We start from the raw sequence: 72,089 nt of genomic DNA on the forward strand, positions 1-72,089 counted from the left end.
AAACTAGAGATCTCAGCAAATGAACATGAGAAAAATAGTAAAGATTTAACAGAGGATGCTATAACGATGCATACGTTTCTCTGCTTTAGCAGAAGACCAGGTAGCAAATCTGCTGCTACAAAGCAAGTGTGGTTCTCCTTTGGAGCCCTGCCCTCTCTGCAGATAATGCAGTTAATTCCCGAACAAGTTAGTACCTTTTTGAACCCTTTACTAAATGAAATCATCAACTCCGGGGTTTTTACAGCTATCAGAAAAAAGGCATGCATCAGACCCATCCTAAACAAGCACTGGCGTTGGCAATAGGTCTCGCAGTAGGAAAGTTGGAGATATCACAATTGCAAATAACAATGCCTTTTATTTTTGTTTTCATTTTAAAAACATAAAGGGCTTTGTCATTTACAAAACCAATAGCTCCAACTTTCCTACTGCGAGACCTATTGTGCACTGCACAGTGTGGGTGAAAGTGGCACTGCGTGTGTGTGAGTGGCTTTGAGTGAGTTGCGTTGCGTGGGTGAGTGGCATTGCATGTGTGAGTGGCGTTGCGTGTGTGAGTGGCGTTGCGTGAGTGGCGTTGCGTGGGTAAGTGGCGTTGCGTGGGTGAGTGGCGTTGCGTGGGTGAGTGGCGTTGCGTGGGTGAGTGGCCTTGTGTGGGTGAGTGGCCTTGCGTGGGTGAGTGGCGTTGCGTGGGTGAGTGGCCGGAAAAGAGCCGAGACTATAAGACTATTGTGTAAACCTAAATATCGTGCCTTTAATTATTGCCCGATTTTTCTGTAACACCTCAAATAACGTGCTATGATTATGGAACCTCATGAGTGCCAGAGACTGGCAGCATCGCAGTAGTACTTCTGTCTCAAGGAAACAGAAGTCTGGCCTTTTGGAGCGCACTGAGCCTCGCACGTGAAGGAGCGTTACATCTTTACAATCAGGTGAGACTTTAAGAGCACCTGAAGTGAGCAGCCGAAAGTGCGCGTGCACTGATCACTTCGAATGCGCCCCTAATTTCGATTCAAATACCTTGCCACGATTACACTTGCAGACGGCTTTCTTATGACTATCGAAATCCAGATGCCGTTTAAAAAGAACAGCTGGCAAATGAAAATTCATGTGCATTTAGGAGTTTAAGAAATTCCGCTCCTGCTCAAAAGCCGCGGCAGTGGCAGCCTCCTGTCGACGGTGCAGGCGGCTGGATCTCCCTCGGAGCCTTCCCATCATTTTGGTTACGTTTTTCCACTCCGATTCAGCGCCTTCGGGTCTTTTTACGAGTAACTGACCCTGCCTAATCCATCTTTCAGATAGGCAGGCGGAAAAGATATGTAATTAGTGGTCTGCGGGGAGGGGGAGAGAAGGGAAAAACAGAGCGAGAGGGGAGAACATGGAAATTGGTGGAGAGCTTAGTACAGAAACCGAGAAAAGAGTACGGAGAAGACAGACAACGAAACAAAGATGTGAAGAGGAGAGAACAAGAGGCAATCTAGACTACGTTGGAAGGAAAAATAAGTAAAGTGATGGAACAGCAGATGCAGACAAAGTGAGTGGAATCACAGGGGAGGAAAACAGAGGATAAAAGGAACTGGCAAGAAGTCGAAGGAGGGGAAATTAGAGACAAATAGAAGGAAAAAGATGCATGGGAGTAGAGACAAAGAGAAGGAAAACGATGCATGGGAGTGAAGAAAAGAATGAAGTGGTTTGAAGAGAGTGAAGTGGTGAGAAGAGAGGGAAGTGATGAGAAGAGAGAAATGAGATACACAGATAAAAGTCGAGACAGGGAGATGCGGGAGAAAGCAGAGACGCAGAGGTGAAGAGATTGGGGTCAAAGGCGAGACGTGGAGGGGGAAAGAACTGGAGAGGGGAAACAGGCGTGGAGCTGGAGAGAGGCAACGGCAACAAGCATTGAATAAAAAAAATTAATAAAAACAAGCGTTGGCAAAGCAGGCAAGTCTTCCGTGCTGAAAGTGAAACCAGCCCTCAGCATTGCTGTGGTGGGGGAGGGGGGGCGGGGGAGAGGCAAGCAGGGAACAAGTTAAACAAGGTCTGGCAGGGAACAGATGGCCTGGTCGTGAAGCAGGGGGCGGGGCAGCGCTGGGGAAGCCTGTGGGAGGGTGATTGATGACTTTGATGTGGGGAGGGAGGAGAGCCTTTTGCGAGCCTGCAGGAGAAATGCTGCCGATGCGCGTGCATGTTTAATCACATGGTTCACGTGAACTGCATGAAAACCGTGGGGCTGAAAGCCCGTGGTTTGAAGAAGATTTTCGCCACTTGAATTCTCGCTCCGCTCGATGCGCTTGCGCACATCGATAGGTCGCGAGACCTAAAAAGGCTTCCTTAGACCCCACGGAGGCCAAGCATTATCGGCCTTTATCCTGCCTTCCAATCCCTTAAAAAATCCCAGAGAAAGCCATGAATTTGAAATTGACAGATTACTTAGACAACAATAACATCCTTGACTCAACCCAAAATGGATTTAGATCTCGGCATTCCACCATATCAGCCCCAATCATGGCCACGGACGAGATCCGTAAAGTAATGGATGGAGGGGGTGGAGCTGCTCTCATCCTGCTCGATCTGACTGCAGCTTTCGATACTGTGAATCACATGGTTTTGCTGCATTGATTGAAGGCAGCAGGCATTGAAGATGTGGCGTTAACTTTACTCACATAATTTCTAGATTCACGGGAACAACTGATTCACTGGAATGGCCTTCAATCGGGAATATCCCACCTCCCTTGTGGAGTCCCACAGGGTTCAGCTCTGTCTCAAATACTGTTTAACTTATCTGATAGACCACTGGCATGAGTAATTAAAGTGTCAGTGACACAAAGTGTGGGGCTTACAGCTGACAGATTTCGTAATTGCCTCACGGATGTGATGGCTTGGATGAACTCTAATTTCTTGAAGCTCAACTCCGTAAAAACCTGAGGTCATTGAGTTTGGTCAAAGAACGCCTGTATGGAGTCAAGCAGGGTGGCCTCCGGAGGCTGGTAATTGTCCAAACCCTGTGTCCAAGGCCAGGAACCTTGGTGTCATGTTTGACAAGGATCTGAAACTTGCCTCACAGATAAACCAAGTCTCCTCTGCGTTTTTTAAACACTAAAAATTTTGCGCAAAATCCTGCCATTTATACCTTTATCACTTAGAAAAATAGTTGTTGGAGCCATGGTCCTTTCCAGAGTCGACTATTGTAACGCCCTGTACAGGAGCTGATAAAGGACAGATTGCTAAACTTCCGTCACTTCAGAACGCCGCGGACAGGGTTCTGCTTGATTTACCCAAACATCACCCCACCTCTGCAGCCATCAACAATCAATCAATCAATCAAGGCATATATATAGCGCGCTACTCACCCGGAGGGACTCAAGGCGCTTGGGGGAGGGGGGGGGGGCTGCTACTGCGCGAACAGCCAGGTCTTGAGTTGCTTCCTGATGGAGAGGTGGTCTTGGGTCAGGCGGAGGTGGATGGGGAGGGAGTTCCAAGTCTTGGCTGCCAGGTAGGAGAAGGATCTTCCTCCCATGGTGGCTCTTCGGATGCGTGGAACGGCGGCGAGGGTGTGGCTGGTTGATCCACTGGATTCCAGTCCGTCAGAGAGTGAATTTCAAGGCACTTTGTTTAGTGCATAAGGCTCTGTACAGGGGTAGAGCTGCAGATATTTAAACCCTATTTCCTTTATACCAACTGCAACGCTGCCTCAGGTCTGCCAATGCAGGACTGGATCACGTTCCGAAAATAAAGAAAGTCAGATGGGGAGGAAAGGGATTTTCATATCAAGCTTCCATCCTATGGAACTCGCTCCCTGTGGATATCAGATTGCAATCAAATAGGGCCCTTTTCAGGAAATCGATAAAGACCTGGCATTTCCTAATGCCTTAAAATCCATCAGCTACCTGGTTGGCTCTTGCTCACCTCAGCGCCAAGACGCCTTGGCAATAGTCACTTTATAAGCATCTGTCAGTCAGTCAGTCGGTCTGTCCTCTCTGGGCCAGCTTCCCGGCAGGAGGTGGAGACAGCATTGTCCCAGGCAGACGAGGCCGATTCAGGTGCAAGGGAATTTCCTCCCATTACTCTTCATGCAGCCCAGGTCTATTCAGCCCAGCCCTGACTCATCCAGGAAAGGCAGGACAGACCTCAAACCCCCCCCCAGTGGCTGTCTGGAGAGAATGCACATACCCGGCCCCTGTCACTCTGAAGCCAGACAGTCAATCCACAACTCAGCAAAGGCACACAGGACGGCTAAGCAAGAAAATACCTACTTTCTAAAAGAGGTATTTCCAAACACAGAACATAAAAATAATCTTTACTAAAAGATGCATTTCTACATTCTAAGTTCAGGCATACTAAACTCCATTTCTCTTTATTGTCCCCAAGGGAAGATACACTTGTAAGTAGTTACAAAGTGTTCCCCATTCTATCCCAAGGGACAGATAGCCTTTCAATATTGAAAAAAAAATACACTGCATTTCACTATCAGGACATGTAACACACACCAGTACATGTCCTGCCTCTCACATACACTGCACCCTGCCCATAGGGGTACCTTGGGCCTACCTTAGTGGTGACTCACATGTAATAAAAGAGAAGGTTAGGGCTTGGCAAGTGGGTGCACTTGCCAAGTCAACATGGCAGCAAAAACTGCGTGCAGAGTAGACACTGCAGTCAGTTGCGGCCGGCATGACTCACGGGTGGGGGGAGGGCAGGGGATGTTTAATTGTAATTATTTTTAAAAAGCACTTACCTTAGCTGGCCCAAACTGGTCCACTGTCTTCTCGGCTTCTCGCAGGAGGCAGGCAACATCCCTCCCCTAAGCCAATCAAAACACTGCAATGGCAGCATTGTGATTGGTGGGGACGGCGCACACCCAGCCACCAATGGGGAGGCGCCTGGAGGAATGCATACAACCTACATGGAGAAAATGGCAGAGTGTGCATGACTGGTTTGGTCGGCCCCAGAGGGCGGACCAAACAATCATGGCCCGCAACATTGGGCTAGCCACACCTCCCTTGCCCTGTTTCAGGACCGCCCACCCGCCCGCCCCCAACCAAACCCTTCTGCTTTCTCACAATGCGAGAAGCACTAACATAAAATTTTATTTATACCATTTTATGTTACTGCTTCTTGCACTGCGTGAAAGCAGTGGGGCAAGGCTCCTCTGCCAACATGGAGGAGCCGCCTCTGACTGCAGTGGCAGGTCTGAGAATCCTTTTGTGAGGCTTCTCGTGTGGGTGGCACAACCAGTGTTGCAGGCCCACATGTGGCATTTGATTTACAGGCTCTGGCACACTCAGTGCACTTTACTAGGGGCCTACCAGTAAATCAAATATGCCAATCATGGAAATACCAATCCATAATACAATTCACAACAGTAGCATTTGCACTTTTACAATCAACAGCAGTGAGAAAGTGCGCAGAGACACTAAATCACTAAAAACAGAGTCAAAACCAGGAGGTAAGAAAGCAAAAACACAGGAGAAACACGCCAAAAGATGCCAGGTCTAACATACACCATCTATGAAGCCACCCACAGAAGTAGATCATTGTTCAAGACAATGAAGCACTGTATCTACACATACTGGAACCACCTATTCATCAATCCACAGAAAAGAGCAATCCCATCAACCTCTTCTTCAGCAAACTTTCATAGATCCGACAGCATATTGACAACAGCAAGTCTGTGCCATCTCCTTTACCTACTCCTTTCTGTAAACTCTGGGAACCTGTTAGAAATGGGGTAGCCAATTCTACGGGGTGTAGCATAGAGCAGAGCGGGCAGGCCAAACTCCTGAGGACATGTGTGAAGCATCCAAGCAGTACGCAGAGACGACACACCAGGCACAGCACAAAAAGAGACAACACTGGTTTGGATGAAAAAAGAATAACTCTTGTATTGTCTCCAACCTGCAACAGAAATCACAATGTTACGCCAACTGGCGCCAGGGCAATATATACACGGGGATTAATTACAGGGTAACTGAAAAGATGAAAAGGGTAAGTCCATTCGTTTTCAGGCGTGAATAAAGACAAGCGTTAGCAAATGACATGTAACATCAGCAATATCAATGTGAGGGGAAGAAACACTAGGCATCAGCCTTTGGGCAGGTCAGCATAAAATGAAACATGAGGCGTGGAAGCACATCATTCATGGCATCAGCATAGAATCAAACATTAGGTTTAAGAGCACAGTATGACTGGCATTAGCATAAACCATAATTAACATTAGGCCCCCATCATATAGGCAGAACACAGGGCCTAAAAACCTCATTAGCACGAACAGCATTAGCAATAGGCCCTAAACCCACTAGGCGCAACATCATCAGCATAGCGGTACAAACACATCAGCATTGGGCGTCAGCTATGAGCCTTAGTATACTGGCATAGGGCGGAGCAGGCCTAAGCAGGGGCAATATCTTTGGCATAACCCTATTGGCAAGTCTAACAGCCTGGGGCATGACCTGTAGGCCTCAAATCAGCGCGGGCCACCCTGGGCATGAAGTAGGGGCAGCAAAATGAACCAAGAACCCCTTTAACAGGACACTTCATGCAAGCACCCCTGGAATCGCTGTGGGAATGAGGGGGCCCAACGTAGTGGACTAGCTGTCGGCGCCACTGCGCAGTCACCAAGGAACTCTAGATTCCTGAATGCCCCAACACGTGGCAGCTGCCCACTGTCCTGCGGGGCAGCTGTGTTCAGCAATCAGGCCTGGGAGCCCCTCACAGGACTATAACTTTAAGACTGCCCCCAGACGTGGTGAAACTGTTGCAGCGACCCGCAACTGCGGCGCTGCTGTGCCTGGGAAAAAGTGCGGGCCCTCTTGGTACGTCGGGGGCCTCAAGCACCGACAGTGTGCCTCGGCCGGCCCCCGACAGCCCTACTGACCGGCTGCTCTGGACTCTGTTCATGGAGGGCTGGTGCTGCGGGGCTCTCCTCTTCCACACAGAGCCCTGCATGCGACAGCGCTGCCTCCTTCCGTCTTCACCGGGGCCCCCTCTGCCTGGGACCCGGGACCTCAGTAGACGGGCACAGGGTTCCAGACGGCTTTGGGGGCCTTACTCCTCTCCCCTCCTGGGCGCGGGGCACTGACCGGCGGGGTGGGCTCCCGCTACAGTCTCTCCTGCACACGGGGCTCCCTCGTCACCATGGGAGCCCTGCCACACCTCTGCCTCCCTTTGTCTCCCTGGGGTGAGGTCCCGGCTTCTTACTGCTTTGTCTCCACCCACGCCAGGCAGTCTGAACTCCTTCCGGGTCGCCGCAGGCAGAGCCACCGTCCCAACCAATCCTCGTGCCGCCGCAGTGATTCTTGGCGGCAACACGCGGGGTGGGCACCCGCTCCTGCAGGCTAACGTGGGGTAGGCTCCCGCATTGTTTTCAAACCTGCCGCTCTCACTGGCGGCATGCGGCGGGGATTCTTGTTGGCCATAAGCGGGGTGGGCACCCGCTGTGAAAATATAGCACCCAGGTGGCAATCACGCGGGGTAGACTCCCGCTGTGAAAATAAAGCACCCACATACATTGCAGCCTCGAGCTGTAGGCTACCAGCACTCCTCACAACCTTAGGGTCATAACAGATAGCTCTTGACCGGCGCTCGGCAGACCCACCAGCTTCAGGGGCCAAAACACAGTGCTGGGCAATCAGCACATAGCGCCGCCCACACCAAGCGCTAGATAGCAGGCAGGACACTGTCCATCCAAGCATAGCACCCACCAAATATAGCGCTCACCTTACAAAGGGCATGTAGGCAGGGTCCCACGAGGCACTAGGGAGTAGGCAGGGAGCACAGGCCAGTCCAATCTAGCGCTCTTCTTCACGGGCAGGGGCAGATAGCCATCCAGAGGCGATAGGGAGCAGTCAGGTACAGCGCTCTTCTCTCCTGGTGTTTTTAGGTGCAGCGCCCGCGTGGATCAAGGTACCAGCAGCCTCCGGGACCTGGGATGGCACTCCTTCCTTAGGGGACAAGGGGCACGGCAGCAGGCACTACTGGGCCAGGTCAGCAGTTAGTGGGAACTCATCAAAACAGGGTGGTAGGCCTTAACCATCCTCCACTGTTCCGTGGCCCTCCTCCTACACAGCAGTCTGAACTCCTGCAGTGGGGCTTCCACTAGCCCTGGGGGACAGCAGAGGGGTTTTAGTAAGGTGCAGGGTCCAGCACACAGGCCCAAGTGGCAGCATCCCCTGGCAGCAGGTCCCCTCACGTTCTTGTCCCTGCTCTGTCTGAGCACTTGGCGGCACATTCCCCTTATTTATACACCCCTCTCCCCACCTACAAGGCAGTGCCAGAAGCTTCTGGAATCCTCTGGGAAACTGGTTCTAGCTGGCTCAGGGGGAGGAGTAGAGCACCCTGGGTGCCAGGCTTTCCCTCCAAAAGCTAGGGTGGCTGGGTACCCAACAACTAGACTGCTAACCCACCACAGTCAGGTGGCACAACACATAGCCATGGCATCCATTTTAAATGCAGCATTCCATCAGGGTACATTTCTATAATGGGGGTTAATAACTGCACACCATTGCATTGCATTTAACATGGCGTCTCACACCACACATGGCCTATACAGTAATCTTCACCATGGGGGAGACATCCTAAACAGGGGGGTAAAAAGCGAAAGATTTTGGGGAAAAGGGGCCAAGTCCAACAGAACCGCAATGGCGGTGTTGATCAGTTCACTGAATGGCAGAGCGCAGTTAGTGAATCATGCAATGAGGGTGCACTCTGTGGCTGATTTGGGAGTTGGACTGTCTATGATTCACTATCAATGATGGACTGTTGGGCATCAGCCATGCTCCTTACTTTTATGGTTTGTTACTGGCTCTGAGAAATTCAATGTCTTTGGCAATGTATGTTTCTTTTTTTTGTTGAAATATTTTTATTGTTATTAATAACAGTAGCAGGGCACAAGTCAAATAAAAGGTACATACATTGGGTATGGTAGAGCAGTATAAATAACAATGACAGTACATGTTGCAGAAGATTAAAATTATCTAAATCGGTCTCCATTGGTACATCACTCGAGTCCCTCATTCCCTCCCGTCTCCTAATCCGTATCACTCTCTCCATCTTGCATTTGTGGTTCGCACAGATATCCCCTATATTCGTTCCAGGCACCCCAGATTCTGACCCATTTCCGAGGGCACCCCCAGTGCAGGTATACCATTCTCTCCGCCAACATTGCTACATCAAGATCTCTGCACCAGTCTACAAGTGCGGGTACCTCCACAGATCCCCAATACTTGGCTACATTTAGTTTGGCGTGCATTATACCCAATGTTACCCAATCCTGGGCAGAGTGAGTAAGATTGTTTGGTTCCCAGATGTTCAGTAGACAGCGCCGTGGCTCTGGGATGACAGAGTCCTTCACTACCTGCGATATCGTCCCCATGACCTTAGCCCAATATGCTGCTACCTGTGGGCACTGCCATATGGTGCGGAAGAATGTTCCCTCCTCCCCGCAACCTCTCAGACAAAGGCGGTGTGTGGCTCTCCCTATAGTGTGCAAGGGGACCCTAGTGTAATATACTCGATGAAGTATCTTCAGCTGTATCAGAAGGAGTCTGGAGGGTATGGCCACTTCTCGCGGGGTAGATAGTGCTGTCTGCCAAATCAGTAGACCAACTGCTCTTTAGCTTCAGTGTTGGGTCCAGTAAGTTAATAACTAGTTTACGATATACAAAGGAGGTTCCTTTTTTGGGCATGTGCTCAGTAAGTAGTCTGTCTTCTAGCGGTTTGGATTCAGGTACATCCGTACCTGGTGGAATAACCGACCCTAGGGCATGACTAATCTGTAAGTACCGGAATTTCTCGGTGGGTGCTAAGACATACTGGATTTGAAGCTGGTCAAATGATATTACAGCACCTCCTTTCCACAGGTCTCCCACCGTGGAGATACCTATCAGGTCCCACACTCTGAAACCCTTACTATTGGGAAGTCTGCACGGTCGTCCTGAGGACCAAAGCGGAGTCATTTGAGTAATAGTGTCCTTGCATTTAAGACGGGTCTGTGCTTCATGTTGGGTTTCAGGGAGGGCAGGTGCCTTCTGTTTAGTTCCCCGTCCTCCGGTTTCTTCCTCGTACCAAGTGCATGCATGAATTTTTGGACGCTCCCTTGGGCTCGCTTTAAATGGGCCTGCCTCCAGGAAACCGGTGCTTGGTTTCTATGATGGTCCCTTGCCTTGGGATTTCCTGTTCCTGTTTCCTTACCTTGTTCCTTCTTTAGTGAGGTCTACGGCTGTTGGCCTCTGGTGGGCTGTTTGCTGACATCCCCTCCTTCCCTCTTTTATTTTTGTTCTCCTGGGCTTTTGGCTTTTCTGAACATTCAGTTAGGGACCTTCTTTGATAACGGGTAACGCCAGGGAACACGCGACTGCGTGTTCCAGCAAGAGCTTGGTGTCTCGACTTCCTGGTCTTTTGCAGACCAACCGCCTTGTTGTGTACCTTTTGGGCGTTTTCACGAAGGGGCTGAATAACGGCCGTTTTTTGTGCTACCTTCGTGTTTTTAGATTACAGGTTATTTTTGGGTGTTTTCCTAGTCTTGTGGACACCTTTTCCCCCTCCCCTATCCTATTTCTTTCTCATTTATGCCACCCCTTTTGTTACTCTCGTTTTTTTCCGAGGGGGCGTAGTTGGTCTGGGTTGCCAAGTGGAGCTACTATTGAGAAAAACAGACGTTTGTTCCCTGGTTTGTTTGAGCTACTCCGGAGCAGTGACTGGGGTGAGCTGGGAAGTTGGTGTGTTCTTGTGTGTACTTGGTATGTATTGGGCGGTTCAGGTGTGTCTAATCTTGTTCCCCTTTTGTTTTCAAGGTCTCGGCTGGTTCAAGTAGTCCACTACCGGGGGATCCGAAGAGACACGCTGCATTTCCCAAGACCTTGTGTTTCCCTGTTTTGTTTACCCACCCTCTCCCTGCGTCGTGTTTTCCATCACCTGGAGTAATACTTGTGGGTGTTGGGGAGCTACGGCGGGGGTAGGGGATTGGGACATTCTTCACTCCTGCAGTGATTGGTTGGTTGGTAGGCGGAACACTTCATACCAAAGGCCCACTGTGTGTGCCGTTGGGCCAAGAAGGGATGAGGTGCCTCTTTTATCATATAGTGCGGAAAGAATTCCTGCCTCTCCCAACTCATACCTGTCTGCTTGGAATGCTGGTTCTGTTTGGAGCGTGTGTAACCACTGATTTATTATTTTTAATTGGGCCGCCCAGTAATATAGCTGAATATCCGGAAGGACAACACCCCCGTCATACCAGTTCTTAATTAACTTGCTACGCGATATGTGCACTGGTTTATTAACCCAAAGCAGGCCCGAGACTAATGCATCTATCATTTTAAAATACTTTAAGGGGACAGGAAACAGGGTATATTCCAATACGTACAACAGTCAGGGGAGTGTCATTATTTTATACAGGGCCGCCTTACCCAATAGGGTCAGGTACAGGGTATGCCAATGTTTCATATCACTACGGATCCGCTCAAGGAGGGGCTCCTAATTTTGAAGGAGGAAAGCACTCAGACTAGGTGTCACCCACACACCCAGATATTTAAAGGACTCTTCCGTAACCCTTAGGGGGCAATCTGCCGGGAGTAGTGGGGGCGGGCCCTTGAGAACAAATTAGACAGATTTGGACCAGTTGATGTTATAGCCGGACACCCGCCCGAAAATTTCACAAATATTCAAGAGCACTGTGAGAGACCGTCTGGGGGAAGTCAAGTATAAAAGTATATCGTCCGCATACAGAGATATGCGGACTTCCCATGTCGCAGTCCAGTTTAGCCCCCTAATCATGGGGTCCCATCGAATCCAGGCCGCCAGTGGCTCCAATGCCAACGCAAATAGCAAAGGAGACAGTGGGCAGCCCTAGCGCATACCACGACCCAGTGGGAAGTCCCGAGAAATATGGCTGTTGGCCGCGACATGTGCCAGGGGTTGTGAGTATAGCAGTGTCACCCATGCACAAAATTTGGGTCCAAAGTCTAGATGCCGGAGGACCGCAAACAAATAAGGCCACTTCACCATATCAAATTCCATTCGAGCATCCAAAGAAAGGATGACTGAGGGCTCCTGGAGACACGGCATTCGTGCTACTACTGCGTAGACCCTCCGCAAGTTAAGGGTGGTGTTCCTATTGGGCATAAACCCGGATTGCTCCAGATGTATGTTTCTTTTTGTGTGTCTCCTCAGGAGGCAGAAAGTATGGCTTATGGTACTGCAATCTCACTTCTGTTCCATCTTGTTTGTTTATCTTCACTCTCCTGGTGTGACCCTTCTCTGTGCTTGTTGGCTTCACCAGGCGGGTGCAGTGACAGGAGTCTGCCACTAGCAGACGTTGAGGACATGTTTACATTCATATGTGCTATCCTGGGCTCCAGGACTGCAGCTGATTTTGTGGCTACCACCCACATGTTACTCTCCCGTACCCTCCAGCTCACTTGCCTTGTCGCATTTTCCTCTGTACATCGGATTTTCCCTGGAGCTCACTTTCCTCTATGATGCAGAGTACATGAGATTAAGAAGCTGGCTTTTTATGTAGTGTACCAAAAGGGGGTCCACTACATAGAAATCCTGCGGGCCCTTATTGCCTTACTGGGCTTAAATTAATAATCCCAAATGCTCCCTTTTGTGGGGGAACAAGTTTGGGTTATCAGAGGGTAGTGTTCTGCAATTGCAATTGCTGAACAAACAGAGCCAATGAGAGACACACTCAAGAAGAAACTAGAGACCAATTTAGAAAAATAACAAATATTTATATATATATTTTAACACCAAGAGCTTCGTAAATGGGTAAATAGTTGTTGAGTTATCAATTTTTACAGGTAAGCAAAAGTGTCACACAAATGTGTTTAATGCTTTCCTATGGAAAAAATACTGCATACAGGTATTTTCAATTGTATTTCAGGGGTCCCCTTTAGTATTTTAGGTGCTAGGGTCACGATCACAAGATTCACAGCTGCTTGGGTTTTCTGGCCCAGGAGTGTCCGGGTGCAGAGGTTTTGAGCAGGTTTGTAGCCTTGCACCTTACACCATAGGCAAAGAAGGGAGGTCACCTAGAATCAGGCGGAGGAGGGAGGAATAGGGGGCAAGTCCTGGAGCTCCCAACGTGGGGGGCTCAGTCTGTGACGGTCTTGGAAGCAGGGGGGCAGTCAGTGTTTGTGGACCTGGGCTGGGGAGCTCAGGTGCAGAGGGTTTTTGTCAGTTGTACCCATGCATCGTAGGCACTCCCAGTCAGACCTGCAGAGGGGGACCAAACAGGACAGCTTGGTGCTGGCCTTTGCAATGCTGAGGTCCCTCGTCGGCTGGTCAGTCTTTGCTGGGCTAGAGTCCAGATTAGACTTCAAACAAGCTATGGTTTCTGCAAAGGGTCAGGTACCTTGGCTATTTGTGCAGGGAGGTCCTGGGGTTCCTGGTGTCTCCAATCTTGTTGGAGAGATGGATATGACCCTCTGTAGAATGGTGACCTCCTCCTGAACGGCTGATGCAATGGTGAACCCGGTGGTCTCAAAACGGTGAGCCGGATGTTGGGTCGGTGCCTGTAGGTTGCAGGGAAGTGGCTCCTCCACTTTGAGGAAGATGCTGATGGCTTGGCGAAGTGCTGGTGGCCCTCCGAGGCTTTTGGAGGATGAATAGCTGTAGGACGAGTTGGGTTGTACGATTAGTGAGACAGGAGCAGGCAGTCAAGTTTTGTCGACAAAGTCAGGGGTGCACCTAAATACTGAATTTAGGGGTGTTAAGTTTAGTGAAGAGTACTAGCTAATGGGCCTCTCATCCTTGGGGTCACTACACCCCCTATATGACCACTTCCTGTGGGAAGTGGGTATAACACTATCCCAGGGTTCCTAACTGCACCAAAATCAAGATGGTGGAATCCTTCCTTAGTGGAGCACTAAAGGCAGCCCACCTTAAGGAGTGACTAGCCTGATAGTGCAACACGCCTACTGGCAGATCTAATTTTCCAACTGACCTGATGCCAAATGGGCCTCAGGGCAGGAGCTGGCATCTCCCAGCTCTGGGGGAAACCGGGGTTGCATATCAAAGCTGGCAGAGGCTTTGAAGCCTCTGGCCTTTGTATGCACACTCACTAGCCATCCTGCTGGAGGACGTGTAGACCCCTCTTGCCAGAGCAGGCCTTATTTCTGATCTGATGAGTACGCTGTTTCTCACCTCCAGGGGGTCAGAAACCTATTTTTTTTTTGTTTGTAGAATTTTACATAGCGCGAACTTGACCCGCAACCGAACCGGGTATCAGAGCGCTTTACAAAGCACCAGTTACGTTACATGAGGACACCCATTCATTTTTGTTAGGCACTGGGAGATTAAGTGATTTGCCCAGAATCACAGGATGTTCAGCGTCGTTACCGAGACTTGAACCCCTTTCCCCAGGTCCGAGGTCGAATGCCCCAGCTGTTAGGCCAACTCCTCTCCTGTGGTGGCAGGCTGGTTGATACCTGTCGGTCAGCACACTAAGAGGATGGTAGGTTTTCAGGGGGCACCTCTAAGGTGCCCTCTGGGTGCATATCTTAATAAATGTACTACTGGCATCAGTATGGATTTATTAAGACAAGATGTGTGATACCAAACACCATAGGTTTCATGGAAGCCATCATGTAGCTGAGGAACTCATACTTACCAGTGCCCAGTACATATACTTCCCTGTTTACTTGTACTATCTAGTAATTGAACTAGACAGCACAGAGGCATATCTGCTAATGAAGAGATATTCTCACATGTATTATAATGTACCATGCCATAGGGCTAGAACACCTGCTGCTGTGGTGACTTATATATATTGCATGCAGTGTCTGTGGGCATGGCATATAGACTGTGTGTCATTTTGTGTTTTAACATTTGTCTGCACCATTCCATGCAGCCTGCAATACCAATCTGCATGGGTTTCATGGTGGATCCCTTAGGGTGGCACAAGACAAGCTCTTAGGGACCCTCATTAGTACCCTTGTCCTAGGTACCAGAGGTACCATTTACTACAGGCAAACAGTGGGGGGTGACTGTGTCAAAAAGGTGCAATTTCTTACATTAAGTCCTTTAGCAGAGCATGCAATGCGCTGGAGTGGGTCTTGATGTACTAATTTGCATACGACCAATGATAGCACTGCTTGGGTTCAAGGCTCTACCTGCCAGCCTCACTCTGGTCGTATGCAGTGTAGCACTGTATCATTGCCAATGTGGCAGCCTTTTTGAGTCCCACATCCACTGTGTGACTCCTACAGTGGAAAGGGACCACATGCAGGCAAATATGAGGTTTGGGTTAACACCCCAAGCGATCTCTGGCCTGTTTATTTATCCCCTAGGCCTGTGGTTTAGTGGCACAAGGGCTGTGGCACAGAGAGGTGGAACATAGGAACTACACCATATAAAGTTGCCGGGTTTTAACTGCTGCCCTGTAAGCTGATCAGTCCCATTTATTGTCTCTAGCGGCAGGACACAGCCACAAGTGTGTGTTTCAGAGTGCGCCTAATGTAGTCAGGCCACACCCCTATGGCCGATACACTTCATTGCTTATCATCCTCCCCCAAAACATTACCAAACAAAATTAGATGTCACAGACAAATCCAGCCCAATCATTACCAAGCACAGTCTAGCAATTTTACCGATCGTGGAAGATTCTGGAGGAGATTGGACTAACTCCTTCCTATACCCTTGCGGGAGAGGGTCTCCTTCTTGGTCTCTTACACCCCTAAAGTTATCATGAAGTGCTGGCGTTGATTCCAGTTCCGCAGCTTGTGGTTGTGCAGGACTGGTGTGACAGGACTACCCTATCCAGGCACATCTAGGCCACCCTGCTTCTCACTCCACTTTGGCCTACTCGCTTCTATCTGTGGAATTCAGGACCTGGTATCTTTTTGAACTATGATGTGTTGTGGGTCACTTATTGATCACCTCTTTTTATCATGCTCATCGTTTTTTTAGGGCAACAGCCGTGCATAGTTGCCGTTCAAATAGGGTGCGGAACTTACTTCCTGGATTCTTGTCCCTGATCAAAGCCCAGTCTAACCTCAGTGCCGAAGACTGGGCGCTCCTCTTGCAGCAGGCCCAAAAGCTGTTTGCCATCCTTCTTTGCTGGGTTGTGGAGGCATTGTAGGGGTTAGCGGCCCATAATGGATCTGAGGGAAACTTGTCTGCCACTAGTTGCCCGAACATCAGAGCTGCTAGGGAAAACCAGATTGTTCGGTGTAGGGGGGAGGCGGCACTATACTCTTAGTAACTAATGGATTACAGCCTCCACAATCAGCTATTGCTCCACGCCATTTTTCATCATCTAATTAAGGGCATACACATGAAGCCTTCAACTTCCGTGCTGGCCTGCAGTCACCAGTGCATGATCTTCCTGTGGTTGACTTCAAGTTCGGATAAATAGTTGTGATATTCACAGCCTAGTAAGGGCGGGCCATTATTATTATTTTTTTTGCTGAGTTTTATATAGCGCGAACTTGACCCAAACCGAATCGGGTATCAGAGTGCTTTACATAGCACCAATTACGTTACGTGAGGACACACATTCATCTTATCTGTTTTTTTAAGTGGCTGGGTACATCCAAAAGTATTTTCCAATTTGGGATGTACTTTCTCAACTGCCATTGAGTCAACTGTTTCAGCCCCAGGAAATTTTGAGAAAGTCTCGATCATCACAAGGAGTCTGTTTCCATCAGGCAAAGTTTTGAGCAGCCTGCTTCTTTGGTCACTGGCACTGGCGATTGTGGAAATCTCATGACCTGGCACCACAGACATGTTCTTATCCTCTGCTCCACCTGTTGGCACCTCTCAGGATACCAAAGTTTTGCCTTTAGTCAGGAGTTGGTTTTTATTATGCCTTTCATGCGCCAGCTGGTTGATTTGGCATGAAGGATCCTAGGAACAACAATGCAGGACCCCGTCATTAGGACCCTATTGTTTGTGACACTTAGAACATGGTGGGCAAGGTACGCTCTCCACAGGGCCTGTAAGCCCTATCTGCTCACTAGGTATTGTCCATTGATCTAACTCATTTATCATGACAGCCTACTGGTTCAGTGGGAGGCACTAATCTTTCATTGATACAGCTGCTATTTCCTGATGGGATAGTGCCTTCAAGCAAGATAAAATTAATGTGCTGTTCCGCACCTTTAGTTGGGTCTACTACCCCTGGCCACCAATGCCTAGAGAAAACGTCAGATAGGTTGTTGCAGCCCCAATGGAACTTAATTGTAAAATGGTATTTCTGCAACTGCGGGATCCACTTTTCAATTCTTGGGGAGCTAGATGGGATGTCCCCTTGAAAAGAGGAACATGTAGCTTTTGCTCCCTAATCGCTTCAAAGTCCTGTCCATACATGTACAGGTGAAAATCTTGGCATCCCCATCTGAAGGCGTCTCTTTCAATTTGCAAATAACATTGCTCTGTCTCAATGAAAGCTCGGCTGCCAAACGCTAGAGAGTCCTAAGTGCCTTCATTTATTCTTTTGCAGCAGTGCAGCGCCTGGTCCTACTGGTCAGGGTTGACTCACCAGATACTACAGAGTTCTGTGGGAAATAAGATATTGCTCCAATAAAATGGGAGACAAGACATTCACACACCGGGTTATTCAGAGTGCTGATGACTGACCCACAATGGTAAGGAAGTAGAGAAAATATAAAGGAACTTTGTAGGTGCTCCCTTGGTTTGTCTCTGTTCCACTGGAAGGAGTAATGTGTTTTTTGGTCTGGGTATTCCTGATCTGACTGCTCACCAGTAAAATAGTGAAACGGAGCGATCGGTGAATGATCTAGACTCGAAGCAATGCTTAATTTAAGCTGGTGATTTCTGGTACTTGGCACCAGCACTTAATTGCCGGAACCAGCCCTTATGACAACTGCCACATGGTGGCGCTGAAAAAAAGTTGTTTGCTAATCTATACTACTATAATAAAGGAAGAACTTTCAGCCTTTGAGGCGGGTAAACTCGGGAACCACAGCGCCAATCCACACACCCGATACACCGTTGGAATCGTCAGGGTGTGTAGATGGTTATAGGCTATATAAATAAAAATAAAAAAAGTTATTTAAAAAAATGTACAGTAAAAAAAAAAGTAGTCCCTCCGAAGTAGCGCCGGCCGCGACGTGCGTGCTCACGTCAGGAGCGCGGGGAGGAGCGGCGTCCAGGAGCGCGACAAGGAGCGGGTGACATGGCGCGGGGGAGGAGCGGTAACGTGAGGAGCAGCGGACAGGCCAGCGGCGGTGCAAGCAGAGGACAGGCGGGAGGAGCGGCGGCTCAGGTAAGGAGAGCATGTCAGGGCAGACGGGGGTCGGGACAGGCGGGGGTCGGGGCAGGCAGGGACGGGCCGGGCGGGGGCCCGGGCTGCTGCACAATGTCGCAGCGGCCGGCGTCGGGGAAGCCTGTTGCACCCGGACAAGGTCGGGACGGGCTGCTAGTTCACTATATATTAAAAACTAATACCTGCCACCCAAGCCAATCTTAAAGCTTTAGTGGCCTTGAATTGCCACACTTGTAGCAGTGCGATGGTTAGTAGTTGTGTTAGGATAGTGTCAATTTGTGGTGCAAACTTTTGGTAGCCTCTTGGCGAGGGCCCAGCACTTATTTTTTTACGATTGAACCACTGACTGAAAGTATGGTTCCGCTTGATCCTTTCCAGTAGGTACTATCCAACAGAGTGGTGTCAGACTCCCAGCCACATATTCTGCATTGAGAGCAAAAAGTATGTGGAAAGAATTTTCCCATGGTCAAATGTCCTGAAGAAGTCCTCCAAAGTAGATCCGGCTCTCCCCTTAACTTCAGGGGATTTTTTAGTGTTATAGGCAGCAATTATGTCGCTTTAAAAATTCGGGGGTCCGAATTCCCAAAGTAAGGAAGCTGCAAAATTCAAAAATGTTTGCCAGGCACTTGTTGTCAATCCTTTTTTTTAATGTTGATTGCTTTATACATAACAACATATACATTAACAAACTTGTCATAACATTACTTGCCCACCTCAGTCACCCCAAAGCCAGGGCACAGTACAATTGCAGAATCAATGTTCACCTCATCATTGCTTGCTTTCGTTGCCTCAACATCTGTCTCATAGTCCCAGACTCCCTTGGTTGTAAGAACTAATTGACCATCTGGATCCAATATTCCTTGCCTGTATCAAAAACATGTGTATCTATCTCTGCCTCCCTCTCAAACGACTCCTGCATCCCATCCACCACGGATTTTTTTTTTCAAAACCGTATTTATTGAGAGTTCAAGCAAGTATCAATACAGCTCTCCAAAGTCAGGAGGAGACTGTCAACAGTATGCAGGTAATGGCATGACAGTGAACCCAGATTTTTAGGAAACAAACCCCATCCCACCCCTGTCCCACCCAACCCCAGAAATACCCTTCAACACCCTTCCCCAACTACCCACCCCTTATCCCACCCTAGCCCAGTGCACGTGTTCACATAGTATTAACATCAGATGGAAAGCAATGGAGGCGTCGGCCAACAACCTAAGGTACAGGGTCCACATCAGGAGGCAGCACATCATCAATGTCAATCGGGGGGTCAAGAGTAAGCCCCCTGTAGTCCGCCCACCGTTTCCAAATTTTGTAATGCTTTCAGGGACACCTCCTGGCTTCAAAGACAGGCAGTTCCAGCCCCATGAGAAAGTCCAATCCCGCCTTCCATGCGCCACCCACCACGGATTTTATTGAGTTTTCTCTGGCACCCTCGTCCTTTATAGGCTTCCCTTTCCATATGTTTGCAGTGTTCGATTTCAGTGTCTCAGTCTTGGTGTTGAGGAGGAATCCAAGAAATCCATCTCTGAGAAATGTCTCGCTTCACTACCATGCAGCCCTGATTTACCGGAAGCTTCTGATATACTGCCCCCTTTGCCAGGCTTACTCCAGGCAGCAGTCGGCCGCCATACATCATGTGCAGGTAGCTCCTCTCTCCCATTCCTATCCTATCCTGACTGAAGGCCGGGTCTTCCCAATCCGTGTATGCCTCAAAATATTTCCGTATGTTTGGTAGAAAATTGCCTCCCTCGTACCTAGATCTCTGAATGACCCTTCCCAGAACAAAGTAATATCCTCACTAGTGTGTCTACTTTAGCAAAGAAAGTGTCTGAGATCTTGTATGGGTTGTTCTTGAGTTCTTACAAGAACCTAGGGAGTATCACTATTTTAAACATCACTGCTCTCCCCAGCAGGGAAAGCGGTAATGACTGCCAGTGTTTTAAATCTTGCTCCAACGTTTTTATTAGGAGTCCTAGATTTGCTCCATTCAGTGATTCCCGATGTTTAGTAATCCAAATCCCCAGATATTTAAACTTTTCTGTCTCTACTCTAAGTGGCAGAGCGAGTGCATCCCCCGTTTCTAATCTCCTACCGGGACCAATAATGATTTATCCCAATTTATAGAAAACCTGGAGCGATTCCCTTATACGCAGAAATATCTCACAGTCTGTCCAATGTTAGGGCAATGTTTGTCAGGCACAGTAAAATATCGTCAACATACAGTGATATGCACTCATCCCATCCGTTACCCCCCCCCCGCCTTTCCCAGATCAGCACATCTATCCGCACCCATTCTGCCAAGACTTCTATCGGCAATGTAAACAACATCTGCGAGAGTGGACACCCTAGCCGCTTACTCCTTTGCACTCTGAATTCCCAGGAGGTTTGTCCGTTAATCTGCACTTTAGCTATTGGCCTATTACAAAGCAGTTTGACCCACCCGATGTATTTTGGTCCAAAACCCATCTTGGTCAGCACCCCTAAGACATTTGTCCATTACAAAGAGTCAAAGGCTTTATTTTCGTCAAGTGAGGAAATCCCTCATCCTGCATGCAAAGCCACAACTGCAGGCAAGTTGTTGTAAAGCTATCTCATGTTTAGCCTGGTCGGATGACCAGGTATAAAACCATTCTAGTCTGGGTGTACCTGCTCAGTCACCACCGCCCCTTAGTCTGGTTGCCAGGAGTATGGCCAGTATCTTAATATTGGCTTGCATGATTTGCACATATCTTGGGGTTTCCCAGACTCTGGTATTGGAACAATTTTCGCCGATCGCATATAATCCGGTAGCTCTCCCTCTCGAAACACCTTCTCAAAGGCCGCTTGGAGATGGGCCGAAGTCCACCTAGCCAACCTCTGAAACAGTAGACTGGGAACCTGTCCAGGCTCGGGCCTTACCTGACTGCATCTGACCCATGGATAAGGATCCTTACTCCACCGTGATGTCTGCCTCCAGGTCCCTCATGTGTTACGTACCCAGCCATCTCATGAGGCAATTATCTAGAAAGGCTAGTGCCTCCTTTTCTGGAGCCCAAACATGTGTATTATAAAAGGTCTCTAAGTGTCTGGCATATTCATCCGCTATCTTCTGACTACCTCTCACCATGGCCCCTGATTCTACAATTAATTCTCTAATCAACATGCTTCCCCTACTTCAGATCCATGCCAGCAATATACCTGCTTTGGTCCCTCCTTCATATATCCTTTTCTGTTTTGCCAGGTAGGTAATTTTGATCTCATGGTTAGCAACTGTCTGGTACTAGGCCCTTTCTAGATCCATCGCTATTTTCCCAGAGTGTGTGGGGAACTCTGTGTACACATGCTCTAGCAGAGTCAGTTCACCCTACAGTGTGGCCAACCTATTATGTCTCTCCCTCCTTTCCCCAATTTGCCCTGCAATTACTTCTCCTCTAATTGCGGTCTATACGCCTCCCGTAATATAAAAGGACTATGCACTGTGTTTTTGTTTTCCTCGAAATAATGCTTGGAGGCTTTACCTAAACGTTGCTCATTTGATAGGCACTATCTTTACATCTTCCACAACCCATGTGGTTCCCACATATTAGAACACAGCAACACTTGTAGGGGCGAGTAGTGACTGATTCAATGAGCTAGGTATGCAGCCTCATTAATCTAGGGAGCGAGCTGCCTGTGGTGAGGAAATAATCAAGCCCCAAGTGCATGTCATGTGCCCGGAATTAAATGAATACCCTCTCTCATGGTCATAGAGAGCCCTCCAAATGCTGCACAAACCTAGTGTTTCCGCAAAGCCCTCTAACTTCCCTTTAGTCGTCTCTCTCTCCACTCTTGGGTTCGTTCTTTTCAGTTGTGCATCTAGTCCAAGATTAAAATCTCCACTTATTACCATTAGTGCCAGGGGATCCTCCAGCAATATGTTCCCACTTTCTGAAGTGTTGTGGACTGGAGATGGCCGCTTTCCTCGAGACGAACGGATCCCTCGACCCCTCACAGTCCGGCTTCCGAGCCAACCACAGCACCGAGACCGCCCTCATCGCCGCCACCGACGACATCCGAGCCCTGATGGACAATGGAGAAACAGCGGCCCTCATCCTCCTAGACCTCTCCGCGGCATTCGACACGGTCTGCCACCGCACCCTAGTACGGCGCCTCAGCAACGTCGGAATCCAGGGCAAGGCGCTGGAGTGGATCACCTCCTTCCTCGACGGGAGAACACAGAGAGTCCGCCTACCACCGTACAAGTCAGAGGCCACCGAAGTCATCTGCGGCGTCCCCCAAGGATCATCTCTGAGCCCCACCCTCTTCAACGTCTACATGAGCCCCCTCGCGGCCATCGTACGCAAACACAACCTCAGCATAATCTCCTACGCCGACGACACCCAGCTGATCCTCTCCCTGACCAACGACCCCGCCGCCGCCAGAGCCAACCTGCACGAAGGGATGAAAGAGGTAGCCGAGTGGATGACGACCAGCCGCCTGAAACTGAACTCAGACAAGACGGAGGTCCTCATCCTGGGCTCCTCTCCCTCCGCCTGGGACGACTCCTGGTGGCCTCCCGCCCTGGGCACCGCACCCAAACCGACAGACCATGCACGCAACCTGGGCTTCATCCTGGGCTCCTCCCTCTCCATGACCAGGCAAGTCAACAACGTCTCCTCGGCATGCTTCAACATCCTACGCATGCTACGGAAGATCTTCTGGTGGATCCCCACCGAGACCAGGAAGACCGTCACCCAGGCCCTCGTCACCAGCCGACTGGACTACGGCAACGCCCTCTACGCCGGGACCACCGCCAAGCTCCAGAAGAGACTCCAGCGGATCCAGAACGCCTCAGCCAGACTCATCCTCGACATCCCACGAACCAGCCACATCTCCGGACATCTGCGAGACCTTCACTGGCTCCCCGTCAACAAAAGAATCACCTTCCGCCTCCTCACCCACGCACACAAAGCCCTACACGACCAAGGCCCGAGCTACCTCAACAGCCGAGTCAACTTCTACGCTCCCAAACGCCACCTCAGATCAGCCAACCACGCCCTCGCCGCCGTCCCCCGCATCCGAAGAGCGACTACAGGAGGAAGGTCCTTCTCCCACCTGGCCGCCAAGACCTGGAACTCCCTCCCTCCCGACCTGCGCCTGACCCAAGACCACCTCTCCTTCAGGAAGAAGCTGAAGACCTGGCTGTTCGAGCAGTAGCGGCTCCCCCCCCCCCCAGCGCCTTGAGACCCCACGGGTATGTAGCGCGCTTTATAAGTGTCACTGATTGATTGATTGATTGATTGGAGCCAAACATTGATCAGTAACATTGGTTCACCCTCATGTTCACCTAGGATCGCCCTATAATACCCATGTGTATCCGTCCATGTTGTTGTCAAGCCTTTGACAGTGAACCTCAGACTAATAGGAGTCCTACTTTAAGAACGAGGTCCAATCCTCTATTAAATTAACCAATCAATTCAACAACTAATATGCCTTTCCTTTGACAGTTCCAGGGGAAGTTAGGATCCCAAAAACGGAGAATGAATGCAAAGAGCAAGGTTGAATGGGAAGCCAAGGCAGATTTCAGGTAGGTTTGGGCACTAATTTTTCTCCGTAGGGTAACTAGGAGGCAAGCGATCTTTTCTTGAAGGGGCGTGGTATTTATGCTTTTTAGCCCCAATATGGCTATCAAATTGCGCAACAACCTGAGATCTGGTGCTCAGGGTACGTTCTCAGTGCTGTATAATTCTAGCGGTTCTGAATTCCCGTGAGAATCGAGACTTCGAAAGAAGATGGTAGCTCCACTCTCTCTGCGCATCCACCCGTTATGAAATTACATGGCTGCACCACCCAGTCGCATGGACGAGGGAGCAAATGCAATGTCCCGGGAGAGGGGGAGGCATCAGCTCTCTACTGCCTCAGTAAACTCTCATCAAAGAATCCATTTACTTACTTCACGGAGGGAGGTCATGGACTCAGCAAATAGCAGAGAATACGCTGCACATTTAGTGACATACAAGCTAGCGTCGACCATCTGTTGCATGGGCTTCCAAGTATCAAAATATCTCATTGTTAGTAACACCACTTCTATATCCTGGAACACCGCCTCCCGGGTCTCTCCCCACTGCTGCAGTAGCCCCTTTTTTGTGAGAGATCAAAGAGGCTCCATCAGAGTAGCCATTCGGGGAATGAACTGGCCACAGTATTTGTCATTCCCAGAAAGCTTTGGATCTCTGTCACAGTGTATGGTGCTTTCACCCTTCAAATATCTGTGGCCTTCTGAGCTCATGACATCACCTTAGAAGACATAGCCATAGATTTCCAACCACACTGAAAGGAACATACACTTATGTTGGTGGAGAGTGACGCCCCACTCATCTAGTCTCTTTAGCATTGCCCTGTACTGTGTGTTGTGTTCATGAAAAGTCTCTGCATATACAAATATGTCATGACTCTCATTTAGCACTCCAGGTAATTCAGACAGTGTCTCTCTGACCAGATTTTGTAAAACCTCTTAGGAGGAGGAAATCCCAACATTTGTCCCTCTTGTATCTCCTCAGGCCGAAATGCATGGAGGATGTAATGATATTTCACCTACCCTCACTCAGTAGAATTTGATGGCATCCAGCATTTAGATCCAACTTCGAAAATCACTGGCCCCTATTCAAATCATCTAGTAAATTGTCAGTAGCTTGTGTGATATACCTTTTTCTTTTGATCGCCTTATTGGCCAGGCGCTTTTCTATGCAGATTCACACAGCACCTTGTTTTGATTTTTGTGCAACTACCATGGGGAACAAATATGGAGTAGGACCCCAACTTTTAAAATCACATTGAGGTCTTCCAGCTACATTAGCTCAGATTCCAGTGTCTCTCAAAAGGAAGAGTGTTAGAACTGGCTATTTCTGGTAGGCTAAGGCTGACGCCAAAACCAGGCAGAAACCACCATTCTAGTCAGGGCAAGGAAGTCACACGCCAAGATAACCCCTGTTCACCCCCTTGGTAGCTTGGCACAAGCAGTAAGGCTAAACTCGGAGGCAATGTGTAAAGCATTTGCGCCAGCGCACAACAGCAACAACATACTAGGCACACCACAAAAGAGACTCCACACAAGGTTATTATAAAAATAACTTTTGTATTGTAAAAACACATCAGATAAAATCACACATATACATTGTGCCAACTGGCACGGGCAATATTCACATGGGATTATTCACAAGACAGGGCCACATGGGCCACTGTCATAATCAGCACTTAGTAGAAATTAAATACTGTCAGAACTTAGAATAAAAGAATATAAAATCACTGTAGCACAAAGTAACAGTTATAAATCACATCCAGTAAGTACTGGAAACAGGTAAGTACACACTGCGCAACCCTAAACACCTTAGGAGCATGTTACGCAGGGAACCAGGACCTCACTAGGACCACCTGTACTAAAAAGACCAACCACCTAAGTATCACACAGCATTAAGGGGTCTAGGAAAGAACACATTACCCATGATGCATAAATATACATTCAGAGGAGTAGTAAAGGGAAACACATGACGCATAAACCTACACAGCGGTGTTTAAGAACAGAGCACATGATGCATTAAAATACATTCAGGGGTGCAGCGCAAGAAGACACATGATGCCTAAAACATTCAGAGGTGCAGCGCAGGAAAAGATAGACACATAATGCATAAAAACATTCAGAAGTGTTAAGAATAAAGCACATGATGCAATAAAATACATTCAGGGGTGCAGCGCAAGAAGACACATGATGCCTAAAACATTCAGAGGTGCAGCGCAGGAAAAGAAAGACACATAATGCATAAAAACATTCAGAGGTGCCAGAGCAATACAATAACGCAAGAATCACATGATGTCTAAAAACATTCAGAGGTGCAGGAATAACACATGATGCAAGAGAACACATTCAGAGCTGCAATAACCATATAATTGCGCGAAGACTCACATAAGCCACCACCTGTGGCAGTCCCTAGGCCAACTGGCCTTGTTGGGGCTCAGGCGCCCTGAGTCTCAATGTCAGAGCGCGCTGCCATGCAGCGCCAGTCACAAAGTACCAAAGCCTAAACGTGGCAGCTGCCCGCAAAGTGCTGGGCAGCTGTGATCAGAACTGCGGCAGGGCCCTCACTAGCCCTCAGGAGCAAACTGCGCCCACTGCTGCCGCCAAACATGCCCAACGTTGGAGCTCTCAGGCTCTAAAAACAATGGTGCCCCCATGAGCCTCCCCGGACTCTAACCCTCACACTCGGAGGCAGGAGGGGACGGGCACCGGCAATGTGCCCTGACGCCCCCTCTATCGAATATGGCCCTCTCTGGAGCCAAACAGGCTCGTAAACATAATATGGCCCCTCTGAGCCTCTCTAGGCTCACACACGTTGGGGCGACCCACTGCCAACTGGGGCCGCCCTTGAAGCCCTCGTGGCTTCGCACTGGCAACAGGCGCGCTCTCGTGCCACTGGGGGGGCGGACACCGACAACGTGTCCCGGCGCCCCTCCTCTCTTCTGCCCCACTCTGCCCGGCCCTCAGCCCAGACTCACCGGGACTCCGATGCGGAACGCCAGCCTTCACTCTCTCTCCGGGGCTCCCTCGGCACACGGGAGCCCGAGCAGCAGGCGACGCTCACTTCTCTCTGCACCGGAGCGGCGGGGCGGGACTTCCGGTCTTCGCCGTGCGGTGGGGGCGGGCACTGGCAATGTGCCCCGCGCCCCCTCCGCTATTCCTCAACTCCTCCGGGGCCCCCTCCAGCACACGGGAGCCCCCGACGACCAGGCCGCCATGCTCCTTCACCTCTTCACACATGGCGCCGCAGCTTCCAGGAGTCAGCCAACCACAGCGCGGCTCCTGGACCAGGCCCCCTTCAAAGGACCAATCGGAGCACGGCTCTCCTCGGGGCTCGGCCAATCAGGTCGCGGTCCCTTCGTGGTTCTCCCCGCGGCTTCTGGTCACCTTCAGGCCCCCGGGCAGCGGCAATCACGGCGTGGGCAGCCGAAGTTAAATAAGATTAAAAATAAGCGAGGTGGGCACTCGCCAGGGCGGGGAAAGCGCTCCTCAGCGCTATAATCAAAATAAAGCGCTCTAAAGCGCTATGGGGCAATAAAGCGCTCCCAAAGCGCTAGAACACAAAGTACAAAGGTCCTTCCAGAAATGCAGCTCCACCATGCTGCACAAAGGTCCCAGAGAGTCCCAGGGGGCAAAGCAAAGTCCCCCCCATCAGCCCAGGCAAGGCAGAGGGTCCCCCAGGGGTCCAGGAAGGTCCATCAGGTGCCCAGGGGCTGGGCAGAGCCCAGGGATTCCCCTGAGCCCAAGCAGCAGCAGCCCCTGGCAGATTTAAGTTGAAAACAAGAACATTTTGGAAGGGGACACAGCCCCTTCTTATACACAGAAAAGTCTTTGAAGTCCTTTGAAGCCTTGGTGCAAGGGGGCCCCTGAGCACTGGAATGTTTCTGGTGTTCTTCTTCCTGTCAGCTTCAGGGCCAGAGGTGACAGTGGGCCGGCAGGGGAGTGAGCCAGCATGGTGGTCAGGCAGACACAGCCCAGCACTATCAGACGCTTCTTCCTCCCCCTTCCCTGGCAACAGATGTTGCCTTTCACCCCTGGGCTGACTCAGACAACCTCCGGGGCTCTGCAGCCCCTGTCACCCTCCAACCAGACAGTTAATCCACAGCAGGCCCAGGCACCCTGGGCCAGGCTCACCAGCCACTCGCACGCCAGAACCAACTTACACAAATATGCCAACTTCTAAAAGTGGCGCTTCTAGACTAGACACAATCATGCCGCATATACCATTTTGCCGCATTCAGTCTCACGAGTTTGTACATACCAAACTCGACCCTGCACTCCCCACACATCAGGAACTACCATGGGCATACATATTCCCCATTCATTCCTATGGGATGGGCAGGTCACTCACCACTCATTCACAGAGAGCTCAAGCACTTTACACTGTACCACAGTGAAAAAGTGTGCAGAGGCCTAAAATCACCAACACCAGGTTCCATAAACAGGCGAGGAAAAAGCAAAAAGTCTAGGGGTGAACCTGCCTAAAGGGCCGGGTCCAACAAAGAGGATTCTCTGATGTTGAAGTGTAGTGTGTTTCACGGTCTTATCAATGAGTGAATCTACATGTCTTCAAAACCCCTGCAGTACACCTGATTCGCAAATGCCACTAACTTCAAAGTCTCTGCAATGTTGCAGCTGAGGAGAGCGTAGTCCCCTGTAGCACTGACTAAGAATCTTTTCTTCATGCTTTAGGTTGAGAAAACCTATTGCAGCGAGATCAGGTCTTCACTGCGATTTGCAAAGATTCTGGTTATAGTCTAGCCAAGGGCAGTCAGGGGCTCGAAACTCTCAAACTAGGCTGTGCCCAAAGCATTTTCTGATGTCCCATGTCAATGAGGACTGTGAATGCATGGCTCAACAGCTGGATTGCACACACCAGCCTGGGTCCATGAGGTTTGGTTGACTGTGTGTCAAATTAAATGATGAAGACTTCCTTGTCTTAATCATGGTCTCCTACTTCTCTAAAAGCCTCCGGTTGCACCAGCTAGGTTTTGTTGGCTGCCTAGTGGAATTTTGAATGCAGTCACTGGGCGGAGTGTTCTGGTGGGCCCTCTCGCATCTTGCCCTAATAGGTCTTGTCAGCCTCTGTGACACACTCGTGCAAAATGATTACTTCACCCAAAGTTTCTGCAGAACTTGCCTTGGGCAGGACACTATTCAATCAGGTACGCCTCAACACCGTAATATTCACAGAATTTCTGTTCAGTGGTATTTAGTGGGGTGAGAACAGCCGGTCCGCTTCTTAGGTGCCTTGTGAACCAGTGGCCATGGCCAGCTCAGATTTTATGGGCTTCATTTCATCCGGCTCTTCTTTTATGTGGATCTGTGCCAGGGCTTCTTCCATCTTTTCCGCACTCATGCTGGAGAGTATGTGAGAACAGCTCAGTATAAGGATGTCATTTCCATTATCATTTTCCTGAGTGCTGACCTGCAGCCTTGTATTATTTGAGCCCTGATTTCTTTCAGAGGGTCATTGTCAGTCCATGTCACAGCCTTGCAATACACCTATCAATGGGTTTGTGTTCATGTTGTATGGCTTGATGGATTTTGAAAGGCTCAGAGTCAGGGTAAAGCTGAGGGCCAAAATGAGCCTCAAAGACCACAACCATCTCATCATAGTCCTCCCCATCTCCCAGTAAATAGCTTGAACATCACGTCTCCTGCGTAATGAAACAGCAGGCAGTGTTACACAGCCCCATCCTGTTCCTTTGTAGCTTTCAAATAATTGCTCTGGTGAGCTAGCTATACTCACCAATGGAGCAGCACTGTTGCCGGATCTGCCAATTAACTGAACACAGAGATTTTAAAGTCACTCCTCCCACATGGTGTCAATGAACTGTTATGGGTGCAGGCAAAAGTGACTGAGCTACTATGACCTGTGGTGAGTCTCTCAGGGTAACACAGATGAGGCCAGGCTGTGTGGTAGAATCCCTTCCTGGAGAGCAGACACATTCATGTCTGCCAATTGTCAACAGCATGTGCAGCCCCGGAGGAAACCTCCACTCAGCGCTGTCGGCAGCAGTGCATAAGCCGTTTCCGTGGGCTGGTCTTCCTACTTTTGTTATGTGCCTTATCTACGAGGAGAAGAAACAGGGGCCTGACGGCTTCTGATAACTTTAAGAGTCTGCTGCCACTTTTTAATTTGCCCTCACATTCAGTGACAATATGCGCCCCTTTAAATTTAACGTTGGGCGGTTGCTCACCTTATTCACTGCTGTTGCTGCATTTTCCAGTCTTACAGGCCCCAAAGAATCTTTCAACTTAGAGTTGTGCCACCCACGTGACTCTGTGTGGACTACCACTTACTCCAGGAAAGGAGAGCGACAGCCACCAAGAATTAGCCCAAGCAAAGTGTGGGCCTTGTGCACCTTTGTCGTCAATGTGCTATAGTGGCACTGGTGCTTGTGGTACAGAGCAGCAGTGAGCAGTATACAGGTGCTTGGTTGTAAGTGCTGGTCTGTGTGCTGATCTGTCCCATTTACTGAATCGGATGCACAGTAACCACAGTACGTGTGTCACTGTGCGCCTGATGTCATCAGGCCCAACCTATATAGACCCTTACATCACAGAGCTGAGCCCAGCCCTCAGGGTGCTTGTGATGTCACGGTGGAGCCAAACTAGCTGACTGCCTCACAAGAGGCTTCCCTGTTTACTTTGAGAAGCTTCTGAACAGCTAGAGGCCTTTTAAGACAAAAGCCTACTTTATTTTGTTTTTACCATGCAGCACAAATAAGAACAAGCCATAACTTTTGGCTTGCCACTCTGTGGTCTACGTCCCCAACAAACCAGTGGCAGCTGGTAGGGAACGGTGGCAGGGGTGAGGGTGGGGTTAGGAAAAACATAAGAAGATTTACCTTGTAGTCGCCGGTAACCAACTTCAGCCTCTTCTCTGTCCTTGCTGTTCTCCTGGCTCTCTGCAGCACCCAGACTTCCATAAGCCAATTACGACGTGGCTGTCACAATGACAGAGGTGTCATGATTGGTCTAAGCGCTGTGGTCTGGCTCTCAGATGGGGACTGGGGGATGTGCATGTTCTCCACCTAGGCTGTACAATACAGCCGGTGGAGAACATGCTAAGTGCGGATGAGGTTTTGGCCTGCACAAAAGTGCTGGATAAACCGTCATGCACACTTGGTGCAGCAGTACCCACTCCTCCTCCCTCTCCCTGTGACAAACCTAGCTCCGTCCCAATCCGGCTTGCTCCTTACAGAAGAAGAAAATGATAACGTAAAATTATTAACATTGCGTTATTATCATTCTCTTTTTGCACTTAATGGGGGGACGCTCCTCCGCCATAGCGGAGCAGCCACCCCAGTACCAAACTCAAAAAGCTGGGAAAGGAAGGGGTAATATTCCTTAAGTCACCCATGAATTCAAAGTAGTAACACCTACCTTTTAAAACCTTGATGAACAGTAACAACACTCAAACCATCAAATCACTTCTGCGATCCGCTTCCAGCCAACATCTTCAGCGAGATCAAAACTGCTCTTATACCCATCTGGACAAAGATAGTGAATGAATCTCTAATGCAAGGAACCCTTCCAAGTTTCCTTAAAGGCGGACAGGTAACCCCCATTCTAAAAAAAACTACAGTTGACCACACAACTCCAGATAACTATCGTCCAATAGCCACAATTCCTTCCTAGCAAAACTACTAGAGAAGTGCGTTTATTCTAAACTATGCAACCATATAGCCCAATTCCACCTCATCGACCAGTTCCAATCAGACTTTCGGCAGAATCACAGCACGGAAACTGCCCCGACTCACATCGTCGATGACGAACTGAGAATACTAGATCAAAACGAATCCGGCCTCCTAATCCTCCAAGACCTATCATCAGCCTTCAATACAGTCAAGCATAACAGTCTCCTAGACCTACTTGAGCACAGAATGGTTTTATCAGGAACAGTCCTAAACTGGTATGCCTCCTTCTTAGATAACAGAACTCAAAGTATCAAGATTAACCAATTGCTGGCCTAGACCACGCCGGTCACCCTGGGAGTCCCTTAAGGTTCAGCTTTATCTCCTACCCACTTCAATCTACTCATGGAAACCTTAACCGAAATTCTGAAAATCTCCAATATCCATTACCACATGCATGCGGATGATACCCAACTATACCTAAAAATATCAGCGTCGGATGACATCCGCCTACTCAACACAACTTTACAAAAAACCCACATCTGGCTGACAAAAAACACCTCAAACTCAATGCACTCAAACCAGACTTTCTCCTATTCTCCCCACCACAAGGACATGGTGACAGTAAACTGAGTGAAACACTTAACAGCCTTCAAATGCAAAGCTCACATTATCGATTCCACAAGATCACTGGGGATAATACTCAACAAGAATCTCAACATGATGGAACATATCAGCACAGCCACCAGAGGCGCCAACTTTCGTATGAGCACTCAGAAAACTAAATCTCTTCCTCAATGACAACGACCTAAAAACAGCCGTTCAAGCTCTAGTTATACCCAGAACAGACTATGGGAATACAACCCTATGTGGCTTGCTGAGATCCAGTCAGGCTCCTTTAAGAGCCTCACTCAACGCGGCTGCAAGGCTGGTCACTGGCTCCAAAAAGAACAACCACATCACCCCTGATCTAAATGGACTGAATTGGCTCCCTTATGAGGCAAGAGCACAGCTAAATATTGTATGCATGACACACAAAGTCCGGCACTTCAACACACCAAAGTATCTAGCCAATAAACAGGAATTATCAGGCAACAGCAGAACTTTGAGAAGCACTGACAGCCTGCTAAAGAAACCGCAAAAATGTAGGAAAAAGAAAACCTACACACACACCTTCTCTGGCCTAGCACGATCTGCCCCCGGCAATTAGAATGAACCCCTCCACCACCTCCTTTAAAAAAGAAGTCAAACTACTTCTAATGAATAAAACTCTCTCTTGATTCCAGCCCTGTTGCGAGCTGATACCAAACAGAAGCTGCTCACCTACCAGGATGCGTGATGAACTCTTAAGCGATAATGACTAACACACTCCTGACCTTCAATGAGAACCAACAACATATACTGCCACCTATAGTATTTGTAATGCAACATGTTTTGTATTTACGTGACTTAGCTGTATTGATATTACAAATTACAACGGCTTTTAATTTTTTTAAATAATTAAAACTTAAATAAAAGTGATTTTAATTTATAATGGCATTAGCTTAAACTTTTGTAAATAACTTTTGTGAAGATTATGTTCAGTGTATTTTATTGTGATGAAAATCCAAGAACAGAAGTGAAATATTAACATCTTTTTGTGACATTTGTAATAAAGTTTGAAACATTGAGAGAACATATTTGAACCAGTTGTTGTTGAATGGTTGCGCAGATTGATGCTGGGGTGGTGCTGAGTGGTGCTGTGGTGATGCTGAGTGGTGCTGCTGAGTGATACTGGGATGGTGCTGAGTGATGCTGGGGTGGTGCTGAGTGGTGCTGTGGTGGTGCTGAGAGATGCTGTGGTGGTGCTGAGTGATGCTGTGGTGGTGCTGAGTGGTGCTGTGGTGGTGCTGAGTGATGCTGGGGTGGTGCTGAGTGGTGCTGGGGTGGTGCTGAGTGGTGCTGTAGTGGTGCTGAGTGATAATGTGGTGGTGCTGAGTGATGCTGTGGTGGTGCTGAGTGATGCTGTGGTGGCACTGAGTGGTGCTGGTGTGACGATGAGTGATGTTTGGGTGTTATTTATTTAATTTGGTGTTGCGCTGAGTGGTGCTGGTGTTGGGCTGATTGCTGCTGTGCTGTTTCTGAGTGGTGCTGTGGTGGTGTACAGTGATGCTGGTGTGTCCCTTATTGATGCTGGTGTGGTGCTGAGTGGTGCTGTGGTGGTGCGGAGTGGTGGTGCTGTTGTTGTGTTGACTTATGCTGGGCTGGTGCTGAGTAATGTAGTGGTTTTGTTGAGTGTTGCTGTGTTGGTGCATAGTTTTGTTTTTGTGGTGCTGATTGGTGCTGTGTATTTGCTTTGGTGGTGCTGACTGATGTTTTGGTGGTGCAGAGTGGTGCTGTGGTGTTGCTGAGTGGTGCTGTGGTGGTGCTGAGTGGTGCTGTGGTGGTGCTGAGTGGTGCTGTGGTGGGTGCTGTAGTGGTGCTGAGTGGTGCTGTGGTGGTGCTGAGTGGTGCTGAGTGGTACCGTGGTGGTGCTGAGTGATGCTGTGGTGGCGCTGAGTGATGCTGTGGTGGCGCTGAGTGGTGCTGTGGTGGTGCTGAGTGGTGCTGTGGTGGTCGAGACCTAAAATCAGCATGCGGGATGCATATACGTGGTGCTTTATAGACTCTTAACATAACACCTTTGCACTCCACTGACAGACAAGAGACAACATACATCGCCATCATGTTGAAATGGAAAAAAGATAGGAGCAAACCTGGGGTCGGTTCTGTGGTGGTGACCGGGGCACCCGAGAGACTGAGGGAAGAACAAAAAAAACAAAAAAAAGAAAAACCATGCAAAGAAAACCCAACCTAGGTGGAAAATAATCTCCAAACAAAAGGGCTGTCAAATCAGAAACACAGTTAAGAACAGGCTAAAAATCACCTGAGAAGCCCTGACCTCAGGGACATACTGATTTTGCCTGCCTGCCATGTAAAACTGTTTGCAGATGTGCTTATTGCAGTTGGTGACTACAAATGGTTTGTTTGTTTTGGGTTTTTTCATTTTTTTTCTAAAACGAAATGTAAGCCCAGGTACGTTCACCTCCTGAAGTCATGTGGTGCCTTTAAACTGCCGAATGAAGGCATAACCCACTGGAGTTTTAGTAAAGTCTGACAAACTCAAATGCCTTATAAAACGAAAAGGTATAGTCTATTTTTTGTAAAGGTAGACTATAACTGCACATTCAAAAACACATCTTTAATTAGGTCTTATTGTAAACGGCATCAATACAATTTTCAATTCGAGATGAAAAAGCAGCCAGCAATTCCTGTAGCTGAAAAATAGTCCCGTGAACGAGTACAGATTTACACCTGCGGGAAAAATACCCGATTTATTCAAAGCCATATCACGGTTCGATTTACAAAAGGGGGTGGTGATGAACAGAGTGTCTGAATTGAGCAGACCACTCTTACCCAGTCCAAAGATCAGGGCTTGATCCATCACCGTTATTTATCTCACTGCCCCATCCCAGCTCAGAACCTGGCTATATGCAAATCAGTCTGTCCCTGGCCCAGTGCATCATGGGAACAGGGCAGACTAAACTACCAAGCCAATTCTTTACCAGAAAGGAGACAAGCTACCGGGGACCGGATTCTGGCATTTCAGCCTCTTCGGCCCGGCTTGCTTGAATCCTGATGGAGCAGTGAGAAAGGGACTCATGTCTGAGTATACCCTGCCACACCTATAGTGGCCAAAATCGATTTACAAAAGGGGGTGGTGATGAACAGAGTGTCTGAATTGAGCAGACCACTCTTACCCAGTCCAAAGATCAGGGCTTGATCCATCACCGTTATTTATCTCACTGCCCCATCCCAGCTCAGAACCTGGCTATATGCAAATCAGTCTGTCCCTGGCCCAGTGCATCATGGGAACAGGGCAGACTAAACTACCAAGCCAATTCTTTACCAGAAAGGAGACAAGCTACCGGGGACCGGTTTCTGGCATTTCAGCCTCTTCGGCCCGGCTTGCTTGAATCCTGATGGAGCAGTGAGAAAGGGACTCATGTCTGAGTATACCCTGCCACACCTATAGTGGCCAAAATCGATTTACAAAAGGGGGTGGTGATGAACAGAGTGCCTGAATTGAGCAGACCACTCTTACCCAGTCCAAAGATCAGGGCTTGATCCATCACCGTTATTTATCTCACTGCCCCATCCCAGCTCAGAACCTGGCTATATGCAAATCAGTCTGTCCCTGGCCCAGTGCATCATGGGAACAGGGCAGACTAAACTACCAAGCCAATTCTTTACCAGAAAGGAGACAAGCTACCGGGGACCGGTTTCTGGCATTTCAGCCTCTTCGGCCCGGCTTGCTTGAATCCTGATGGAGCAGTGAGAAAGGGACTCATGTCTGAGTATACCCTGCCACACCTATAGTGGCCAAAATCGATTTACAAAAGGGGGTGGTGATGAACAGAGTGTCTGAATTGAGCAGACCACTCTTACCCAGTCCAAAGATCAGGGCTTGATCCATCACCGTTATTTATCTCACTGCCCCATCCCAGCTCAGAACCTGGCTATATGCAAATCAGTCTGTCCCTGGCCCAGTGCATCATGGGAACAGGGCAGACTAAACTACCAAGCCAATTCTTTACCAGAAAGGAGACAAGCTACCGGGGACCGGTTTCTGTCATTTCAGCCTCTTCGGCCCGGCTTGCTTGAATCCTGATGGAGCAGTGAGAAAGGGACTCATGTCTGAGTATACCCTGCCACACCTATAGTGGCCAAAATCGATTTACAAAAGGGGGTGGTGATGAACAGAGTGTCTGAATTGAGCAGACCACTCTTACCCAGTCCAAAGATCAGGGCTTGATCCATCACCGTTATTTATCTCACTGCCCCATCCCAGCTCAGAACCTGGCTATATGCAAATCAGTCTGTCCCTGGCCCAGTGCATCATGGGAACAGGGCAGACTAAACTACCAAGCCAATTCTTTACCAGAAAGGAGACAAGCTACCGGGGACCGGTTTCTGGCATTTCAGCCTCTTCGGCCCGGCTTGCTTGAATCCTGATGGAGCAGTGAGAACGGGACTCATGTCTGAGTATACCCTGCCACACCTATAGTGGCCAAAATCGATTTACAAAAGGGGGTGGTGATGAACAGAGTGTCTGAATTGAGCAGACCACTCTTACCCAGTCCAAAGATCAGGGCTTGATCCATCACCGTTATTTATCTCACTGCCCCATCCCAGCTCAGAACCTGGCTATATGCAAATCAGTCTGTCCCTGGCCCAGTGCATCATGGGAACAGGGCAGACTAAACTACCAAGCCAATTCTTTACCAGAAAGGAGACAAGCTACCGGGGACCGGTTTCTGGCATTTCAGCCTCTTCGGCCCGGCTTGCTTGAATCCTGATGGAGCAGTGAGAAAGGGACCACCCCTTTTTGTAAATATTTTTGTCCACCCTAAGCGTGGAAGGCTCATTGCATCATCAGGATTCAAGCAAACCGGGCCGAAGACGGCTGTAATGCCAGAAACCGGTCCCCGGGAGCTTGTTTCCTTCCCAGTGTAAGAATTGGCTTCTGTAGTTTGGTTTGTCCTGTTCCCATCATGCACTGGGACAGGAACAGACTAATTTGCATACAGTCAGGTTCTGAAACTGGGATGGTGCAGTGAGCTAAAAAACGGTGTTGGATCTAGCCCTGATCTTTTGACTGGGTGAGAGCTTTCTGCTTAATTCAGAGACTCTGTCCCTCACCACCCCTTTTTGTAAATATTTTTGTCCACCCTAAGCGTGGAAGGGTATTCTCAGATGTGAGACCCTTGCTCATTGCACCATCAGGATTCAAGCAAACCGGGCCAAAGACGGCTGTAATGCCAGAAACCGGTCCCCGGGAGCTTGTTTCCTTCCCAGTGTAAGAATTGGCTTCTGTAGTTTGGTTTGTCCTGTTCCCATCATGCACTGGGACAGGAACAGACTAATTTGCATACAGTCAGGTTCTGAAACTGGGATGGTGCAGTGAGCTAAAAAACGGTGTTGGATCTAGCCCTGATCTTTTGACTGGGTGAGAGCTTTCTGCTTAATTCAGAGACTCTGTCCCTCACCACCCCTTTTTGTAAATATTTTTGTCCACCCTAAGCGTGGAAGGGTATTCTCAGATGTGAGACCCTTGCTCATTGCACCATCAGGATTCAAGCAAACCGGGCCGAAGACGGCTGTAATGCCAGAAACCGGTCCCCGGGAGCTTGTTTCCTTCCCAGTGTAAGAATTGGCTTCTGTAGTTTGGTTTGTCCTGTTCCCATCATGCACTGGGACAGGAACAGACTAATTTGCATACAGTCAGGTTCTGAAACTGGGATGGTGCAGTGAGCTAAAAAACGGTGTTGGATCTAGCCCTGATCTTTTGACTGGGTGAGAGCTTTCTGCTTAATTCAGAGACTCTGTCCCTCACCACCCCTTTTTGTAAATATTTTTGTCCACCCTAAGCGTGGAAGGGTATTCTCAGATGTGAGACCCTTGCTCATTGCACCATCAGGATTCAAGCAAACCGGGCCGAAGACGGCTGTAATGCCAGAAACCGGTCCCCGGGAGCTTGTTTCCTTCCCAGTGTAAGAATTGGCTTCTGTAGTTTGGTTTGTCCTGTTCCCATCATGCACTGGGACAGAAACAGATTAATTTGCATACAGTCAGGTTCTGAAACTGGGATGGTGCAGTGAGCTAAAAAACGGTGTTGGATCTAGCCCTGATCTTTTGACTGGGTGAGAGCTTTCTGCTTAATTCAGAGACTCTGTCCCTCACCACCCCTTTTTGTAAATATATCACGGTTCGAGGTCTGAAAATGGCCATTCAGTCTTCCGCACCTAACTTGGCCGTAGGACAGGCAGTGACACTTCAGTTCAGCTATGAGCCCAACCTCCAAGGACAATAGGGCAAAAACAACAAGGAAACACATGTAATGACTACACAGCATAACATTTGATGATAATACCATTTCGGTTTTTCTGCAATCAGGAAGTGCGTGTAATATTTTTTAAAAATAACAACCCTTACTGAAAACAACAAACACTCAAACGTTCGTGGTAGATGTGGGCGAGTCAACAAACAGGGAGAGCCACACGGCTCTATGAACCCAGGCATGAAACGAGTGAGGCCCGAAAAGTTGTTGCCATGTAAATAATACAACCATCATGTTCAAATATGAAAAAGTTTCTTCAAAATAAAAATGTGTGTGGTCAATGTGTGGAAAGCGTTTCATCTTAGTACATGCATCTGGTGGGAGAAGAGATCAAATATATTGGGGCAAAGACTGGGGAAAGCACCAGACATGTGAAATGTAATTATCGGCCGATTGCCGGTGTAATAAAAAGTTCACAGACCCGGTATCGGTACTTCTCAAAAGTAAACAGGTACTGTGGTATAGGGTCCTTGCACCTCTATTTTTCCATTTCAAACACACTATCTTGCTTTAGCGTACCAGCACTCTTGCTTTATATCTTCAGTTCTTATACCAGAAAAGTGTTCTAAAAAAAACCTCACATCATCTTAATTTCAACAGACGTTTCATGAAAACGATACTATGGCGAAATTTGAAAAATTGGGGATGACTAGAGACAGCTTCCACAATGAGTTATACGGCCCACGTAAAGCACCCAATCCAGTCCTCCGGGTCAGATGTAACTGCCGCCCTACCAGCAGGGCATTCAGAGTGACCTGAAGCTGTAACTGGTGCCCTACCTGCAGGGCATTCAGAGTGACAATGAAGGGTCTGCGAGATCGTTATGGTGGTGTTGAGTTACCACCCAATCGCGCACTGTTCACGTGGCGCTGTGGCGCCTTGTATAATCTTATAGATTCAAACTGTATTTTAACCACTCTAGTGTTTTATTCCATTCTTTTATTTCTTCTCTGACTCATATTATTTTTCATATAAGTTTTGATTGCATTGTTTTACATACACATTACTTTTCATCACTGAAATTTTTCACAGGACATTTTCATTTCATGTTTGTCAACATATATCTGGCACATATAATATAATGCATTCAATCAACATTTTTGTGAATGAGCCCAATGCATTTCGGCACTCGTGTGTGCCTTCATCAGGGGCAGTATCTACAAAAGGAAATTGAAAAAACATGGTGTAAGTATCTAATTGTGGTGGGGGGTTCTGTCAATGTGTAACTGTGATGCGTGCATACCTGATAGCTCTGGTGGTAAATGAACTGAATCCTGTCTCTCAGTCTCTGTACAAAACATAAGTACAAGCCACTCTGTGATAAATGCATCTCCACATGTGTTATAACTCACAACTTGCCATTGGTTGTCCTACATACCTTGTGCTACTATATTTCGGATGTCTGGGAAAGAAATAATAAGCAACCTGGTTTTAGCTATTTATATATGTGTACTCAAAACATCTTCCTGCATTTTCAATTGTAAACATACCTTATTAGAATGTGCCTCAAGATTCTGAAAAATATAAATCAGATCTGCATCTTAGTTTCTATTGACGGTCAATAAAACTGCTGAAAAACGGCTCGCGGTAGCTTGCCGTATTTACCTTGTCTTGATCTTTATCTTCCCGATCTAAAAAGCCGAGATACAACAAAATGAGAACCCTCGCGGAAATACCGAAGAATCTACCACTGCTCTAATGTGAACGCTGAGGCCATACCTGTGTTCAAAGTCACTGCCGCTCTAAACGATGCCCGTGATCCGCTTCAACTACCGATGATACCGACGCCTGCCTCTTAGTAACTCCGTTGAACTCCGCGTCAGTTTCGCGGAGTTGACAACTGACGACGGACTAATCAACATGATCTAAGTGATTCTGAGTCTTCGTAGCGGCCATCTTGGACTGGTTGCTTAAGTGTTTAAGTATAAAGCAATGGCTCGCTGGTGGCTATTTGTAATGTTGCTATATGGTGAAATCATATGTCCTAAGAATCTACCACTGCTATAATGTGAACACTGAGGCCATACCTGTGTTCAAAGTCACTGCCGCTCTAGACGATACCCGCGATCCGCTTCAACTACCGATGGTACCGATGCCTGCCTCTTAGTAACTCCGTTGAACTCCGCGTCAGTTTCGCGGAGTTGACAACTGACGATGGACTAATCAACATGATCTAAGTGATTCTTGTTCTTCGTAGCGGCCATCTCGGACTGGTTGCTTAAGTGTTTAAGTTTAAAGCAATGGCTCGCTGGTAGCTATTTACTAATGTTGCTATATGGTGAAATCCTATGTCCTAGGTGAACCCATTCTGGATTCATGGTGTGTACTATTATTGTCAACATAATGACGAAATCAATGTTGTTGCTGTGTAGTTATGAACACTTGGGGTGAATTGGATAATATGTTTTGCTGGGTCTAGTGTGAGTAGTATTGTGTGTTTTGTTAAACAACTGGTTCATGATATGTGCCCTTTAAATCTAGGATGAATTGTTTATGTCACTAACTTTTGTAGAGCGTGCTTGTTCTGTTGAGTAAGGTATCATTTAAAGACTGTGTAGGAATTTTGTGTTTTGAGTGTCATATCATCATTATATACAATATATGGAAACTTAATATAAGTAACACTCTCCAATTACTGATAGGTCTCACTACAATAGTATCACATTTTTGTCATAAAACAACCAGTTGCATCTCCCTGATATTAAAACATCATTATTCTCTGTCAACGTAGAAGCCTCACTGATAGATTTTAATGGATGTCTCTTTTTAAACATGAGATCTTGTTAATACTAGTGCCTACAGGAAACATGCTAAATCGTACTTGTCATTGAGACCAGTAGGTGTCATGGTGTTTAGATATTTTATCCAAAAGAGTTCACGTTGTAATAGTTTCTGGTGATTGTTTATGCCTTGTTTCAATGGTACTTGTTCTAAAATTTGAAATCTCAATTGGGATATGCTGTGTTTCTCTGCAATCCAATGTTGTACCAGTGGTGAGGTCAGGGTGTTGTTCCGAATGCGACTTTTATGTTCAGATATTCGCACTTTTATTTTTCTCTCGGTCTTCCCTATATACATCCTTCCACATGGACATTTGATTCCATACAACACATTTTGCGTGTTGCAATCGCTTGTATGTCTTAAACGGATCTGTTTGCCTGTTGTAGGGTGAATACATGTATCCCCTATTATTGCATTGTTGCAGTTGATGCAATTGTGACATCGAATGGTTCCTCTATTGGTGGAAATGTCTTCTGGTTGATGTTTGAGTTTTAATTTTTCCTTAAGATTCAATCCTCGAGTGTACGCATGTAGTGGCAATTCTTTGAACAGGCCTTTGAAATCAGGTTCCAGGGACAGTAATTCCCATCTCTTATTTATGATGTTTTTGATTTTGTGTGATTGGGTGGTGTATTTTGTAACGAATACCATCCTGTCCTGTTGTTTTTTTGGTCGTGATTGCAATAATGTCATTCTGTCCATTGTGGATACTTTTGCTATCTGTTCTTGCAATATATCGTTTGGATATCCTCTTTCCTCATATTTCCGTACTTGTCTTTCCAAGGTCTTGTCGCATGTGTGCATGTTTGAACATATACGCTTAATTCGGATGAATTGGGATAGTGGTAAATTTTTAATCAAGCTTCTGGGATGAAAGCTCGTATAATTGAGGGCACTGTTCCGATCCGTCGGTTTTGTGTATAATTCAGTGTCAAATCCATTCGCACTTTTGGTGATTCTGACGTCCAGGAAGTCAATTGTTTCATTGCTTATTTTGTGAGTGAATTGTATTCTTGTTTCCACCTGGTTGAGTGCTCTTATTACTTCTTCTAGTCTTGCCTGTGTGTCGTCCCAGATTAGAAATATGTCGTCTATGAAGCGACAGTAGAACTTCACATGTGACCATTCACTCCAACTCATCATGGTTTGTGACTCAAATTGAGCCATAAAAGTGTTAGCATATGCTGGGGCCCCAGCAAAGCCCATGGAAGTTCCAGTAAGTTGGGCAAAAAATGTATCTTTCCAAACAAAATAACTGTTATGTAGGCAGAATTTCAATAGTTGCATCAACAGGATCTTTTTGTCGGTTGGTATGTCATCCAGTTTAGGTAATGCCCACTCTACTGCTTCAAAACCTGCTGCATGTGGTATTGATGTATAGAGTGCAACCACATCAATTGTGCACAGTATCCAATGTTCCTGGTATCCTTCCTGTATCCAAGCTAGTTTGTTCAAAAAGTCTTTCGTATCTCTAATATATGAGCCCCATTGTTGGACAAATTGCTGTAAATGATGATCAATGTATTGTCCAATGGGATCAAATATAGATCCGCACCCTGATACTATCGGTCTAAAGGGTGGGTTAGTCGGATGTTTGTGAATCTTAGGGATCATATATATCCGTGGTCTTCTCGGATTGTTGGCTGTTAGAAATGCTGCTGTATTTTCATCCACTATGTCGTTAGTTCTGGCTGTTTGCAGTATGCCTTGTAACATCCTTTGGAGTCCTGGTGTTGGATCTGAAGTCAACTGTAGATATGTGTCCTGGTTTAAAACATGTTCATTTACTTTATGTTCATAATACTGGGTATCCATTAGTACCAATGCTCCGCCCTTGTCAGCAGGTTGTATGGTTAATTTTGCATCATTGGCCAAGTTGTTGATGATGTGTTCTTCAACTTTTGTCAAATTGGTATGTCTTTTTCGCCTGTAGTCCAGTGTTTTTAAATCATTTTTCACCATGATCTCAAAGGTGTCAAGCATTTTGTGTGATATTGGTGCTTGAAATGTACTTTTTGGCGTGAATTGTTTTTCTGTGTGTTCAATCTGGGCATCACCTGATTCAACAACGTTCCCAAAATAATGTTTTAATTTCAAGGATCTCATGAACCTATAAAAAGCTCCTTCTGTTTCCAATTCATTTGCTGGGGTCGTAGGCACACATGTTAGACCTTTATTGAGTGTAATTATTTGTTGTTTTGACAGCACTGTGGATGAGATATTTATAATTAGACCACTGTCCGTCCACTTCGTAGAGCTTTGCCTGCCACTTCCTCGCCTTGTCTTACGCTTGTTGTTGTTGATGTAGTTTGCATCGTTGGTGGTTGCCCTTGGTCCTGGTCCTGTAACAAAAAAGCCGTTTGTCTACTTGTTGTGGCGTGTTGGCTGCTTTCAGTTGATAGTATAACCCCTTCTTGTGTTGCTCGGACTGGTCCTCTTTGTATAGATGTCTCCTTGTCAGTAACCAAACTCTCCTCAGAAGAATGTTGGGCCTGAGGTGTTCTTTTTGGAGGGACGAACTTACGACGGGCATAGATGTCTGCCCATGTATAAACCTCATTCAGTTTATAGTCTATGGTGTCGCGTTTAAACTTGCGTAGTTTCCCCTCTTGTAGTTCCTTTTCATATGAGTCTAATTTAAGATTGATTCCTTCTAGGCTTATTTTCCATGTGTCCGCTTCCATTCTGTTCTCCAGTTCTGTTTTTAAGGTATATATTTCATCTTCTAACTCCCGTATAGTTTTGGCCAATTCCTCTATGATAAGTAGTATCAAGTCCAGTGAGCATTTATTTAGGATACTATACCACTTGTCCATGAACTTCGTGTTAAGGTTGAATCTAAACAACATGGGTTTTATTGACAGTCGTAATCCCCTGGGGATGCGTTTTGCTTTATGATATTGGATGAGGGTTGATGCGTGCATCCTTTGGTTTACTTGTCTGCGTGCAATGTATTCCAGTTGTTTTAGTTGTTGGCTTATGGAACCCCCATGAGCATCCATGTTTCTGGCTTCCTTTATCAGTGTGTAGATTTGATCTGCTTGATCATTAGTATATGCCAACGTGTTGGCCCTGTTGTCCGTGATTGCTGTGATTGCTTCAAATTGCATTTTTACTTTTTATTTATGGGTGCCTCCTAACTGTGACTGTATTGTAGACTAAATAGGAGGATTGTAGGAGCACTCCAAATTAATCTGAATTTTACTATTTTGTACACTGGTGCTGCGATTGTAAGAGGGTTGTCAGTCCTGGTTCTGTGAGATCGTTATGGTGGTGTTGAGTTACCACCCAATCGCGCACTGTTCACGTGGCGCTGTGGCGCCTTGTATAATCTTATAGATTCAAACTGTATTTTAACCACTCTAGTGTTTTATTCCATTCTTTTATTTCTTCTCTGACTCATATTATTTTTCATATAAGTTTTGATTGCATTGTTTTACATACACATTACTTTTCATCACTGAAATTTTTCACAGGACATTTTCATTTCATGTTTGTCAACATATATCTGGCACATATAATATAATGCATTCAATCAACATTTTTGTGAATGAGCCCAATGCATTTCGGCACTCGTGTGTGCCTTCATCAGGGGAAGTATCTACAAAAGGAAATTGAAAAAACATGGTGTAAGTATCTGTTTGTGGTGGGGGGTTCTGTCAATGTGTAACTGTGATGCGTGCATACCTGATAGTTCTGGTGGTAAATGAACTGAATCCTGTCTCTCAGTCTCTGTACAAAACATAAGTACAAGCCACTCTGTGATAAATGCATCTCCACATGTGTTATAACTCACAACTTGCCATTGGTTGTCCTACATACCTTGTGCTACTATATCTCGGATGTCTGGGAAAGAAATAATAAGCAACCTGGTTTTAGCTATTTATATATGTGTACTCAAAACATCTTCCTGCATTTTCAATTGTAAACATTCCTTATTAGAATGTGCCTCAAGATTCTGAAAAATATAAATCAGATCTGCATCTTAGTTTCTATTGACGGTCAATAAAACTGCTGAAAAACGGCTCGCGGTAGCTTGCCGTATTTACCTTGTCTTGATCTTTATCTTCCCGATCTAAAAAGCCGAGATACAACAAAATGAGAACCCTCGCGGAAATACCGAAGAATCTACCACTGCTCTAATGTGAACGCTGAGGCCATACCTGTGTTCAAAGTCACTGCCGCTCTAAACGATGCCCGTGATCCGCTTCAACTACCGATGATACCGACGCCTGCCTCTTAGTAACTCCGTTGAACTCCGCGTCAGTTTCGCGGAGTTGACAACTGACAACGGACTAATCAACATGATCTAAGTGATTCTGAGTCTTCGTAGCGGCCATCTTGGACTGGTTGCTTAAGTGTTTAAGTATAAAGCAATGGCTCGCTGGTGGCTATTTGTAATGTTGCTATATGGTGAAATCATATGTCCTAAGAATCTACCACTGCTATAATGTGAACACTGAGGCCATACCTGTGTTCAAAGTCACTGCCGCTCTAGACGATACCCGCGATCCGCTTCAACTACCGATGGTACCGATGCCTGCCTCTTAGTAACTCCGTTGAACCCCGCGTCAGTTTCGCGGAGTTGACAACTGACGATGGACTAATCAACATGATCTAAGTGATTCTTGTTCTTCGTAGCGGCCATCTCGGACTGGTTGCTTAAGTGTTTAAGTTTAAAGCAATGGCTCGCTGGTAGCTATTTACTAATGTTGCTATATGGTGAAATCCTATGTCCTAGGTGAACCCATTCTGGATTCATAGTGTGTACTATTATTGTCAACATAATGACGAAATCAATGTTGTTGCTGTGTAGTTATGAACACTTGGGGTGAATTGGATAATATGTTTTGCTGGGTCTAGTGTGAGTAGTATTGTGTGTTTTGTTAAACAACTGGTTCATGATATGTGCCCTTTAAATCTAGGATGAATTGTTTATGTCACTAACTTTTGTAGAGCGTGCTTGTTCTGTTGAGTAAGGTATCATTTAAAGACTGTGTAGGAATTTTGTGTTTTGAGTGTCATATCATCATTATATACAATATATGGAAACTTAATATAAGTAACACTCTCCAATTACTGATAGGTCTCACTACAATAGTATCACATTTTTGTCATAAAACAACCAGTTGCATCTCCCTGATATTAAAACATCATTATTCTCTGTCAACGTAGAAGCCTCACTGATAGATTATAATGGATGTCTCTTTTTAAACATGAGATCTTGTTAATACTAGTGCCTACAGGAAACATGCTAAATCGTACTTGTCATTGAGACCAGTAGGTGTCATGGTGTTTAGATATTTTATCCAAAAGAGTTCACGTTGTAATAGTTTCTGGTGATTGTTTATGCCTTGTTTCAATGGTACTTGTTCTAAAATTTGAAATCTCAATTGGGATATGCTGTGTTTCTCTGCAATCCAATGTTGTACCAGTGGTGAGGTCAGGGTGTTGTTCCGAATGCGACTTTTATGTTCAGATATTCGCACTTTTATTTTTCTCTCGGTCTTCCCTATATACATCCTTCCACATGGACATTTGATTCCATACACCACATTTTGCGTGTTGCAATCGCTTGTATGTCTTAAACGGATCTGTTTGCCTGTTGTAGGGTGAATACATGTATCCCCTATTATTGCATTGTTGCAGTTGATGCAATTGTGACATCGAATGGTTCCTCTATTGGTGGAAATGTCTTCTGGTTGATGTTTGAGTTTTAATTTTTCCTTAAGATTCAATCCTCGAGTGTACGCATGTAGTGGCAATTCTTTGAACAGGCCTTTGAAATCAGGTTCCAGGGACAGTAATTCCCATCTCTTATTTATGATGTTTTTGATTTTGTGTGATTGGGTGGTGTATTTTGTAACGAATACCATCCTGTCCTGTTGTTTTTTTGGTCGTGATTGCAATAATGTCATTCTGTCCATTGTGGATACTTTTGCTATCTGTTCTTGCAATATATCGTTTGGATATCCTCTTTCCTCATATTTCCGTACTTGTCTTTCCAAGGTCTTGTCGCATGTGTGCATGTTTGAACATATACGCTTAATTCGGATGAATTGGGATAGTGGTAAATTTTTAATCAAGCTTCTGGGATGAAAGCTCGTATAATTGAGGGCACTGTTCCGATCCGTCGGTTTTGTGTATAATTCAGTGTCAAATCCATTCGCACTTTTGGTGATTCTGACGTCCAGGAAGTCAATTGTTTCATTGCTTATTTTGTGAGTGAATTGTATTCTTGTTTCCACCTGGTTGAGTGCTCTTATTACTTCTTCTAGTCTTGCCTGTGTGTCGTCCCAGATTAGAAATATGTCGTCTATGAAGCGACAGTAGAACTTCACATGTGACCATTCACTCCAACTCATCATGGTTTGTGACTCAAATTGAGCCATAAAAGTGTTAGCATATGCTGGGGCCCCAGCAAAGCCCATGGAAGTTCCAGTAAGTTGGGCAAAAAATGTATCTTTCCAAACAAAATAACTGTTATGTAGGCAGAATTTCAATAGTTGCATCAACAGGATCTTTTTGTCGGTTGGTATGTCATCCCGTTTAAGTAATGCCCACTCTACTGCTTCAAAACCTGCTGCATGTGGTATTGATGTATAGAGTGCAACCACATCAATTGTGCACAGTATCCAATGTTCCTGGTATCCTTCCTGTATCCAAGCTAGTTTGTTCAAAAAGTCTGTCGTATCTCTAATATATGAGCCCCATTGTTGGACAAATTGCTGTAAATGATGATCAATGTATTGTCCAATGGGATCAAATATAGATCCGCACCCTGATACTATCGGTCTAAAGGGTGGGTTAGTCGGATGTTTGTGAATCTTAGGGATCATATATATCCGTGGTCTTCTCGGATTGTTGGCTGTTAGAAATGCTGCTGTATTTTCATCCACTATGTCGTTAGTTCTGGCTGTTTGCAGTATGCCTTGTAACATCCTTTGGAGTCCTGGTGTTGGATCTGAAGTCAACTGTAGATATGTGTCCTGGTTTAAAACATGTTCATTTACTTTATGTTCATAATACTGGGTATCCATTAGTACCAATGCTCCGCCCTTGTCAGCAGGTTGTATGGTTAATTTTGCATCATTGGCCAAGTTGTTGATGATGTGTTCTTCAACTTTTGTCAAATTGGTATGTCTTTTTCGCCTGTAGTCCAGTGTTTTTAAATCATTTTTCACCATGATCTCAAAGGTGTCAAGCATTTTGTGTGATATTGGTGCTTGAAATGTACTTTTTGGCGTGAATTGTTTTTCTGTGTGTTCAATCTGGGCATCACCTGATTCAACAACGTTCCCAAAATAATGTTTTAATTTCAAGGATCTCATGAACCTATAAAAAGCTCCTTCTGTTTCCAATTCATTTGCTGGGGTCGTAGGCACAAATGTTAGACCTTTATTGAGTGTAATTATTTGTTGTTTTGACAGCACTGTGGATGAGATATTTATAATTAGACCACTGTCCGTCCACTTCGTAGAGCTTTGCCTGCCACTTCCTCGCCTTGTCTTACGCTTGTTGTTGTTGATGTAGTTTGCATCGTTGGTGGTTGCCCTTGGTCCTGGTCCTGTAACAAAAAAGCCGTTTGTCTACTTGTTGTGGCGTGTTGGCTGCTTTCAGTTGATAGTATAACCCCTTCTTGTGTTGCTCGGACTGGTCCTCTTTGTATAGATGTCTCCTTGTCAGTAACCAAACTCTCCTCAGAAGAATGTTGGGCCTGAGGTGTTCTTTTTGGAGGGACGAACTTACGACGGGCATAGATGTCTGCCCATGTATAAACCTCATTCAGTTTATAGTCTATGGTGTCGCGTTTAAACTTGCGTAGTTTCCCCTCTTGTAGTTCCTTTTCATATGAGTCTAATTTAAGATTGATTCCTTCTAGGCTTATTTTCCATGTGTCCGCTTCCATTCTGTTCTCCAGTTCTGTTTTTAAGGTATATATTTCATCTTCTAACTCCCGTATAGTTTTGGCCAATTCCTCTATGATAAGTAGTATCAAGTCCAGTGAGCATTTATTTAGGATACTATACCACTTGTCCATGAACTTCGTGTTAAGGTTGAATCTAAACAACATGGGTTTTATTGACAGTCGTAATCCCCTGGGGATGCGTTTTGCTTTATGATATTGGATGAGGGTTGATGCGTGCATCCTTTGGTTTACTTGTCTGCGTGCAATGTATTCCAGTTGTTTTAGTTGTTGGCTTATGGAACCCCCATGAGCATCCATGTTTCTGGCTTCCTTTATCAGTGTGTAGATTTGATCTGCTTGATCATTAGTATATGCCAACGTGTTGGCCCTGTTGTCCGTGATTGCTGTGATTGCTTCAAATTGCATTTTTACTTTTTATTTATGGGTGCCTCCTAACTGTGACTGTATTGTAGACTAAATAGGAGGATTGTAGGAGCACTCCAAATTAATCTGAATTTTACTATTTTGTACACTGGTGCTGCGATTGTAAGAGGGTTGTCAGTCCTGGTTCTGTGAGATCGTTATGGTGGTGTTGAGTTACCACCCAATCGCGCACTGTTCACGTGGCGCTGTGGCGCCTTGTATAATCTTATAGATTCAAACTGTATTTTAACCACTCTAGTGTTTTATTCCATTCTTTTATTTCTTCTCTGACTCATATTATTTTTCATATAAGTTTTGATTGCATTGTTTTACATACACATTACTTTTCATCACTGAAATTTTTCACAGGACATTTTCATTTCATGTTTGTCAACATATATCTGGCACATATAATATAATGCATTCAATCAACATTTTTGTGAATGAGCCCAATGCATTTCGGCACTCGTGTGTGCCTTCATCAGGGGAAGTATCTACAAAAGGAAATTGAAAAAACATGGTGTAAGTATCTGTTTGTGGTGGGGGGTTCTGTCAATGTGTAACTGTGATGCGTGCATACCTGATAGTTCTGGTGGTAAATGAACTGAATCCTGTCTCTCAGTCTCTGTACAAAACATAAGTACAAGCCACTCTGTGATAAATGCATCTCCACATGTGTTATAACTCACAACTTGCCATTGGTTGTCCTACATACCTTGTGCTACTATATCTCGGATGTCTGGGAAAGAAATAATAAGCAACCTGGTTTTAGCTATTTATATATGTGTACTCAAAACATCTTCCTGCATTTTCAATTGTAAACATTCCTTATTAGAATGTGCCTCAAGATTCTGAAAAATATAAATCAGATCTGCATCTTAGTTTCTATTGACGGTCAATAAAACTGCTGAAAAACGGCTTGCGGTAGCTTGCCGTATTTACCTTGTCTTGATCTTTATCTTCCCGATCTAAAAAGCCGAGATACAACAAAATGAGAACCCTCGCGGAAATACCGAAGAATCTACCACTGCTCTAATGTGAACGCTGAGGCCATACCTGTGTTCAAAGTCACTGCCGCTCTAAACGATGCCCGTGATCCGCTTCAACTACCGATGATACCGACGCCTGCCTCTTAGTAACTCCGTTGAACTCCGCGTCAGTTTCGCGGAGTTGACAACTGACGACGGACTAATCAACATGATCTAAGTGATTCTGAGTCTTCGTAGCGGCCATCTTGGACTGGTTGCTTAAGTGTTTAAGTATAAAGCAATGGCTCGCTGGTGGCTATTTGTAATGTTGCTATATGGTGAAATCATATGTCCTAAGAATCTACCACTGCTATAATGTGAACACTGAGGCCATCGCACTGATGTGGCACTAGAGGATCTCTAGTGTCATCCCTTACCGGGCACACAAATATTTGTCTTCCCACACAAAGAAGACTTTCAATCCAGTGTTTCAATTGTTCATGAAATTTATTTTATATTTGTAGAAAAATTTATCATCATCATTTTATGTTGTTCGTTCAATATAATTCTCATGTTTGTGAATCAGACATTGTCATAATAAGGCATCCAATGCATTTCGGGCATTATATAGCATGCCCTTCATCAGGGAAATAGACACTGTAAAACAAGGAATAATAAAATCATATCAGCAAAAAGGTTCTGTGTGAGTCTTATTAACATCAGTCATAACATACACAATACAAGGTCTGCTTGATGTGTGCTTATAAATCAATGTGAACTGTGTGTGAATCACATGCTGTGGTTAGTATTAGTGAAAAAACAGAAAGAATCTTCTCAAAGAAAAATGCTCTAACTCACATGGCTGGGTCTCTAACAATACTTGTAGTTCTGCAAATCAAAAATAAAGCAGTGTTACAAAAACGGCCTCAAATGGTGGGGCAGTTCAAAAAGCATTCTAACATCCAGGCTGATGTTCTATAGAGTCCCTCACAACTAACCTTGCTCAAGAATAGGCGCGCGATTACGTCCTTCTCTCCTCGTGCTCCGCGATGGCTCAATGAAGTGCCAATCGCGTTCACCTATTTAACCTGAATTCTGGTCATGTGACTAGTCACATGGCATGGCCATAGAAGAAAGACTCATTTTCGAGGGTAGCAGAGTATGCTGTCTTAAGTAATACCCGAGACATTGATCTGAATGCTGGTTATCATGATGGGTGGCCTAGAGAGCCGGTTGTGAAAAAATTCTAGAAAATGATATGTATAAGCTAACGAGATTAAAAAAATATATTAGGTTAAAAAAAAAAAAAAAAAAAAAAAAAAAAAAAAATGGTTAGAAAGAAATACCGGGAATCGAACTAATCACTACTGAGATGTTAGATGAGCTGTTCTATGGTTAGTGCTATTGTGGAAAGTGAAGAAATGGAAAAGAATATAAGAGGTGTAAGTGTCAGATGTGTATATGAACTCACATAGTATACACAAGGAACAGTCAGGGGAGCAATTCATTATAGGTAACATGCAAATTCAATTCTTTCATTTAACCCCGATGGTTTCTGGCAGGATAAATTTTGTATCCAATAGTTCTCTCTCTGCAGAAGGTATTTGGAATTGTCTCTGCCTTCTACTTTCTGGACCGTTTCAAGGATGATGAATTTGATCTGGGAGATGTTATGATGTTCTTCAACAAAATGGGAGGATAATGCAGATTTCATATTTTTCAAACGAATGTTGGACTTGTGTTCAGTTAAACGTACTTTGATTCGACGTTCCGTCTTACCAACATACATTTTGCCACAAGGACATCTGATTCCATAAATGACATTACTCGATTCACAGGTGGCATTCACCTTTAGTTTAATGGGGTAACCTTTTGAAGGATGACAGAATGTGTTACCACGGATTACATTGTTGCAACTTCCACAGTTAAGGCAAGGTTTCGTGCCAGAGAATTTCGTTGCAGATGTTGAGGTTGTACATATTTTGTATTGAAGAATTTCTCCAAGATTCTTTGATCTAGTGTAAGCAAAGATGGGAGGTTGATTAAACGACTGTTTGAAATCGGGTTCAAGATTCAGTATAGACCAATGTTTTAAAATGGTTTGTTTGTATTTCCTGCTGGATGTAGAATATCTAGATACCACCACTGTCCGTGTTTGTTCAGATTTAGTTTTGACAGTTAGGAGTTTCTCTCTATCCAATGTTTCAACCTTTTTCCTTGATTCCTCTAGTAGAGATTCAGGGTAACCTCTATCCAAGAATTTCTTTTTGACTTCTCTTAGTTTGCCACCTAATGCATTCTCATCTGAGGTAATTCTCTTTACTCTTGCCATTTGTGAAAACGGCAGGTTGTTAATCAAGTTGGGTTGATGAAAACTCGAGTATAACAACATGTTGTTCCTGTCCGTTGGTTTGGTGTAAACATCTGTTTTAAACCCTGTTGGAGTTCTGGTAACTTTAACATCCAAGAAATTTACTGTAGTTTCTGATGTAGTCCATGTCAGTTGGATTCGTGCGTCCAGATTGTTGAATTTAGTAAGTTCCGTTGTTAGTTTCTCCTCTGTGTTAGACCAAAGAATAAAAAGGTCATCAATGTATCTGATCATTGTTTTGAGATTGCGAGACCATTCTGTATTCAAAAAGATATGTTGATTTTCATACCACTGCATGAATATGTTGGCATACGAGGGTGCTGCCGAATTGCCCATAGCCATGCCGGTTAATTGTTGGTACCAAGCTTCATTGACCTTGAAATAGCTGTGATATAAAATAAAACACATCAACTCCATGAGGAAAGTTTGAAATTGTTGATCAAGATCGGTGTTTAGAAGAGCAGACTCTATTGCCTCTAAACCCATGTCATGGGGTATGCTAGTGTATAAACTGCAAACATCTGCAGTGCACATAACTAGTTTTTCTGATGGATCCAGCTTAATTTGTTGAAGTATTTGCAAAAACTGGGATGTATCTCTGACATAAGTTTGCATCGATTGTACTGTCGGCTGTAGATACCTGTCGATAAGTTGACCTATCGGTTCATGTAAGCTCCCTCTCGTCGATACTATAGGTCGCATCGGGGGGTCATAGGTATTTTTGTGAATTTTTGGTGTCATCCGCAATGTGGGACTCTTGGGATTGAGTGTAACCAAGAAGTTCTTTGTCCGGTCAGAAATGGTACCTTGTTTGTGTGCGCCATCAATGATGTTTTTTAACACTTTGGAGTACTCAAGTGTAGGATTGTGATCCAATTTGCAATACGTATTTGTATCGTTGATATGTTCTGTCACTTTATTGTTGTACATATCCATATTCATTATGACGATCGCACCGCCTTTATCAGCTTTCGTGAACATGATTTTGTCGTTAGAAGCCAATTTCTGCAAGGTGTCAAGATCCTTTTGTGTGGTGTTCCTTCTTTTTGGTTTATAATGTTTGATCTTGCGGAGGTCTTGTTTCACCAAGTTTTCAAATAGGTCTAGCGTCTTGTGGCTAGTTGGAGCTTGAAAAGTACTGTGGGGTCGTAGGCCTAACAGTTGGTCTTTCTCAATGCTCGGTCGGTCCGGTATTGTGTTGTCAAAAAAATGTCTGAGTCTAAGTTTCCGCATCAGTTTAAAAAAAAACTGACTTCCAGTTCCAGACTGTTTGTGGTAGTAGTTGGGACAAATGATGTTCCTTTTTGCAGTAGGCTTAACTCATACGGGCTCAAAGTTTGGTCACTAATGTTGATTACTAATTGTTCTGAGGCTGAGTCTTTTTGAGTTTCTTCTCTTTCTCCTTCTCCTTGGCTATGGCTGACGTGCTCCGTGTGGTCGGCGCGTCCCTTTCTTTGTCCTTTTCCAGTTCCTTTTCCTGACCCTCTCCTGGGTCTCCTTTTTGGGCTTGGCCCTGGTCTAAAAAAGGACTAGTGTCTGTGGTTTTGCTGGTAGTGGGTTGATCAGTTGTTGTTTGCTCCCGTGGCGCCGGGGTCGATTGAGGTTTACGTGGTCTTTGACTAGTGTCGCTATCTGAGGAAGATGTCGTAGTATTTGAATTATAAGGACGATTTTTACGTTTTTGTGCATATACCTCCGCCCATGTGTATACTTCTCCTAAGCGGTAGTCTAGTGTATCTCTTTTAAATTTCCGAATTTTCCGTTCATTGATTTCTTTGGAATGTCGATCTATTTGACTTTTGATATCCTTCCTCAGATAGCGACACTAGTCAAAGACCACGTAAACCTCAATCGACCCCGGCGCCACGGGAGCAAACAACAACTGATCAACCCACTACCAGCAAAACCACAGACACTAGTCCTTTTTTAGACCAGGGCCAAGCCCAAAAAGGAGACCCAGGAGAGGGTCAGGAAAAGGAACTGGAAAAGGACAAAGAAAGGGACGCGCCGACCACACGGAGCACGTCAGCCATAGCCAAGGAGAAGGAGAAAGAGAAGAAACTCAAAAAGACTCAGCCTCAGAACAATTAGTAATCAACATTAGTGACCAAACTTTGAGCCCGTATGAGTTAAGCCTACTGCAAAAAGGAACATCATTTGTCCCAACTACTACCACAAACAGTCTGGAACTGGAAGTCAGTTTTTTTAAACTGATGCGGAAACTTAGACTCAGACATTTTTTTGACAACACAATACCGGACCGACCGAGCATTGAGAAAGACCAACTGTTAGGCCTACGACCCCACAGTACTTTTCAAGCTCCAACTAGCCACAAGACGCTAGACCTATTTGAAAACTTGGTGAAACAAGACCTCCGCAAGATCAAACATTATAAACCAAAAAGAAGGAACACCACACAAAAGGATCTTGACACCTTGCAGAAATTGGCTTCTAACGACAAAATCATGTTCACGAAAGCTGATAAAGGCGGTGCGATCGTCATAATGAATATGGATATGTACAACAATAAAGTGACAGAACATATCAACGATACAAATACGTATTGCAAATTGGATCACAATCCTACACTTGAGTACTCCAAAGTGTTAAAAAACATCATTGATGGCGCACACAAACAAGGTACCATTTCTGACCGGACAAAGAACTTCTTGGTTACACTCAATCCCAAGAGTCCCACATTGCGGATGACACCAAAAATTCACAAAAATACCTATGACCCCCCGATGCGACCTATAGTATCGACGAGAGGGAGCTTACATGAACCGATAGGTCAACTTATCGACAGGTATCTACAGCCGACAGTACAATCGATGCAAACTTATGTCAGAGATACATCCCAGTTTTTGCAAATACTTCAACAAATTAAGCTGGATCCATCAGAAAAACTAGTTATGTGCACTGCAGATGTTTGCAGTTTATACACTAGCATACCCCATGACATGGGTTTAGAGGCAATAGAGTCTGCTCTTCTAAACACCGATCTTGATCAACAATTTCAAACTTTCCTCATGGAGTTGATGTGTTTTATTTTATATCACAGCTATTTCAAGGTCAATGAAGCTTGGTACCAACAATTAACCGGCATGGCTATGGGCAATTCGGCAGCACCCTCGTATGCCAACATATTCATGCAGTGGTATGAAAATCAACATATCTTTTTGAATACAGAATGGTCTCGCAATCTCAAAACAATGATCAGATACATTGATGACCTTTTTATTCTTTGGTCTAACACAGAGGAGAAACTAACAACGGAACTTACTAAATTCAACAATCTGGACGCACGAATCCAACTGACATGGACTACATCAGAAACTACAGTAAATTTCTTGGATGTTAAAGTTACCAGAACTCCAACAGGGTTTAAAACAGATGTTTACACCAAACCAACGGACAGGAACAACATGTTGTTATACTCGAGTTTTCATCAACCCAACTTGATTAACAACCTGCCGTTTTCACAAATGGCAAGAGTAAAGAGAATTACCTCAGATGAGAATGCATTAGGTGGCAAACTAAGAGAAGTCAAAAAGAAATTCTTGGATAGAGGTTACCCTGAATCTCTACTAGAGGAATCAAGGAAAAAGGTTGAAACATTGGATAGAGAGAAACTCCTAACTGTCAAAACTAAATCTGAACAAACACGGACAGTGGTGGTATCTAGATATTCTACATCCAGCAGGAAATACAAACAAACCATTTTAAAACATTGGTCTATACTGAATCTTGAACCCGATTTCAAACAGTCGTTTAATCAACCTCCCATCTTTGCTTACACTAGATCAAAGAATCTTGGAGAAATTCTTCAATACAAAATATGTACAACCTCAACATCTGCAACGAAATTCTCTGGCACGAAACCTTGCCTTAACTGTGGAAGTTGCAACAATGTAATCCGTGGTAACACATTCTGTCATCCTTCAAAAGGTTACCCCATTAAACTAAAGGTGAATGCCACCTGTGAATCGAGTAATGTCATTTATGGAATCAGATGTCCTTGTGGCAAAATGTATGTTGGTAAGACGGAACGTCGAATCAAAGTACGTTTAACTGAACACAAGTCCAACATTCGTTTGAAAAATATGAAATCTGCATTATCCTCCCATTTTGTTGAAGAACATCATAACATCTCCCAGATCAAATTCATCATCCTTGAAACGGTCCAGAAAGTAGAAGGCAGAGACAATTCCAAATACCTTCTGCAGAGAGAGAACTATTGGATACAAAATTTATCCTGCCAGAAACCATCGGGGTTAAATGAAAGAATTGAATTTGCATGTTACCTATAATGAATTGCTCCCCTGACTGTTCCTTGTGTATACTATGTGAGTTCATATACACATCTGACACTTACACCTCTTATATTCTTTTCCATTTCTTCACTTTCCACAATAGCACTAACCATAGAACAGCTCATCTAACATCTCAGTAGTGATTAGTTCGATTCCCGGTATTTCTTTCTAACCATTTTTTTTTTTTTTTTTTTTTTTTTTTTTTTTTAACCTAATATATTTTTTTAATCTCGTTAGCTTATACATATCATTTTCTAGAATTTTTTCACAACCGGCTCTCTAGGCCACCCATCATGATAACCAGCATTCAGATCAATGTCTCGGGTATTACTTAAGACAGCATACTCTGCTACCCTCGAAAATGAGTCTTTCTTCTATGGCCATGCCATGTGACTAGTCACATGACCAGAATTCAGGTTAAATAGGTGAACGCGATTGGCACTTCATTGAGCCATCGCGGAGCACGAGGAGAGAAGGACGTAATCGCGCGCCTATTCTTGAGCAAGGTTAGTTGTGAGGGACTCTATAGAACATCAGCCTGGATGTTAGAATGCTTTTTGAACTGCCCCACCATTTGAGGCCGTTTTTGTAACACTGCTTTATTTTTGATTTGCAGAACTACAAGTATTGTTAGAGACCCAGCCATGTGAGTTAGAGCATTTTTCTTTGAGAAGATTCTTTCTGTTTTTTCACTAATACTAACCACAGCATGTGATTCACACACAGTTCACATTGATTTATAAGCACACATCAAGCAGACCTTGTATTGTGTATGTTATGACTGATGTTAATAAGACTCACACAGAACCTTTTTGCTGATATGATTTTATTATTCCTTGTTTTACAGTGTCTATTTCCCTGATGAAGGGCATGCTATATAATGCCCGAAATGCATTGGATGCCTTATTATGACAATGTCTGATTCACAAACATGAGAATTATATTGAACGAACAACATAAAATGATGATGATAAATTTTTCTACAAATATAAAATAAATTTCATGAACAATTGAAACACTGGATTGAAAGTCTTCTTTGTGTGGGAAGACAAATATTTGTGTGCCCGGTAAGGGATGACACTAGAGATCCTCTAGTGCCACATCAGTGCTGTGTATCTTGACGTCGTAGGGCCCTCGACGCCACCTTACGGTGCACCAAAAAAACGACTAACTGTTGAACTTTGAGAGATAACAAATCGCTGTGCATTTATCCAATTCCAAATATTGTAACACTGAGGCCATACCTGTGTTCAAAGTCACTGCCGCTCTAGACGATACCCGCGATCCGCTTCAACTACCGATGGTACCGATGCCTGCCTCTTAGTAACTCCGTTGAACTCCGCGTCAGTTTCGCGGAGTTGACAACTGACGATGGACTAATCAACATGATCTAAGTGATTCTTGTTCTTCGTAGCGGCCATCTCGGACTGGTTGCTTAAGTGTTTAAGTTTAAAGCAATGGCTCGCTGGTAGCTATTTACTAATGTTGCTATATGGTGAAATCCTATGTCCTAGGTGAACCCATTCTGGATTCATGGTGTGTACTATTATTGTCAACATAATGACGAAATCAATGTTGTTGCTGTGTAGTTATGAACACTTGGGGTGAATTGGATAATATGTTTTGCTGGGTCTAGTGTGAGTAGTATTGTGTGTTTTGTTAAACAACTGGTTCATGATATGTGCCCTTTAAATCTAGGATGAATTGTTTATGTCACTAACTTTTGTAGAGCGTGCTTGTTCTGTTGAGTAAGGTATCATTTAAAGACTGTGTAGGAATTTTGTGTTTTGAGTGTCATATCATCATTATATACAATATATGGAAACTTAATATAAGTAACACTCTCCAATTACTGATAGGTCTCACTACAATAGTATCACATTTTTGTCATAAAACAACCAGTTGCATCTCCCTGATATTAAAACATCATTATTCTCTGTCAACGTAGAAGCCTCACTGATAGATTATAATGGATGTCTCTTTTTAAACATGAGATCTTGTTAATACTAGTGCCTACAGGAAACATGCTAAATCGTACTTGTCATTGAGACCAGTAGGTGTCATGGTGTTTAGATATTTTATCCAAAAGAGTTCACGTTGTAATAGTTTCTGGTGATTGTTTATGCCTTGTTTCAATGGTACTTGTTCTAAAATTTGAAATCTCAATTGGGATATGCTGTGTTTCTCTGCAATCCAATGTTGTACCAGTGGTGAGGTCAGGGTGTTGTTCCGAATGCGACTTTTATGTTCAGATATTCGCACTTTTATTTTTCTCTCGGTCTTCCCTATATACATCCTTCCACATGGACATTTGATTCCATACACCACATTTTGCGTGTTGCAATCGCTTGTATGTCTTAAACGGATCTGTTTGCCTGTTGTAGGGTGAATACATGTATCCCCTATTATTGCATTGTTGCAGTTGATGCAATTGTGACATCGAATGGTTCCTCTATTGGTGGAAATGTCTTCTGGTTGATGTTTGAGTTTTAATTTTTCCTTAAGATTCAATCCTCGAGTGTACGCATGTAGTGGCAATTCTTTGAACAGGCCTTTGAAATCAGGTTCCAGGGACAGTAATTCCCATCTCTTATTTATGATGTTTTTGATTTTGTGTGATTGGGTGGTGTATTTTGTAACGAATACCATCCTGTCCTGTTGTTTTTTTGGTCGTGATTGCAATAATGTCATTCTGTCCATTGTGGATACTTTTGCTATCTGTTCTTGCAATATATCGTTTGGATATCCTCTTTCCTCATATTTCCGTACTTGTCTTTCCAAGGTCTTGTCGCATGTGTGCATGTTTGAACATATACGCTTAATTCGGATGAATTGGGATAGTGGTAAATTTTTAATCAAGCTTCTGGGATGAAAGCTCGTATAATTGAGGGCACTGTTCCGATCCGTCGGTTTTGTGTATAATTCAGTGTCAAATCCATTCGCACTTTTGGTGATTCTGACGTCCAGGAAGTCAATTGTTTCATTGCTTATTTTGTGAGTGAATTGTATTCTTGTTTCCACCTGGTTGAGCGCTCTTATTACTTCTTCTAGTCTTGCCTGTGTGTCGTCCCAGATTAGAAATATGTCGTCTATGAAGCGACAGTAGAACTTCACATGTGACCATTCACTCCAACTCATCATGGTTTGTGACTCAAATTGAGCCATAAAAGTGTTAGCATATGCTGGGGCCCCAGCAAAGCCCATGGAAGTTCCAGTAAGTTGGGCAAAAAATGTATCTTTCCAAACAAAATAACTGTTATGTAGGCAGAATTTCAATAGTTGCATCAACAGGATCTTTTTGTCGGTTGGTATGTCATCCCGTTTAAGTAATGCCCACTCTACTGCTTCAAAACCTGCTGCATGTGGTATTGATGTATACAGTGCAACCACATCAATTGTGCACAGTATCCAATGTTCCTGGTATCCTTCCTGTATCCAAGCTAGTTTGTTCAAAAAGTCTGTCGTATCTCTAATATATGAGCCCCATTGTTGGACAAATTGCTGTAAATGATGATCAATGTATTGTCCAATGGGATCAAATATAGATCCGCACCCTGATACTATACTAAGAGGCAGGCATCGGTACCATCGGTAGTTGAAGCGGATCGCGGGTATCGTCTAGAGCGGCAGTGACTTTGAACACAGGTATGGCCTCAGTGTTCACATTATAGCAGTGGTAGATTCTTAGGACATATGATTTCACCATATAGCAACATTACAAATAGCCACCAGCGAGCCATTGCTTTATACTTAAACACTTAAGCAACCAGTCCAAGATGGCCGCTACGAAGAACAAGAATCACTTAGATCATGTTGATTAGTCCGTCGTCGTCAGTGGAAGTGAATCCGCGATCATGACAGGGCTTGTCTGTGGGGGATGGGTGTCTGGTGGAAAAAAATAAGCAAACTAGAGGAACGTGACCCGCTCTCTGGTGGGGGCAGCGGATACTTATCGATGGGAAACCGGTAAGCAGACACCGTGACCCGACCTGTCACTAATGCTCTGGGGTTGATGTTGCCTGCCTGTCCTGAGTGCTCCTGTCATGGCGAGTCAAGGTGACACCGAGTAAACACTTTTGGGACTTCTGCAGTCAAGAAAGCAAGATTGCAGAAACACTGAGGTAGTTTTGTGATGTGCTGAGAGCATGAAAACAAGCCAGCAAAACAATTGAACTGGTACAGAAACTCCAACCAGAACAGATATGCTTTTCATCCTCGTCAGCTGTGGGCATTTCTTGATGTCACATTAACTGAAGACCCTTATCAAAATCCACTAGGGTTCTACACTTTCACGGTCAGTTAGATTCGTCCAGTAACAAATTAAATGTGAGGTAATAGGGCTACCACGCATTTCTATCATTAATACAGCCCCTGATTAGACTGGGGAAAGCACCAGACACGTGAAATGTAATCATCGGCTCTTGGCATTGCTGTGGGGAGGGGGCACTTGGTGAATTGTATGAAGCAGGGGGCGGGAGCTGATCCCTTTGAAGCACGGCCCGCAGCCGTGAAAGTGAAACAGCCAGAGGCCGAGCTCACGGTGGGGGATGCATGTGGGAGGGAGGCTGATTAAGTGGGAACAAGGAACAAATGGCTCAAAGGCAGGAGGCAGGCAGGCGGCTCGGACAAAAGCTCGCGCACAAGACCTAAAAAAGGCTGTGAAAGGGGGTCAGTATGTTTTAGGAATTTAGGCAATACCACTATTTTTATTAATGCAATGCGGTTGGCGAGTGAAAGCGGCAATCGAACCCGTCTGTCAATCTGTTGCTCTAACAAATTGACAGTAGTGCTGTAATTCTCACGAATGACTCTTTCGGGAACGCAATGTACCCAGATCCCCAGATATTTAACTGAGTCTTGCGCCCATTCAAGAGGAAATTCCAGCTCATGCAGGTGTGTGGCTTCAGTCAGTGGTAGCATCACCGACTTAGACCAGTTGATGTATAACCTGGAAAATCTGGCAAAGCGTATGTACTCCCGCAGCACTGACAACAGATGTATATGGGGCTCATGAATAAAAAGCAACATATAATCTGCATACAGTAAGATGATGAGGGGACGGTGATGCAGATTAAGAGCCGCGTGTTTGGGATGTTGCCTTATGAGACATGCTAACGGTTCTAACGTTAATGCAAAAAGGAGGGGGAAAGGGGGCACCCCTGCCTGGTGCCTCTGGTGATGAGAAAGGGATCCGATGTGTGCCCACCCACCTGGATTCAAGCTGAGGAATGTGCATACAGGAGCCACATCCAGTTGTCAAAAATGGGGGGGAAAACCCATCCGCTTGAGAATGAAGAATAGATAACCCCATTCAATGGAATCAAATGCTTTGGCAGCGTCAAGCATGACAGCTGCCGCTGGGAGATCAGGAGAAAGAGTGTGAAAGAGGGCAAACAGAGTGTGAAGATTATGTGAGGTGGAGCACGTAGATATAAACCCATACTGATCAGGTAAGACCAAATTTTGCATGAGTGGCTGGAGACGAGTAGCGATTATCTTTGCCAATATTTTAGCATCTGTGTTTATGAGCGACAAAGGGTGATATGAATCGCAAGTATCGGGTGATTTGTCTTTTTTTAATAGGGTGATGATGAGCGCCTCTCGGAGGGAAGGGGGAGCACACCTGAATAGTGGGCCTCTGCGTACATTTCTCAGCATCTGTGTGGGAGCGCGGGTCTAATATACAGGCGAGGAGGCTGAATAAATTTTCGAATAGGTAACGGTTTATTTTGAACTAGGGTAGGATCAGGCAAAACAGATGTTCGGGCGTCACGGTAGTCTTCCTCTTGAGAGTCCTCTTCGGATCCTGGTAATGGTCCTGGTTCGTCGTCTTCGGAATCGAATGGTGTTCCCCGGAGGCTCATAAAAAGAGGAAAGATAGGGAGTCGTCAGAACACTAGTTTACCCTATAACATGGAATCTAACCCGTCACCGCACCACAGTTGTGCTTGGGGAAAAAGGGTTGTGATTTTAAACTAAGAAAGGGTGAGACATAAGGACTCATGGATAAATAAAGCAAAAAGGATCCTGAGGTTCCCTCACTTAAGAGAAATAGTTTCCCTTGTGATTGGTTTCTAAGACAGTTGCATGTGTAACTACAATCGCAATCAGATGACAAAGTATCAACTGGCAAGATTTTACCTATAAGACTAACTTGAGTTTGCTTAGGCACATGAAAACATCTTTACCCATTAGCAACAAAAGAATCACTAAAACACCGTCTGTAACAGGTATCACAAACGTTTCAAAGATGAAAGCGGTATTCGGTGCAGAACAGTAAAACGTGTACACTAACTGCCACCCGCCACTCTTACAGAAACCACCCGTTACCCTCACGTGTAATAAGTGAAAACCCTTAACTCACCGACTCCTGCCGCAAACTCTCCTGAGTCCGCGGCCGCTCTTCAGCATCCTCCGGTGGAATCCACCACTCTTCAGTCCAGGGATCGTCTGCTTCCTCGTCCTGGGTTTCTCTCTCCTTGGTCTTCTCTTCGCAGTCCTCACGGCTCCGGTATGGAGTTTCTCCTCGCGTCCTCTCGGCCGGCGTCCTCTTCCGGTCTTCTTCCTCTCTCCTCAACCCTCCTCCATGCTCCGTTTTCATTGGTTTTCGTAGACCGTTTCCAGGGTTACCGTCATTCACTTCCGGGCTACGTTTTCCAGCTCTCTGTAATGAGAGGAAAAGACGGGATGGATCCGGATTGGGTGTTATCGATTGTGGAGTCCGTTGGATGTTATCGACCCACGGGATTACATCGGTGAGCATTTCCTCACATCCCCTTTCCCTTGCTGTCCTTCTACTTGGGGTTGTATCTTGAGGAAATCTAGATAAGTAGTCCGCATTTCCTTGTTCGCTTCCTTTCCTATGTTTGGTTCGAAACCGATAAGGTTGTAGTGACAGGAACCATCAAAGTACTCGTTCGTTATGGCCCTTGTTTTTGGCTAGCCATTCTAGAGGGGCATGATTGGTGTACAAAGTAAACTCCCTACCTTCTAGATAGTATCGTAAGGTTTCTATCGCCCATTTAATGGCTAATGCTTCTTTTTCTATAGTGGCATAATTTTTCTCACGGGGAAACAGTTTCCGACTAATGTACAATATGGGCTTTTCTCCCTGGGCCGTTTCTTGGGACAGAACAGCCCCAAGTCCTTGATCCGAAGCATCTGTTTGTAACAAAAATGGAAGGTTGTAATCTGGACTGGTTAGCACCGAGTTGGATGTCAAAGTCTGTTTCAAGGTTTCAAATGCTTGTACTACCTCTAGGGAAGGATGTTGTAACTGCTCCTCTGTTTTGCAATGTTTTTGCAGTAAGTCAGTTAAAGGAGCAGCTGTCTGGGAAAACTGTGGAATAAACCTTCTGTAGTATCCTAATAATCCCAGAAAGGCCCGTAAATCTTTTTTTGTGCGGGGTAAAGGAATTTGTGAAATGGCTGACAGTTTGGAAGCTTGTGGTCTAATGACCCCTTCCCCCAACAAGTATCCCAAATATTTAACGTTTTGGGCGGCCAGATAGCTTTTTGCAGGATTGATTTTTAAGCCATACTGACCCAGGGCTTGGACTACATTTGAAAGGTGACAGAGATGTTGTTCCCAAGTATCACTATAAATGATTATATCGTCAATGTAAGCACCAGCATATGTTTCATATGGCCTGAGAATGATATTCATAGCTCTCTGAAAAGTTGCTGGAGCTCCATGCAACCCAAAGGGTAGCACTTTAAACTGATATAATCCATCAGGAGTGGAAAATGCAGTTTTTTCTCGATCTTCTGCTCTTAAGGGTATTTGCCAGTAGCCTTTACACAAGTCGAGTGTGCTGATATATTTGGCTTGACCTATCCTTTCTATCATTTCATCAACCCGTGGAAGGGGATAGGTATCGAACTCTGACATTTTGTTAACTTCTCTGAAGTCAATGCAAAACCGCACTGACCCATCCGGTTTTGGCACTAAAACTATTGGGGAATTCCACTCACTTACGGAAGGTTCTATAATGTCCATTTCTAACATTTTTTGGACTTCCTCCCGTATCGTTTGTCTCCGGGCTTCGGGAATGCGATAAGGTCGAAGTCTGACCTTCTTTCCTGGAGCAGTTTTTATCGCATGTTCAAGAAATGTTGTTCTACCTGGTGTAGTGGAGAATGTATCTTCAATCGGTTTTAACATCTGGGTTAGACCCTTTTTTAAATGGTCTGGCACCCGGGATCTATACATTGTTCAAATGGAGCAGATGTAGTCTGAACCATACTCACATTGGTTGGGACGGGTCCTTCCCATTTTTTAGGTTTAAAGTATTTTATTAAGGCATAAAAAACACGGGGAGGGGAGCAGGAGGTCAGGCAAACATACAATACAAGAAGCAAAACGTTGCAGCGAGTCAGAAGAAGAAGAGGGAGGCAAGATGCCCCAGAGGGTAACAAGGCAAAAAACATAAGGCAGTAAGGCACTGTAAACAACCCCCCGTAGGCCCCCACTCCCTAGGCAAGGCCGAGCCAGAATAGCACTCTGCGACACAGCAAAAGAGAAGCATACCATACCACCAGCCCCTCGACCCCAGAAAAGGAGAAGAAAGAAAAGCAAGGAGGAAAGAAAAGAAAACAACACCCCAACATCCCCGTCCGAAAAGCAGCATTAGAAGCATATAACCCCACTTCCCACCCCCAGCCCCCGGTCCCCAATCCGCACAATCACTCCGCCGCTGGCGCCGGCGGTGTCAGCCTAAGGAGGCCCAAGTACCGTGGGCACGTTAGCTCGCGAAATTCCGTGGACAGCAGTGCCAAAAAGGGATGCCAGAGCTCCTCAAACTGGTCAACATTCCCAGCCACCGTTAGCGATATCTTCTCCATACCCAGTACCTGCCAGAGCCTATGCAACCAACCAGTGATAGAGGGGGCAGTGGGGGTGCGCCAAAGGACAAGTATGTTCTGAACGGCTGAGCCTAGCGCAATCGCAATCTGCCTGCCCCTGCGGGATTTCAGCGGGTACATCAAGTCATTGGGGAGGCCAAGCAAGACATACGCGGGGAAGCGCGGGAGCTCAATCTCAAAATGCCTATCCACCTCATCTAAGACTTCCTTCCAGTAGGCCGACAGCACCGGGCACTCCCAGAGAATGTGCGTGAGGGTGCCCTCCTGTCCGCAGCCGCGCCAACAACCCTTATCGCCTAGTTTGCGCATCTCGTAGAGCCGCTCCGGGGTGTAGTACCAATAGGTGGACACTTTAGTGAAGGTTTCCGTCAGCCCAGTGTGGTACGCAGAGTGCCTCGCCCGATACGCAATCTTGTCCCACTCCTTGTGGCTCAGGGTCCTGCCCAGTTCCCTGTGCCAGCGCTCCCTCCCTGGGTTATGGTAGTGAAACGGCGGGGGTTGGAGAAATTTATACAAATCAGTGATGAGTTTGGCGTCCGAGGCCCGGGTCACCAACCATCGCTCATAGGGCGTAATCGTACGGGCGGCGACGTCACGCATTGAGGGTTGAAGAGCCCAGTGGCGGACTTGCATGTAACGCAGTCTGTCCCCCTCCGTCAGGCCAAACTCCTGTCGGAGCTGCTGGAAGGGGAGCACGCCCTCCGGCCCGTAGATCTGGAAAAGCGCCCTACATCCCGCACTCACCCAGTGGGAAAAGGCCCCCGGCTCCAGGCCCGGAGTGAAGTCCGGGTTGCCAGCAATGGGAAAGAACGGCGACGGAAACGTGGTGAGCTCCCGTAGCTCACACACCGCGTCCCACACTCATAGCGGGACCCGGGTGATAAAGGAGGCGTAGAGATTAGGTGGGCGGTGAACGCGCCGTAGGAACGGGACCTCCTGGAGGGTACGGCCTGCAACTGCCTGGTCTTGAAAGAGCCAGTGTTTGTCCGATTCCCACCGGCTCCACTCCACCAGGTACCGGAGCTGCGCCGCCTGAAAGTACTTCCGGAGGTCCGGGACCCCAAGACCTCCCGCCTCCGGGGCAAGCATGGAGAGGACCCGCTTCATCCGAGGCTTACGGCCCTGCCACACAAAGCGGGAGATGTCTGCCTGCGCCTGCCGTATCCAGCCCACGGGGGGCTGAAGAGGCAGAGCGCGGAAAAGATACAGGATCTGGGGCAGTATCGTCATCTTCACCGCCGCAATACGGCCCAGCCACGAGAGTAGGCCCTTGTTCCATCGGCCGAGTTCCTCCTTTATCTTTTTGCCTAGAGAGGAATAGTTAGCAGCGACCATGGCAGGCAGGGTGGGAGCAAGCAAAATGCCCAAGTAAGGCACCGTGGAGGAGGACCACTGCAAAGGGAAGAGACTTTGAAGGTCCCGTCTGGTGTCGGCAGAGAGCGACACATCCAGTGCAGCCGACTTGGTCATGTTCATTTTAAAGCCCGCAACGCGGGCAAAAGCGTTCAGCTCCTGGACGCAGGCAGGGATCGACCGCCTGGGGTCATCTAGGGTCAGCAAGACATCGTCCGCGTATAAGCTGACAGTGTGTGTGTATTGCCCCATCTTCACCCCAATAGCGTCCGGGTTGTCGCGGATCCTCTGCGCAAACGGCTCCATATAAAGGGCGAAGAGGAGCGGCGAGAGAGGGCAACCCTGTCTCGTGCCTCGCTCAATGGTGAAGCTGCTGGAGCTGTGTCCATTGACACGCACTGACGCCGACGGTCTCCTATAGCAGTTAAAGACCATAGTGCGGAACTTCTCGCCGATCCCCAGTTTCCCAAGGACCAGCTCGAGGTATGGCCAATGAACCCTATCAAAGGCCTTCTCCGCGTCGACCGATAGCAGCATCCGCTCCCCCGGGATGCGTGAGGCCTTTTCCAGCACGTGCGTCACCCTCTTCGTGTTGTCGACCGTCTGCCTACCGGGTACAAAACCGGCCTGATCCGCCTCCACCAAACCTGGTAAGTGTAGACCCAGTCTGGCCGCCAAGATTCCGGTGTAAAGCTTGAGGTCCACATTTAGGAGCGAAATGGGCCGGTACGAGCCGCACAAGGTCCGGTCCTTCCCCGGCTTTGGGATAACCGACACAGTCGCCGAGAGGAGGTCCGGTGGGATGGCGCCCGGTTCGGAGAAGGAGTTGAACAAGCGAGCCAGGAGAGGAGCGACAGTGGGACAGAAGGTCTTGTAGAACAAGGCCGTGTAGCCATCCGGGCCCGGAGCTTTACCATGCTTCAGCCGTGCGATCGCGGAGATGACCTCCTCCACGTGAATGTCCCTCTCTAGGTGGTCCGCCTGGGAGGGGTCCAGGGCCGGGAGGGTCACGGATTCCAGATAGGCCTCAGCCTCTCCCGGTGGGGAAGATTCTGAAGCGTACAGTGCCTCGTAAAAGGATCGAAAGGTATCTGCCACCTCCGCGTCACCGGAAACCGGGATCCCATCCACTCCCACCAGCTCCTTCACCACATTGCGTTGCTGCGCAACCCTAAGCCTATGGGCCAGGAGCTTACCGCACCTGTCTCCGCCGGTGTAAAAGGCATGTTTCAGGCGCAGCGCAGCGTACTCCGCCCGATCTAGATCCAACGCAGAGAGGAGTTTTCGTGCCGCCTTCAGTTGCTTCCAAACCCGAGGTGCCCCCGTCCGGCGGTGGACCTGCTCAAGCTCCCTAACCTGCGCCGTCAGTTCTTCCCTCTTGCGCTGGCGTTCCTTGTTTTCCGCCGAGGAAATGGAGATAAACTCTCCCCTGACAACTGTTTTCAAAGCCGCCCACTGTGTAGCCAGGGACGTGTCAGAGCTGTTATTGTGGGCCAGGTAGTCCTGGATGACCTCCTCCACTCGCTTCACCACCGATTTCTTATGGAGAAGCGTGTCCCGAAGCCGCCACATCCCTCTCGAGGGGGGGGGCGCCGGCCACGCAAAAACTCCGGAGACCGGCGCATGATCGGACAGAGACAAGACCCCGATGTCCGCCGCCGTGGCGGCCGAGCAAAGTGGGCCGCTCACCAAAAGATAATCCAACCGCGAATAAGTGCGGTGTGCGTGGGAAAAGTAGGAGTAGTCCCTATCGGTGGGATGCATGGTGCGCCAGAGGTCGTGCAGGTCCATCTCTGCAATCTGGTCCCGTACCGCTTTAGAAAGCTCCCCTGTCTGCGGAAAACGTTGGGCAGACCTATCTAGAGTGGAGTCGAAGACCATATTCAGGTCTCCCCCCAGGATGACATGGCGATCGGGCGAGGCAGTAACGTCCACCAACACCGAGTCCAGGAAACGATCCTGGTGATCGTTGGGGCTGTAAACCGAACCAACCGTAAAGGTAACACCTCCTAAGCGCATGCGATACACTAAGAGCCTCCCCTTCTGCTCGGCATGTTTATACAGCACCTCCCCCCTAAAGGAGCTGGCTAAAAGAATGGCCACCCCAGCGGTCTTAGTCGCAGCAGAGGAAAAGAGTTGCGTGGGGAACTTGGCAGAGCGCAACCTATGGCAATCTCTGGAGAGTAAATGGGTCTCCTGCAGGAGGCAAATATCCGCCTGCGACCCCTCCAATAGGGAGAGGATCGCCCTACGCTTTACGGGGTTATTCAGACCCTTGACATTAAGGGTCACTACTTTCAGGGGTGGCATCGCCTCCAGGGGAACAGCGCGCTATGCAGCAGGCGGGGGATCAGCGGAGGGGGCGCGCGGGGCAGGGGCGCAGGGAAGGCCAGAGGCGGCATCGTACTCGTTCGGACAGCTTCGGACGGGACCCCCCCCCACAACAAACCAACAATGAAACCCCCCCAAAAACCATTGATGGCAACCGGCCAAAACAAAAAGCAAAAAACAACACCCCATAGTCTCAGTCTAGCCCAAATGGGCGAGTCTGCAGAAAACAGTCAAGTGGACGTCCAGCCACACACCACCCCCCGCCCCCCCAGCCCCCAGCCCAGCATCGTGAAAGCTAAGAGTCTCTCCCCCCGGAGAAAAATTAGGCCGTTAAGGCCACACCAGTAGATTCAGGCAAGTTCCTGGCCGCAGTCCTCAGGGCCTCCGCCATGTCAGCTCTGATGGTGGGCGAGTCCGGGCGACTCGCTGGCGCTGACGCTGGGCGCCTTCTCGACCTCCGTCGGCCCCGCCGCTCGGGGCGCCTCCATGCGGGTGTAGCCCCGTCTTCCTCCGTAGCAGTAAGACCCAGCACCCCGCAGACATCTTGTAAGGAGCGCAGCTGATGCAGTACCCCATTCCATCGAAAGATAAGACGGAAGGGGTGACCCCAGGAATAGGCTGTCTCGTGCTCTCGCAGAAAGTCCGTAGCGATGCGGAAAGACCTGCGCTTTTGCAGTGTGATGGCGGACAGGTCCTGATAGAGCGCCACAGGTCTGTCGCGGAAGGTCAATGGTTGCTTCCTACGGGCCTCAGTCATGATCCGCTCCTTTAGAGGGAAATCCGGCAAGAATGCCAGGATATCAGGCGGGGGTGCCGATGACTGGCGCTGGCGGCCAACCCTGTGTGCTCTGTCAATGCGGATGGGGAAATCCGCTCCCTCCTCCAAGATGTCACGGAACAGGTCCTGCAGATAAGCCACTAGGTCCGCACCTTCATCGGCGGATGGAACACCCCGGACCCGGATGTTATTCCGCCTGGACCTGTTCTCGAGGTCCTCCGAGTGGGCCTGGAGCTCGACACATTGCTCCCGGAGGCGGAGGACGTCCTGTTGGAGATGGGCTATCTCCTCATCGCGGCGTTGAGCCGCCGTCTCCACAGTATCGACCCGTTCGCCCAGGCCCTCGACTTCCCTGCGCACCTCCCGGACCTCTCCAGCCACTTCAGTCTTAAGAGTCTGAAATTCCTCCTTGAGGGAGGTGAATAAGTCCTCCATGAAGGACCGCGTGACCGGCGGCTCGCCCGCAGTTGCGTCCGTTGATGCCCGGGAGGCCCCCGGGGACGGCTGCGTCCTGTCGCGTAGTTGCTGGGACCTGCCGAGCATTTCCGGCAAGGTGCGATCACCCCGTGCCGCGCCACGTCTTCCAGTCATCTTGGGGCCCGGCAAAGCCCAGGATTAGTTGCTGTAGGCGAGCGCCACCGCTCGCGGGCACCAGATGTGAGGCCTTCGCCGAGGACAAGGGTAGTGCGTCACAGGCGACAAAATGGCGGTCCGGGCATGGGCAAGACGGCCTTCGGGCCAGCAGGGCAGGCAGCAATGTCCGAAGAGTAGGCCTCCCGTCTCGTGTCCCCAGGGAGGGCAGTAGATGAGCTGGCGCCAGAACGGGTCGAGGCTCCCGTGTGAGAAGGGCGCGGGCAGGGGCCACCGGGCTCAGCCACACAAAGACAAGATGGCGGGAGGGTGGGACCCAAGAAGGCAGCCCGGGCCAGCAAGTCCGTGGGCAACTCTCAAATGATAACGGGTCCGGAAAGTATGAAACCGGTGCCTCCCCCCATCACCCGTCGATTTGCCCGGCTCGGGCACTGCTTGAACTCCGCCATCCAGCGCCTCCGGGCGCGGAGTTCGCAAGGCGTCGCCCTTCGAGACCCCGGGTAGTGGGGGGACTGCCGGTACAGGGCTAAAGTCCGTCGCCTAGCAATGGTGCTTGCCACCAGGGCACCGCCAGGAAGCCACCTCGCTCCGCGGAGTCCGTCTAGTCCGCTCCTTCGGGATCTCCGGCGTTCCGCTTTTCAGCACTCGGGCCAGCCAAGGCGCGCGGACAGCGCCGCACTACGCTCCGCCTCCAGGCTCCACTCCTCGGGGCGACCCGGGCTCTAATCCTCGGAGCGATCTCCGAATAAATTTTTCGGGAACTTCCCCCGGGGCTCCAGAAGTCAAAGTGGCACCAAAATGTGCCCCAGGAACTCCGGCACAGTTCTCTCGCCCGCAGTGCAGCCGCGGGGGGAGAGAGGCGCAGGAATCGGGGCTCGAGCTGAGCCGGGCTGGAGGAGCTACGGGAGGAAGCGTCCGCTCACCCCGCCATCTTGGCCACGCCCCCCCTTCCCATTTTTTAAGTAAATTGATGTGATATACCGGAGACGTGTGTTTAACTGGATCTAACTCAATCCTGTATGTGACAGGGGTAACCTGATTAATTACGGTATAAGGGCCTTGCCACTGGCCCAGTAGTTTATGATCAGAGGAAGACA

Source organism: Lissotriton vulgaris, chromosome 4_1 (assembly GCF_964263255.1).
Source record: "Lissotriton vulgaris chromosome 4_1, aLisVul1.2, whole genome shotgun sequence".
Taxonomy (NCBI): domain Eukaryota; kingdom Metazoa; phylum Chordata; class Amphibia; order Caudata; family Salamandridae; genus Lissotriton; species Lissotriton vulgaris.